Here is a 72,089-nt window from a genome sequence, read left to right on the forward strand (position 1 = left end):
GAAACTAACATATTTCCAAACAAGTTCAATGCTTCAAAAGGACATTGGCTTTGAGCAAAACCTGAAATAATAGCGTTCCAAGTAACCAAATCAGGCACCAATCCTTCTTTATTCATTCTACCAAAAAGAGCAAGTGCAGCAGTGATATCTCCCCTCCTAGCAAACCCTGCTATCATCGCATTCCACGTAAACTCGTTAGGTTGCAACCCTTCCAACTTCATCCTCTCAAACAAACCAAGAGCTTCTTCATTCTTTCCCACATTACAATAACCACAAATCATGGATGTCCAAGAGGGAATATCTCTTTCAGTCATTCTATCAAACAATCTCCTTGCATAAGACACGTTTCCACATTTGCAATACATATCGATCAAACCATTACCAACATCTGCATCACTTTCCAAACACAACTTACTAACAACAGCATGAACCTCCTTTCCCTTATGCAAATCCATCAGCCCAACACAAGCCTTCAAAACCACAGAAAAGGTGAATTTATTGCAAAGATTTATTGATTCTGACAGTAATGAGAAGTATCCAATTGCCTCTTTAAAGTAGCCATTAAAAGCAAAAGCTAAAACCATCCAATTCACGGCAAAAACATTTGGGGTTTTGATTTTTTCAAACATGAAACCGGAGGATTTCAGGTCTCCACAACCAGCGTACATCCCAACAAGCTTTGAACTCAAGGACAAAACTTCCATATCAGTCCCAGTAACTAACAACGAAGCATGAAGTTGCTTGCCTGGTTTCAAGGCTTTTGCTTTTAAACACTTTTGTAAGAACAAAGCAATGTGATCCAAAGAGAGGGAGAGAGTTTGTCCGAAAAAAGATGCCGTTTTCATTGTTGTATAAGGTTCTAAATTTTAAATTTGTATCCTTTCAAAGTTGGAAGTCGGTGTAAATTCCAGTGTCCACCCATCTATTATTACCTAGATCCCGGTTCACTGATCTTCTATCTATCTCAACAAAATCACTTAAATTTATTAAATATATCAAATTTAATTATTTTAATAAATTTCATCTAAATTATTAAAATAATGATATAACTCGCATATCATCTTCCCACCACCCACCACATCAACTAAAAATTTATTTACTCATTTTTTTAGAGTTATGTTAAGTTAAAAAAGAATCCCACTTTTGCTTCCCTTGCTCTCTCTAACTCAACTGAGCCCCTCTTCTCTCTAACTTCGTCAACCAATCTGCTCCCTTCTCTCTTTCTGGTTAGTGGCTCATGCTGGCCATCGACGTTCAATTGCTTTTTATTAGTCGGAATTGCTCACCAAAAGCCATTCAGTGAATTGATAAATAGTATATATGATCTATAAATCATTCCAAAGCTTTACAGATCCCTAGAGAGCAATTAATATTTTTTTGGGTTTAATAATTTCCTTGGAAATTGGGAGAAATATTTTGTTTTTTCCTTTTTAATGATGGAATGTTGGTTTGGATTGATACTCAGATACGGGTTGCGTCACGCATGATGGTTTTTTAGTTTTAGAAAATATGCGGGTTGTTGCTACAATTCAAATACACTAAAAATTATGAAATATTATGAAATTAAGATATAAAAAATTTCACAAAAATCTGAGCTCGAGAAGATCAAATTACGAAAATATCATTTATAGTATTTTAGTAATTTTACACTTATTAGATACAGTTGTAATTTCAAATTCACTAAAAATCATGAAATATTATAAAATTAAGATCTAAAAAATTTTATGAAAATCTGAACTTTGGAAGGCCAAGTTATGAAAATATCCTATATAGGGGCATTTTGATAATTTTGTAGTTCTCTAGGCGCAATAAAAAATTTTGTGTTTTAAAAATCATCAAATTTAATTTTAAACCACATTGATTCTAATTAGATTTTGAACTTTGAAGATTAACCCCAATTATATTCATTTTGATCAAGTTTTATGTAATTTTGACTAGGGTTGACTTTGAAGTTTACCTATTTTATTTATTCTTTATTTTTCATACATCCATGTGAAAAGGTATTATCTATATAAATTTCATATGAAAGAATTTGACATCAATCATATGAGTCTCCTTTTTCTTTATTTATTAGGCTTAAATATTAAACATTTTATAAGGTCTTTAAGGGACTTTTTATCGACTTCAAATGGGCTTTGTTTAACTATGCTAAAATATTTCAAACAAAATTCGATGTCTACAATGAGGAATTCTCTAGTCCATAATTGTAGAGTTGTCATAGGATTTATATCTTTTTATTCAAGAATCTTTGGTGAAATATTTTATGGTTCTGAGGTTTTTTTAAGCTAAGATATAAATGCACTTGAAATTAATACTACAATGAGACTATCCCTGAATTATTTCTTTTCAAATTTATTTTTTTATGAAAAAGAATCGCTTAATTTTAAATTATGTTAAATGTTTCACAATGGATATAAGAGTTGAGAAATTATTCACTAATGTACAACTGGCACATAAGTTTTTATTAGGGCACATAATTATATTATAGCAATTAATCAGAGAAATTATTCACTAATGTACAACTGGCACATAAGTTTTTATTAGGGCACATAATTATATTATAGCAATTAATCAGAGCATTATTTTTATTTTACACGAATAGAGAATATTAAATAAATAATTAGTTAAAAGATAAAATATATTATCTGATTGAGTGAAGAATCTGAAAAAAAAATAAAATGTTTGTAGATAATACCGATAAAAAATATAAGAATATATGTTTTTTATAGTTTTTTTTAAATATTACAGCTAAAAACAATATTATAACTAATTTGAAAAAAAAAGTCTTACCTAATGGAGTGAATAGTATGTTTAGTGAAATAGTACCTCCTACTCGATGAAGTGAATAGTATGTTTAGTGAAATAATACCTATCATTAGAAAAAATATGTTAGTTCCTATAACAAGAATAGACTAATGTAAAGAGAGACTAAATTAATAGTAGAGAAAAATACATTTAGCTCAATGGGACATTAGAAAAACTATATAACTAAAAACTACCAATAATGAGGGCTTTCTTGAAGTGGCTCTAGTATTTGCATATTTTTTTTCACATTTTTTATGAAATATATTTAAAAATTGAAGATAATACAATGATTATTTATAAAAATTATTAAAGATATTAAATAATATTTTTAAAAGTTATGATAAATTTAAATACTCATGTTAACTGTAAATAAAGTGAAAAAGATAAATTACTTTAAAATTGGTTTTAAATTGAAATAAAGTAATGTACAAGAGAAACTTTTCTAAAGTTGTTTTGGTATTTATATATATATATATATATATATTTCACATTTCCTTTGTGAAATATATTTAAAAGTTGAAGATAATGTAATGAATATTTATAAAAAATATTAAAGATATTAAATAATATTTTTAAAAGTTGTGATAAATTTAAATACTTATGTTAATTGCAAATAAATTGAAAAAGAAAAATTATTTTAAAATTGATTTTAAATTGAGATAAGGTGATGTAGATGAGAAACTTTCTTAAAGTTATTCTGGTATTTATATATTTTTTCACATTCCTTTGTGAAATATATTTAAAAACTAAAAATAATATAAAGATTATTTATAAAAAATATTAAAGATATTAAATAATATTTTTAAAAGTTGTGATAAATTTAAATACTCATGTTAACTTTAGATAAATTACATTAAAATTGCTTTTAAAATGGGATAATGTGATGTACAAGAGAAATTTCATTAAAATTTAAATTATTTTTTGATTAAATTTTAAATAATTTGATAAATTTTAAAATATATTTTTAATAAATAATTTAAAATTAATAAATATCTTATATGTCATTATAATAAGAAATCTTAGTAATTATCTTACGTGTCAAAAAAAGAAATTGTCCATGTAAGCGTCTATGTCAGCAATTGCTATTTGGTAACTATTTATGTTGTAATATAATATATATATATATATATATGATTTTTTTTATGAAATTCATTTATTATTTATTATTTTGTTTTTTATTTCAATTTTTCATGTGATAAATTTCGTAAAAAAAAAAATGGAGGTAGAGATGATAAAATAATCCATATTCAATTGAATTTAATTCGTATCGATCTAACATAAGTGCTTTTTCTAAAAAAAGACTAAGATTGGATGGATGATTTTTTTTTTTTTTGAAAATAAGATCGAGTTAAAAATAGATTAAAAAGTGTTTCATCCTGTCTTGAATGTACATGTGATACTTTTCTTTTTTTTTTTCCAATATCTTTTTTTAAAGCTTTTTCTTTTTTTTTTTAAATTTTTTATTAGATAAATTTTGCAATAAAAAAATCAATTGAGATAGAGGTGACAAAATAATCCATATCAGATGGATTTCAATTTGTCTCAATCCAAATTGTGTGCTTTTTTTTAATTCATGATAACAAGTTGAATTTTTGTTTTTATTTTTTAAATTGAGTTCAAATAAGAGTAAGGTTTTGGATGTTACGCTTTAACCTTGGTGTATATAAAATATGTATTTTATTATTTATTTAAATTTATATTTATATATGTATTTCATTAAAAAAATTCTTTGATATCTTAATTTAATAAATTTACATGTGGCTTCTTTTTTGTTATTTTTTAAAATTTTATTTATTAAAAAATTTGTTAAAAAAATCAATGGATGTAGGTATCATAAAACAACTTATATCTTTGGATTTAGATTCGTTGTGATTCAACTAATACAATTTTTTTATTTAAGGATTGGGTTTAATTTTACTTCTTTAAATAATTTAGGTCAAGTCTAGATTAGATTTTTACCCTTGTGCTTCTTGGGAAATATAAAAGAATATATTATATTATTTGTTTAATTTATATTTATATATATTATATTAATAAAAATATTATTTAATACGTTAATTTAATAAAAAAATTACATTTATATATTATTAAATTATAATTTATATTAAAAAATAAATACACTTATATTTATTTATATATCATCATTTATTAAAATTTGACATAAAAATTTTAATTTTTTTCATATTTAAAACATAATTTTTAAAAAATAAAAATAATCCTGCAACGAGAAAGAAATGTCAAATGTCAATTGGAGCCCGGAGTCTAATTCTATTATTTTTTTCAAGTCGAAGGAAATGACAAATGCTATATGACAAATGCAAGGTACAAAAGTTGGCAGCTTTTGTTGACAATTGCAACCAAACATGTTTGGTTGACATTAATAAACAAAAGTCAACTTCAAGGCTTGGACATTAATAAACACAAGTCAACTTCAAGGCTCGGCTTTCTGGAGATATGAGCGGCGGCGCCTTAGTTTGCTACTTTGCTTGTTTTTCTTTATCATTTTCTGTCACTTACCATTTAAGTGGCCTAATGCTTGGACTGCCTCCTAAAATCCTAGAATTGTTTCATGATTGCTAGAAAAAAAGAATTCTTATGCTAACTGTTTAAGAAGAAAATTTAATTTTAACTTGTTCTTTGTCTATTAACCAATTTTTCTTCAATTGCCACATGCTTGTGGCTCTTGCAGGTTTTAAGAAACAATTTAGAATTGTATCCTGTTTGCTCTATTTGTCTCTTAATCTCAAAATACGTAGAAGCGTATCTGGAGGAATTCAATCTAGGAAATTACTTTCAAATCTGTGAAAGAATTTAGCGATCCTCATATGTGTAACAATTTTAGGATTTTTCATTCATTAGTTTGAAGCCCGTGCGATGTTAGGATATGCAATTATATTATATATAATTATATATATAATTCAATTATATATAATATAATTAATAAATTTTATATAAAAAATAAAAAAAAAATTTAATGTAAAATAATAAAAAAAATTAAAAATATTGTAGATCAATATGTACTTATATAATATAAAGAAAAATATTTTGTATTGTCTCTCATTTAATAGTGATATTTATACAAAATTAAATAATGTTTGATTCCAAACCACATAAATTTATTTCACTTAAAATTAATCTTTTGTAGAAACTTTTGCTTGGTGTTACCCCTTGCTTTGGTGCAAAACATCTAGATCGAACTCATAATAACAACAAAAAATCCTTAGCTAAGTGGTATCCATCTTTATATTATATTTACAAAGGTCAAAGTAGTTCAAATTAAATTTGCATGTTTAGCGAATGAGATTGAAACCATATATTACATATTAAATATGGATAAAACTATAAATGAAAGGTAAATAGGAGAGAAAAACTTATGTCAAATTCTAACAAACTTCAAACTTAACTAAAAAATTTCACCTTATTCACATCCATTATTAGTCATGAAAAAAAATCTAACCAAATATCCAAGGACTAAAAACTAAAAAGAGATAAAATATATGAAATTATTCCATTAAAAGTAAAAAAAAAAAACTAATATTGAAACTGAATAGATAAATAAAGTATGAATATGCATAAAAAAAGTGAATAAAAAAGAAATAAAATCAATCAACAACCATAATAAAGAAAAAGGTTTATGAACATAAATGTAACTTGGTGATCAAAATTTTTTTAATCATAATGAAATTAATACATTTGGAGAGTTTTAAAGAGTAATCTCCTAATACTTTTAGGTCATATTTGATTCATAAAATTATTGATAGGATCGAATAATAATCACCATATATCATATTTGATTTATATATAAGGAAATAAATGGAGATTGAAAAGAGGATTAACATCATTTTGGCATAGGATTATTTAATTATCTTCACTGGGAGATGATTATTTTTAATTTATAAGATTAAACTTATATGTCCAATTATACTTTTAAAAATTACATAAATAATTTAAATTGCATAAACATTGAGAAGGATAATTTTGACAAATAAATAAATAAATTATCTTATCATAATCTTTACATATATTAAACACAAAATAAGATGGTATTATTTAATTTAATTCTATTCATAATATTATCTTATCCTATCTTATCATAATCTTGTGTACAAACATGACCTTAGCATACAAGATTATCTATTTATAATAAGAATTTAAGAGATTTTTATAAATTGAGAGTAATTTATGTAAAAACTTATTATGGGTTATTAATTATTTATGTAATATATTTTTTATTTTGAAAAGTCTACACTTAATATTTTGCAAAATTCTTGTAAGACAATAAATTATACCAATTGTAATTAATAATTATATAGAAAGAAATATGAAAATATGTTTCCAACTAATTAGACTTTTATTTTAGGTTTGAATTTTTAGCATTATATGCCTTCTATATTCATTTAGGTTAACAAATACATAAATTATTTCTTAATTAAATACCAAAGTCATGGTCATTAAATAGTCAATGCTTTCAAAGCATATTTCTTGTTTATAGTATATGTTTGATGTTTAATATTAAGAATTGAATTTGGTTGAAAATGATTTAAGATAATTTAATTGTAACACATTTATAAATGACAAAAATATTGGATAGTTATAAGAAAATAAATAACCTAATTTAGCCAAATAAATATCTTTTAAATTAATAAAATGTATATGAAGTCAAATCGAAATAATTAAATATAGAATACATGTTGATTGTTCAAAACAATTCACATGTCAAAAAAATAGATTATCCATAGTGAATTTTTTTCTTTTTTTACCAAAAGTTTTGGTTTTTATATATTTGTATAAAATGAGATGCACGGCTTATTGATCACAACCCATATACATAAAATCTAATATTATAATGTATGATTAATTTTATAACAAAAATAAAAATCTAACATTATAATGTATCATTAATCTTATATAAATATATAAAATTATTATATTATATATATTTACATATGAATAACATTCATAATTTAGTTGGATATTATATTTAATCAAATATGAATATATCAAATAATTGATTAAGGAATCAACTCTTGGCCATAATTATAGTGGTTATTAAATTTTTGTAATATTTCTTATTAAATTTCAATAAAAGTTCTTTGAATCATTAAGAATTAATTACCATAATTATAGTATTTATTAATTCTTTGAATCATTAAGAAATTCTTTAGTTATAATGTATCATTAATTTAGCTTTGATTTATAATTTAAGATATCTTATTAGAAATAAAAGATAAGTCAATTGAAAATTAAAAAATATATATATAATAAATACATTGAAATATTTTAAAATATTTATGAAATTAAATTAATTTATATCAATAAATAAATATGAATAAATATAATTAATACAAGACATGTTGATTAATAAATGTTATCCACATATCAATATTATAAATTATTAACATTGAATAAAAGTTTTAGCTTTTATATATTTATATTTATATAAGATTCGTTTGCACATTTTAAAATTAGATTTGCTTTTATAAGCAAACTTGTAAATGTATACAATATCATGAGTGATAGATTTGGTAGATATCACACCCCCCAACAGACCTGTCAAATGCTCAAAAAATATATTATATTCTAATTTACACGGAGAACTAGTAATTTATTTATTTATTTTATTTATAATTTTAGAAAGAGGGATTCGAACGCAGCTCTTTGAGCAGCAGGGGTACATGCATTTACTGTTGAGCCAAATGCTTGGGTGCGGAAGACAAGTAAATAGAGCTAACAAATGAGGAAGCACCTGGAGGAAGTGGGACTTCAAGATCTCCGTCTAGCATCTGTACGACTTTCTTCATTGGGGGTCTCAGTGATGGATCCTCTTGAATGCACCAGATGGCAATCATCACAAACTTCTCCACCGTCTTAAAATCTTCCAAAGCCTCTTCATCATTCTCAACTATTAGAGTCAATATTCTTTCTTCATAGCAATCATACACCCAATCAGCCAATACCATCTGACGTTCATCTTTTATGCTCTGCTCAAAATTCTTCCTACAGCAAATGAGTTCTAGCAACAGAATGCCAAAGCTGTAAACATCAACCTTGACTGTGATAGGCATGCTTTTGAACCACTCTGGAGCAACGTATCCTTTGGTTCCTCTTATTCCAGTTACTGTTCGAGTCTGGTCTGTCTTCAACAGTTTTGCTAAACCAAAATCAGAAATTCTTGGTGTAAAGGCTTCATCTAGAAGGACATTTTGAGGCTTGATATCACAGTGTATGATCTGGTTGCAGCACTCCTCATGTAAATAAACAAGTCCTCTTGCAGTTCCAAAAGCAAACTGTTTTCTTTTGTGCCAGTTAGGCCTTGAATTTCCAAAGAGGCAGTCTGCTAAAGATCCATTGCTCATATTTTCATACACCAGAAGTCGATGTTGCCCCTCATTGCAGAACCCTAGCAGCTGAACTAAATTCTTGTGATTTGTCTTTCCAATCGTATTCATTTCCGCTTGAAATTCCTGCTCACCTTCTTTCACTACCTTTTCTAGTCTTTTTATTGCCACTAAGCTTTTATTCCCAATATCTACCACTCCTTTGTAAACTGTTGAAAATGCACCCCTCCCTAGTTCTTCCTTGAATTTACTTGATGCTTCTTCTAGCTCTTTATAAGTGAAACATCGCAAACTCATGCCTTGCGTTGCTGGTTGGATTTGAAGCGTCTTTTTTCTCCTGTTATTGAATCGCCAAATAATGAAAATACTACCTATCCGCAGAAGGAAATTCAGAAACACTGAGCTGCTTAGAAGAGACCCAATGAGGATTACAGTTGAGCCATCGTTATTGTTTGAACCTTCAACGGCAGATTTGCAACTAGAATTTTCATGCCTTATTTTGACCAGAGCTTTTCCTCCCCCTCTTGGATTAACTCTCCCATTTGAGAGAGGAATTCTCTTCTTCCAACATTGACCATCATTGTTAAAGATAGCAACGGCACAAAAACAATCATTCAAGCAGTTCTGTCTGCACCAATCCTCAGTAACTGGCCGTAAGTATTCATAATCTCCGAATGGCCAATTAATGTTGGGCATATCTCTGAAACCAAAAAGATTTGCTTCTTGCAATCCATCACAGTCTTGTGAAACAAAATCCTGTTTGCAGCCATTCATCTCATTATTTGGATCCAAGAATGAGTATCCAGGTGGGCACACACATCCCGGCCGCTGATCTGTTCCTAGAACGCAGTAGCTGTTGAATCCACAGGCCCCACCCCCTATTTCCTCCGTGAGGTCCATGCAAATATCTGGAGGTATAGCGGATAGCAAAGACCAGGACATGGGCCTCCCATTGCTAGCACCTTTTGTCTTAGGATAAACATATTGCCTGAAGACACCATCATATTCAAGAGTTGCTCGCTGATAGAAATCACTGGTTGAAGCTCCATTAGATGCTATAAAACTGAGAATGCTTCCATTTCCAGCTATTAGGTAGATGTAGCCAGACTGGTTGAAAATAGCCCCGAAGCCACTTCCTACAGTATTACTTGACCAGTAAGGAGTATTCACCATGTCCAGTGGGAAAGTTGTGGTGTAGAGAACAAGATTCCCATCAGCCTGTAATATAAACTGAAATCTTCCACTTGAATAATTCGCTTCTGAATAGCGAGCAACAAGTCGCCTTGGTTAAATTGTTGTGTGGGTAGTATGGTGTCAGTCGGCAGGTCAAAACTTTGCCAAATGTTTGCTGAATCCCGGCTAGCCAGCACAAAATTTCCCGTGTCAAGCATAGCTGCATAGGCTACTGATCCTGTACCCGTCAAAATCGCTGTCCACACCTCATCTCCCTTCGAATTACTTAGAACAAACTGGCCATCCGTGGTAAGTTCAATTTTGGACCCAGCTTGCACTAGATTTTTGCCATTGGCTGACCAAATAATGGTTTTTTCAGGTATGTTGTTGAACCATATGGCCAGTATGAACATCTGATCAGTTCCTATCTGTTGAAACCCAAATACAAAATCTCCGGATGGAGATGTCCACAAAGAGTTACCATTACCAGCGGTCATCGAAGAGCCCAATGTTATGTTGCGGTATGTTTGGGCTGTAACAGAATATGGCAACAAACAAATTAGCAGGAGATAGAGAGAATGGAGAGAAGAAGGAGCCATGCTTAGTGGGATTGATTTTCTTCAAGCTTTAACACAGACCGGAGACTTCGCCAACTCTTATAAGAGAAGATAAACTTTCAATCAAGGGAAAGAAAAAAAATTCTCCGTGTGTAGTGGCTTTTAATTTGTGAAGAGTATTTTAAAGATTTTTGCCTCCTTGGATAAGAGTTAAAATTAAACAAATTAAAAGAAATTTGAAGAAAGACGAATGAAGACTCCAGAGAAAGACACGTTGCTTTTTGTGGTCAAATAATTTTTTATTTTAACACCAACAACAACGAATCTTAGAGTGAGAAGAGAAAGAAATATTAAAAATGAAAATAGTAAAAGAGAGAATGGAACAAAAGGATGTTCTTTCCTTAGGAAAAATTGAAGAAAAGTTAAAAAGCAAGAAAAGAGCCATATTTGAGGAAGCAAAAAAGGGTAAGGAAAAGAGAATTTAGCTTTTTTTTCTTAATAAATTTGATCGAACAAAAAACTTTTTTTTTTCTTAAACGTAGATGTTATGGCGTATGAGGTGCATGGATTGTTTAAGACTTGTTTTATTCTTCATATGCTTTATGTAGTATTATTTATTTTATTTTACTTTTTTTTAAAAGCTTGAGAAATTCTTTTCTTAGAAAAAATGATAAACAGTTATTTTTTAAATCACGTTTTTTGTGAATGCTTTTTATAAAGTTGATAAGTTAATTTAAGTTTAAATTTATGTGATTTATGTTGAAATTTGCATATATAAGTTGTGGTTTGATGGAAGAAATGGAGTGGAATGTAAAAATAGAGGGATTATGGATAAGATTGGAGATGCATTCTAACCCTTATTGAGCTTAGATCGATGTTAAGGATCATCTCCGTTAGGGATTGTAGGTAATGAAGTGAAAAATGAGAAGGGAAAAAAAATTTGGGTAGTTTGATTTATTATATTGCTTGCCTTAAATTTTTCTTGATTGACTTATTTTTTCAAATTTAAGTCTTCTTCCTTAAATTTGTCTTTTTTAATGGATTGGTATGTTTATTATTATTTTTTTATTTTAAAAAGTGCAAGAGAATAATAAGAGAAACAACAGAGGTCACATCTATACTCGTGTTTCATGATTTTTGACTGCAATAGAAGTTTAAAACTTGATCGGACTTAATGGAAATATTCCACTCCCGTCACATTCTTTTCATTTTTACCCATGACTTTCTTTTTTTTTCTTTTTAACCTTTAGGGTTAAATTGCAGGACGAAAATGTTGCTATCACTTGCATTTGTTTTTTTATTTATTTATTTATTTATTATTTTTATTTTTATTTAAATATTTTTAAATAACATCATTATATTTATTTAATAAATCATTTATATAAAAATTTAATAAATTAATTAATAAATAGCTAAAAATCATAAACAAATAATCAATTTTTAATTGTAAAACATTATTATTAATTTTTACTAAATTTATCATTTCTTATAAAAATTAATTTATAAATGTAAAAAATATATTAAAATTTTCATTGAATATAAATTTTAATTTAGGGCCTTTAATATTTATTTTCATTTTTCACTACATTTAATCTCATTATTGTTGATTCGTTTATATTTAAATAAATATTTCATTATTAATTTTAATTTTAAAATTATAATAATTAATTTTATTATTATAATAATTAATTTTATTTTTATTAATATTTTTAATTTTATCGAAATCAATCTCATTATCTACCTAAATGCATTCTAATTGGTTTCTAAATGCTATCATTTTTAAAGAAATAGACCATTGGGTTGCAGTTAATTGCAAAGATAAAACACTTAAGACTTTTCTACGAGAAGAAAAGAAAGATACGTGGCTGTTGAACTTGGTTTGCTGAAATACTTTTGGACGTGGTTTCAAAGGGTTGTGACGGATAACAACCACAATTCAACCGACTGGCGTGTGATATGGGTTTCAACTTTAGTTTACATTCGATGCATCTTTATTTTATAGATTTTATATAATATTATCAATAAATTAAATGATAATATTTTATTAATGAGATAAATTAAATATTGATAAATAATTTTTTTAAAAAAATTAATTTTATATATATTTATTTTAAAAATAAAATTTTTATTTATTAATAAATTAATATCACTTAATTTACTAATAATTATAAAATTTATTCATTAATAATATATAAAATATAATCTTTGCAATTTTGGGAAATGTCAGAGTAAGGTAGAATTTTCCACATTTTTTTGTTCTCCCACAACTTTGAATCACTTAAGGGACATTACTGTCAAAAAAGACTTAAAAGATGTTTGACCGTTGAATTTGAGAAGAACCAAACCTTAAAGAACACGTCAATTGGTTTTGGAAAGAGGAGCCTAAAATTAATTTTCAAGATTCTAAAAGAAGTCTGACTTGTTATTATTAAATTTTTGTATCATTTTCGATCACATATTTAAAATATCAGGTTAGTTACACCCCACAAATTCTACGTTTGATTAGTTCCGGGGAGTCTCCTTAAGAAACTTCCTTCTTAAGACTAAAATGATATTTTTATTGGACCGGCAGAGCTTCTCCATTTGTCTGGTAATGACTTTTTCTTGTTATTATTAGTCCAAGAAGAAAAATATACTCTATAGAAAATTGTATTTCTCTTCTTGCCAATTGCTCTTTTCTAGATCTAGACTTTTTACAAACTTTTTGCTGTATTTTGTATGTTGCTAAGATCTTACAGGCATAAAGCAAGGCTTGGTTCAGATTCTGCTAGTGCTAACATAAACCTTGGCTTTTATTTTTTTTTAAATTCAAATTGCAATCAACATGATACCTCATGGACTTCGATAACTAGCACAACCAAATCAATATTTTTACAATTACAGTAAACCAGCTCCATTTTGAGCCTCGTCCTTCAAATTATCAAAGTAGAAAATTTGTCAAGGATAAAAGGGAACAATAGGCCAAAATTCTTTCCCTCTTTAATCTTTTAGCAACTAAGTTCTAGTATCTCTTCTTTAGGGGCATAACTTGCTATTAATTGATTTCCCTGTAAAGCGATTAGGTCCAGAGCTTCTAACTTCATTTTATTTAACTACTCCAGGCCTTCATTGTATCTACACTTGGAACTCTAAAATGTTTTTATCACTACTGTTTTTACAGCCTAGTAGCTAATGCCAGATTAGTGGAATAATCATATGATAGGAAATTTCTATTGACGTTTCTCCTGGACGTAGATAGGCCGGTGTTATATACATATTATGGCCTTTTCCTTCGTCGGACTTGGAGTTAGGTTTTACAATAAATAAATAAAAATTATATAAAAAAAATAGATGGAGAATCTGTTAAAAAATAGGATCTTTCAAAGGGAAATAGTTTAATTAACAAGGTATTGAGCACATGTTTGGTGTTATTTTCGGCAGACATGGACATATTAAAGCACCAAAAGTGTTTGCAAGTGATAAAAAAACAGATGAAAATGTAACGAAAACAGAATAGTCAAACTGCTGCAACAAGTATAAACTTAGCATTCACGTTCTTCTTCACCCTTTTTATGTCATCCACTGCCTCTGCTTCTTTCTCCACTAAAAACTTCAATTTTCATTCTGTATAGCAATCATATGTGCAATCGGTTAGAATTATCCGATCTTGTTTCAACAGAGTATTTATCCTTCTTTTGTTAGTACGAAGAAAGAACAAATACAATTGGTGGGAACATCTATAATTATAATATAAAAGTCAACAAAACTAACATGAAATTTTATAAGTGAAGTTTATAAAATTTTTTATTAAAATTTAATAAATAAAAATTTTAGTAAAAAATTAAAATCAATAAATTAATAGAATTCAATGAAAATATCAATAATATGTAAAAAATTATAAAAATATATTAATTATAATTCAAATTTGATCGATATTTATTTAAATGTAAAAATTTCATTAATATTTTTATTAAAACTATCTATTTAATAAATATTTGTAAATATCGATATTATTATTATTATTGTTGTTGTTGTTGTTATTATTGTTATTGTTTATTTCTTTATTTCTCTTTTTTTTTTCTTTTTTCTTCTTTTCTGGCATTTTTTCAAATTTGCCAGTCACTGGCCGCCATACTATCAGTCGTCTTGACAGTTACTTTGACAACCATCTTAATTCTAGATAGCAAAAGCCCTATAAAATTTTTAATTTTTTTGGGATTTTACTCTTCATTTGACTTTATTTATAAAGCCATAAAATGGGAAAAATGGGAGAGGAAAAAAGAGAAAAAAGCCCTGCAAGCAAAAAATAATAATAAAACTACCCCAAGAGGGCTCTGTTAAATAAAAAAATGGGTCTTTATAAAAAAAAATCCAAAAACACAAATAAAAAATATATAGTCTCTGAAACGGGAATTAATACCACCAAAAGCACAAAACAAGCCAAGAAAAAGCAAAAAAAAATAAATTTGGCCTAATCTTTCAGGCTAGATTTGCATTGTTTGAAGCCTTATTTTGCAAAACTAGGCCTAAATCTGTGTTTGGAGGTTTGAGGAGAAGGTTTTTTAGGAGTTTTTGAGTTTTTGACAATCGACGGTCAACACAGCATATTGACGTCGGATTCTGGGAATAGTGGTAGTCATTATGGTTAGAAAAAGAAAGGCAGAGAAAGAAGGGGAAGAAAGAAAATGAAATAAAAGTTTTTTTTTGGATTTTATAGTTAAAAAAAAAAGGCAAAACGACGCTGTTTCATGGACTCAAAATTTGTGCGTCACTTAAGGACCTGACCCAAGGTCTATGCAATCGACCTACGACCTGCTTCTCTTTTGACCTCTGATCGATCCGGTTGAATTCACCTATATTATCTCAGACCATCCTAGATTAACGTCCAGAATGGACCAGACCGACGTTGACCAGTCCGGTTCAAGTAAAATTTTTTTTTTTTTTAAAATTTATTTTTGTTATTTTAAATTTTTATCATTAATATTTGAACATGTTAAAATGTCTAAGTTTGCTAGAATAAATTTTTATTGCTTTTATGATAATAATTAGTAAAAAAATGAAAACAAATAAATAAATAATGTAATACATAGTTAAAATTTTTAATACTTTTTAGAAAATTTGAAATAAATCTTATAAAATAATGATAAAAAATAATAATTAATAATTAATGACCATGATATTAATAATAAAAAGATAGTTTCTAACCTTTGATAAATTTTTTAAAATTAAAAATAAAAAATAGTAAAAAAATTAATAATAAAAATAATAAAAATTAATAAAAATGTAAGAAAAAAAAATTTTTATCCGACAATGAGAATCAAAGGTATTTTGAATAGCGATACCTATGAAATCTCTATATGATAATATTTTTTTAAATACTACTAGTGCATTGGAATATTTATAAAAAGTTTTCAATAGAATAAAAATTTTCCTTTTTTTTTTTGCTATAAAATAAAAATAAAAATAAACTAATTTGTTAAAAATAAAATGATAAAAATATTGAGAAAAGAGAAAATTTTATTCGATGATGAGATCTAAAAGTATTTCGAGTAATGATGCGTTAAGAAATCCTTAAGAAAGAAGATTTTTTTAAAAATATTACCAGTGTATTAAAATATTTATAAAAAATCTTCAATATGATTAAAATTCCAATTTTCTTCAAAAATTTTTAAAAAATCAATAAAATCTCTAATGAAGAAAATAAAATATGTGTATTAATATATTGTTGTTCGCATTGCATGCATGATCTTATTTTTATAAAAACTAAATACGAATCTCTGATAATGTAAGTTTAAGGTATTCTGAAAAGCGATGCCTAAAAAATTATTAAGTGAGAAAGAGTTCTTCTAATGTTACCAATGTATTGGAACATTTTAAAAATTATTTCAATAAAGGTGTTCAATTTATTTTTCTCAAATAAAACAAAATAACAAAAAATAATTAATAATAATAATAACGAGAAATCAAAATTTTGATAAAAAAGAAAGTCAAGAAAATTACTTTTTAAACAATAAAACTAAGACTGCTTTTATCAAAATCAAAGGATAACATGTAATTAATTGTTACCATTTTAAATGGGCATTGTAGGGGTGCTAATCCTTCCCCACTCGTAACCAGCTCCTGGACCCAACTTGTTTCACAGACCCAAAATTATTCTTTTAATAAATTTTAATTAATTTTAAAATTTTATTAAAAGAATTTGTTTTAATACGTGACCAATTGTACCTAGCCAAAAAAGATTGGTGGTGACTCTGCTTTTTCATTTTTTTTTCATCTTCGTTTCCAAAATTGTCGGGTGGCTCCAAAATCGTTATGATAGTTTAGTGACTCCACTGGAGATGTCATTTTTTCGAGAGTTAGACGAAAATTAACTACATGTTATCCTCAATTTTGCTTTAAATAGTCTTAATCGATATTTAATTTTAAGTTCCTAGATTTTGATTCCTTTTCACTAAAAAATAAAAACCAATAAAAAATAAAAAATAAATTGAAAACAAAAATAAATTTTCAAATGCAATTTTATGCTTTTTATCTGTATATATTATTCTTAATAAATTAGGAAACATTTGCATACATTATGACACATTGCACTTCATGCATGTGCTTTAAATCCAAGCTCCATCCCTTATAAAAAGAAGTAAAGTACTTGTGCTCTCGTGAGATAATAACTTTCGTAGTGGAAAGCGAGATACTTTCACTCAAATTGAATCTTTTCCATTCGTAGACTATAATGGCTGAGAATCATGGTGTCTTACTAGTCTAGCGTAGACGATAGTGAGAAACAATTTAGGAACCTTTAAACATGTGCCAACCGAATCTAGCATGTAATAAGCCATAGAAAGTCAATCTTAGGCAGAGCTTCGCCTACGTAGTTGTAGAAAATACCTAAGACCAAAACATGTAGCAATAAAAATCGTGTGTGATAAAAACAAAACAAAACAATGAAAATCTCACAAAAAAAACCTTTTTTTTTCAATCTCAAACTACATCCTCACACTAACTCAATTTTGTTTTCTTTTCTTTTTCCTTTTACATAAATTATATCATATAGTTCTACATCAAGGTACTTACTCTAGGACATCTTTCTTCTGAAAAGTTCTTCATGGATCCCTTAGAATTACATATTTGCTCATCTTTTATTAATGTCCCATGTGAATCATATAATTATGTTTAGTCAAAGGAATCCCAACAAAACAATAGAGACTGCTTACCTATCGATTATATGACTAAGTTATTCAAAAAGATGCATTTGAATCTCACATAAAATAATTTAAAGGACTTAGCAGTCATCTAGGGTCAGTTAAATGAAGAAAAAAAAGCTTTCACAAGAAGTATGGCCATAGTGTATCCCTTATTATGGTAGTGATCGCAAAACAATTGGTTAGGGCAACTATACAATTTTGGGATTTGTCATATAAATGCTTCACTTTTAATTAGAAAGATTTAGTGTGAACCATTGATGAATACTCAATCTTGCTTAAGATAGAACTACAGTGTCAAGATAAAGTGTTTCCCAAAAGCCAAAATCAAGTTATCACAAAAAGTTGGCCAAGTTTATAAAGGTTAAAATGAAAATCATAGATTCCTTCGCAAAACTTAAAGGTGAACATCTTGATATCTATTGGGACTTTCTCCGTAATTTTATTTAAGGGCATCTAGATAATGATCAATGCATGGTTGTGTTTGCCTTAGCATTGTATGGCATGGTTATCTTTTCAAAGACCTTAGGCTATATTGAGATAACGGTGGTGGACTTTTTCAAGCAAATTGAAACCCAAGCAATTAATCATACACTAACAATCCTAGCCAAAACCATCAAGTTATTGAATTTCTGTCAACGAAATAGAAAAAGACGGTCATAGGGCACGCATCGTTATTATATGTGTGGGTCAAGAGTCATTTCAAGTGTGGAAAAAGTGCATTCTTAAAGCTGTATATTCGAAACAAGACACCAATCAAAAAGTTCTACAAAAGCCAATAGTTGACATTGAAGACTAAGGAATAATGGGTTTTATTATTGTGAAGACTTTTTGAGGATGAAATAAAATGGATGGCACCATATATATACCCTGTGTGCCTATGTTGTATTGAGGATGAGATGAATCGTAGATACCACTGTTAGGACTGTGACGTATGATAAGTTATGCTTCATTAATGTTATTGAGGTAATTTGGTACAAAGTAGTTCGTTCTTGCCACTTTTGACTTGGTTTAAGTAGAATTCACCTATTAGGAGTCCAATCTACCAAAAACATCATAGCAATTGATCCAAGCATAAAAGAAATTGCAAAGATTGAGACTAGGACCTCTTTTTGACAAAGTCACTCTTGATTACTAGATTTGGAAAGCAAAGTGACTAAGAGACATAGTACTCCTTCCTGATGAGGGCTCACATCAATCAGCTAACCTTTTGGCAAAAGTGAAATTAGTAGAAGTCAAACTTATCAGAAAAAAATTAGAAGCTAAAAAAGAAAAAAAAAGAGAAAATTTGAGACTTCATGAAAAGATGGGACAGTTGAAATACAAAACAAAAGTATAAAAAAGCATATTGAAAAAGGTCATAAAAGAATGGGATGTGGCCAACAATGATTTGAAAGATTTGTACCAAGAAAACAAGAGATTACGAGTCCAATTCAAGAATGAAAAAGTCACAAAGTTTTACCTTAGTTGGTAATGTGAAATGGATGAGCTTTGAGAGGAAATGAACCAATAGAAAAAGAAAGCTCAAGAAAACCAAAAAGAGGTCATTAGAATTTCTCAAGAATATCAGACTTGGAAATGATTATACTTTATAGCTTCAGCAAGATTAGTTAAATGCCAAAAAGAAAAGGAAAGATTGAGAGTTATGATCATAAAAGAGATAAGAAAGCACCTTGAAGTACTAAGCAAAAAAGAATCACTTAACCAAGTGATCCAAGAGTTAGAGCTGCAATTGTAAGACTGTAAGAACCATATTTCAGCAATAATAGATCAATGGTAGAGAAAGGAAAAGGATTGGATCTTCACATATGATTTGGAAAGAAATACATGCATGAAATGGAGAACAGAAAGCTTAAAGAGGCAATAGTACATAGAGCATCTGATTAGTCAAGTTTACAAAGTAGTGAAGAAGGCATGGGAGATGGTTGAAAAGTAAAGGCATTAAGTATAGAAATTAATCCAGTAAGAGAATATAGAGAGTGCTTAGTGAACTTTTTAGATGAAGCCAAGGATCATTATGAGCAAGTCAAATACTTTTATGGATATAATTTTAGGATGATAAATCTTTTGTAATAAAAGTTATATGGAATCAATAAAAATTTCTAGTGTTGAAATTTGTCCAAGAGCAAATATCACTCACTTGTATTCATGCATCATGTGCACCATTTTTGTTTTAATAATCATATTATTTAAAAAAATCACAAAAAAATGAAAAATAAAATTTACAACACATGGCATTTTGATTTTTAAAAATTTATGGTAATAAAGGTTTAAGAATAGCTCACCTACCAAAAATTTTGACTCAATTTACTCACTATTCATATAATACTAGGGCTCAAACAAGAATCATGGAACATAAATAGGTTAGTTAATTTGAAAGAATTAATACGGGTCGGTTGGATCTTGGCAAAATGTGCGACCCTATGGGTTTACTAACGCAAAAACGACGTCATTTTAGAAAGGGTATATAAGGCTGAAGATTGATTTTTTTTCAGAATTCCCTTCTCCTCTTCTCTCTCTTCCCTTCTTTTCTCCTCCTTCTCTCTAAACAATTTTAGATTCCAATTGAATTCCTACTAGAATCTGGAAAAAGCCACTGAAAACTTTAAATCTGACCGAAAAACTTGTCTAAAAATTCAAACTTCGTCGAAAAATTTCGTCGGATTTTGGAAAATTTTCAAAAATTTTCCAAAAAAAGCACTCCAAAAATTTGAAAAAAAAAATTCTAAAAATCCTATACTACCTCTAAACATTTTTTGCTTATGTTTCCTCTTTGTTTTCTTTTTTCTCTCCCTGATTCCTTTGTGTCTTATGTGTGATTTATGGACCTATTTATAGGGATTGATCAAAAAAATTTCTGATCAATCCCAACTCTTTCTAGGATTTGGATTCAATCTTTGAATCTAATCTCAACTCTACCAATTCCCAAATCACAGCCAAATTCATTCCAATTTTTTTATCCTAATCCTAATCTTAACTGAAAATTAATCAAAATAAAAAAGATAAAATATATTAATAGGTAACAAAAAAATAATTGGATAAATAAAAGAAATAGATAAATAATAATAACAAATAATAAAAGCAGATAAATAATAAAAATATTAATAGATAAAAAAATAAATATATATATTAATAAATAGACAAATAATAAAAATAAAAATGAAAATAAAAATAAAAGCCAATTGGGCTAGCTAATTGGATCCTGAATCGGACCCAATAGGCTTAAGCCCAAACCCTATTGGACCAGGCCCATTAACCTTAGGCTCAGACCAAATAGGGTGTCTACAGCTGCCTCTCTTTGCATATTTTCTATGAAACAGGAATTGTCCAAAGACGTAGATACCCATTCAAGACTTAACTTGACATTTTTTGCCCCTTTTGTTTTTTGATCAAAGCTCCTCTAAGTAGAGGCTCTACGACTTTGAAAAAATAAACAAAGCTCCTCTAAACAGAGGCTCTATGACCTTGAAAATAAATGGCTTCCCTAATCAGAGGCTCAACGACTTTGAAAAATAAATGGCTCCTCTAATCAGAGGCTAAACAACTTTGAAAAACAAATGGCTCCTCTAATAAGAGGCTTAACGACTTTGGAAAATAAATGGCTCCTCTAACCAGAGGTTCAACAACTTTGAAAAATAAATAAATTCTCTAAACAAAAGCACCATGACTTCAAAAATAAATGCTCCTCTAAACAGAGGCACCACAAATTTGAAAAGTAAATTGCTCATTAACAATCATGTTCAAAGGAGTTATAGATCGTGACTGAAGGAGTTTTGTAATGGGAACTCAAGGATTCACAATTTTAGTTCAACATTCAGAGGTTCAAATTCACAAGAATCTTTTAACTTCGTAAGAATTTATTGAAATTTGATTCTCAAAATTTTAGTTTCATTCAAATTTGTAATATCTCGAGATTTGCATTTGTAACTTGCAAGACTCGCATCCAACATTTAAATATCCTTATTTGAATTTTAGAGATTCACATCCAAAAGTTCAAGGCTTTTCAAAGGTTCTCATTTGGCAAACTTGGAATTCATATCCAAAAATCTAAAGCTTTTCATTTGAATTTTGGAGATTCATATCCAAAAATGCAAAGCTTCTCATTTGAGTTCAAAGGCTCACATGTAATAAAATTTAGAGTTTTACATCTAAGTTCAAAGGTTCTCATTTAAAACATTACAAATTCATATCCAAAAAGTTGAAGCTTTGTATTTTGGAGATTCATATCCAAAAGTTCAAAACTTTTCATTTGTTCGAAGATTTACATTCGATGAACTTTAGGGTTTCACTCTTCAAAGATTCTCATTTGAGTTCTAAAAAATTCTCATCAAAACATTCACAATTTGTTTTCCAAGTGACTTAAAAATTTACATGAGTGAATGTTATGACAAAAAATGCAAATGCCTTCTTAATGATACAAATGCAACAACCTAGATTCTCATAGTGCCATGCATGTCCAAACAAAGTTTAATTCATCAAATTATGTGCATGTACTATTCAAGCAATGATGCCAACATAATACATATAATGTGGATATTAATAATGTCATGAAATCTTAAATAATTGTGGTAATATGGCTCTCAAAACTCCACCATTTCGCATTTCTTCCTTGTTCAGTTTCTTAATACTTTGGGACAAGTTTCATCAATCGATCATCACTTGACCATCATTCATGGGCTTTTCAGCACTAATAAATTTCAGAACAAGTTTCATCCACCATCACTGGGTTACTACTCATAGGTATCTCAACATTAACCATTTCGAACAAACTTCATCGTCCGTCACTAGCTTACACTCATAGGTTTCTTAACCCTAACTACTTTATCCACTGATCCATATTATTTTTATCATTTGATCATAACTCACAAGTTATGTCGACCAATTCATCACTTGGTCATATCATCTCTTCAATTTTTGCATTCTCTTCATTTGTTGGCCAACCCATCACCATTTTCATCATTTGACCACACCACGTGTTATCTCAAATCATCCTTCTCAGGCTTTTATGATCTATTCATTTTTCTTTATCATCTTAGATTTCTTTTCAAATGAATGCCAGAGTCTTTTAAGCACATATTCATTCATTCATTATCATTCAATTCTTGACAAATACAATGCAATCAAGCATTTTTTCAATTCATTTTAGAGATGTGAGAACAAAAGAGTGGAAGGTGCATTGAGAGAATGAGAAGTGAGTCTTGGTACTAAAGCAAATGGGGAAAGAAACAAATTGGATGTATGACATTGGGACAAATGAATATTCAAACAATTTTGAACATTAATTCAAAATTTTTTTTCAAAAACTCATTCCATTGATTGTCGAAATCATTTTGAGCTCATCAAACTTTACCCCAGCGTTGAAGAATCTTTAGATGCATTGATCTTTTATATATTTGAACGTTCATCTAACTTTCAGCTAAAAGATTTGTCTACCCAAATTGCCCTTTCGAGTTTTTAATTTGAGTATTCCTTTTTCCTCATTTCATCTTTTTTTTTTTATTTTCCCCCTTTTTTTTCTTTTTTTTTTCTTCACCTTTCACCATTTTTTTTTCTCATCTTTCATCCATTATTGATATCTCTCACACATTAATCTTTAGGGCAATAACATGATTCCATTATGAGCACAACTTTGCCCAACATATGATTATTCAATTCGAGCATTCACACTTAATCCAAATGAACTTTTCAAAGTTGTAATGTAGGCCATGGTATGGGGTAATGAAGAAATGGATAAAATAGGCTCAATATATATGTTTAAAAGGTTCAAAACCAAAGGATCATCACTTGTTGCAGCTTGGCATTTTGCCCCACTCTATATCATTTCACTACTTTTCTCTTTTTCTATCTCATTTTTCATAAAAAGATGCTCATTTTTTTACCCCAAATCATTTGTGGCTTTTTTCTTTGTTTTTTTTTTAGATCTTTTAGACTATTTTCTTTCTTTAAAAAAAAAAATTACCCGCTAATATGAAGGGTGATCCTTGGTCAAGATTTTTTAGAAAAAAAAATCACAATAGGCTCAAAAGGGTAGCAATGAATTGTTTTTCAAATGGTAAAAGAAAGATGGCCATTTTTCATCTCAATGTGGATGTTTTTCTTGAACCTCATCTATTGAGTAAAAACAAGCTCATGGATTTGTAAAAAAAAAAACTACCCATCTTCAAGATATATCAATCTTACATCTGTTAGTAGCTGACTTTTTTTTTGCTCCAATAATCTCCTTAAATCAATGTGAATGAGTTCTCAAAATTAAATTTCAAAATTATTGCTACCATTGTCTAAACATTCATCGTTCGAAATTCAATAATGGGAACAAAAGTTATGAAAGGTGACAAAGCATGGAACAGTAGTTGAATGAAGAAGAAAATGTAATGAAATACATTAAATTACCTTTTATTGAAATGATAACAAATGAAATCCTACTGCCTAAAAAAAACCTAACATTACTTTAAAAAAAAAATCTTAAAATGATAAGAAACTTTCAATCAACCTTATCTCCATTCTCCAAAATTGTCCCCCTATGCGATTAAGTGAAGAATCTTTATTGACATCTTTCCCCTCAATTCATTATGACTCTTCAGACCCTTTTTGACCAATGTATTTTTGATTTTCACTCAAAGCATTATGATTTAGTAATGGGTTGCCACTAACATTAGGTGTTGTTGTTCTTCATTGATCAAAACTTACCATTTCATCATTGATTAACCTTGTACTTTATGCTTTAAAGCAGTGTAATTTTTAGTAGAATGGCCAGCAATTCCATAGTGGTAGTCGCAGTAGGCTATAGGATCATACCACTTAAGATAGGGTGGCTTGAGCGGCTTCACATGACTGGGGGCAATCAAGTGGCTATTATAGAGTTCTCGATATAACTCCATATAAGTCATGGGGATTTGATCAAATACAAGCTTTTCTCGAGTAATTCGTTGCTCTTATGAACCACTTACTAGGATAGTAGGGCGAATTTGGGGTCTTGTAAGAATTTGAATGTTAAGGCTATATGTAAGATCTTGAGGGCTAAAAATTGATCGGTATGTGGATGAATAAGGTGATTGTGGAGCTAGCTGGTATAAGTAGGATGAGGCATTATTCACAGCAAGATAGTATGGAGAGTAACCTTGAGGTGGATAGGGTTGATAACCCCTGAATTATTGCCTATCAAAGCTCACAACTTGAGCTTCAGTTTCTTTCTTTTCTAATGCCTTCTTGGTTTCTCCTCCTTTCAACTTGCCATTTTTTATGGCACTTTCAATAATTTCTTCAGAGATCACCATATCGGTGAAATTTTTTATTGCATTTCCTATCATCTTTTCATAATAGAGAGATTTGAAAGTACTGACAAACAGCACTGTAGTTTTTTTTTAAGTCAGAAGAGGCTGTACTTGAGAAGCAATACCCCTCCATCTTTGGGCATACTCCTTAAAAGTCTTATTGGCCTTTTTCTCTAGGTTTTGTAAAGACAAACGATCAGGGGCCAAATCCATGATATATCAATATTGATTAATAAAATCATAGGCCATGTCACTCTAGGAACAGATGCGAGTTCTGTCTAACTGGATATACCACCTAACAGCAGAACTAGTAAGACTGTCTTGAAAAACATGCATTAGTAGCTTTTCGTCATGAGCATGGGCTATTATCTTTCGACAATACATGGTAATATGAGTTTTTGGGCACTTTGTGCAATCATATTTTTCAAATTCTGGTACTTTGAACTTAGGAGGAATGACCACATCAGGGATTAAGCAAAGCCCAGCAGCATCAACTGAACCATAGAAACCAATTCCTTCCATAGCACGTAGCCTTTGTTCTAGCATACTAATTTTGGAGTTTTCCTGAGCTTTCACTTTTATCTTTTCTTTGTCTTTTCCTTTCAGTTCATCTAGATCAGGGATTTGAATTGGTTCAATTACCTTTTCAGTAAAGACAGGATTCACATAGCTATGATAATGCCCTGGATTAGAGGTTGATGGCATTCCAAGATATGTAGGATATGTGAAGTGTTGTAGGGGAGCCTCTTATGTAGACTGGGCTTGAGGTAGGCCAAAACCAGGTGGATATAAGGGGTCAGTCACTTTTTGTGATGTAGGGCCTTGTTGGCTTGTGTTCTCTTCTACTCATTTCCCCTTATTTAATTTGTTAAGAGCATCCAAAATTTTACTTAACTCATTCTTAATCTTTTCCTGAGCTTTTTTCAGTTTTTTAAATCGGTGAGAATTTTTTTGCTCCATTTGTCTGGCCCTGGCTCTTGTATTATATCAATGGACAGGGTTTCTGTTGGATGAAGCTATCATTGAACCTTTAGCATCACAATTACAATTAAAAACTATGTAGATATGCAAATGTATGCATGAAATGTACTAATGTTTGCCACATCATCGATATTGATAAAAGAAATCTCCATTTGAAACTTTATTAAATAAAATTCCCAAATTACATCCTAATAAAGTCAAAGCAATATTATAAAGTCCTAAACATCATTCTTTATTTCTAATGCCTCCTTATAAACTTCCTAACTTGTTCGTAATGATTTTGTGCCTCATCTAGGAAATCAAGTAAATGTCACCCATGCACTCTCACTGGTTGCACTATAGCCTTCAAACTTTCCACTTTTTCTTCCATTTTTGATGCTTTGTCTGCAACAATGCATATCTAATCAAACAAATGCCTTAGATGCCTTTGTTTTTGTGTACACATGTCTTTTCATAACTCACTCTGTTGAGCTTGTTTCCTGCATTCATCAGACAAAGCTTCTACTTGTGCTGTGCGCTGATCCACTATCTCTTGTAGCATTTGGCTATGTCTATGTGCCCTAGCAGTAGCCTTTTGTTCTTCATCCACCCTCACTTTTAACAATTCATTTTCTTTTAAAAGTCGAGCAAGCTCGGGTGTGACTGACGAATGTGTCATATCTAAATCATTAAATAAAGCTCTCCATTGATCTTTTTGCTCTGTAAGGCTCTAAATTTTTAGTTTTTGAAGTTATTAACACTCTCTCATTTCTATCTTCAATCGCTTGTTTTCTTCTTCTAACTCATATTTCTCAAACTAGAGTTTTCTCTTAGCTGTTTCCATTTTAAGTAAAGGATCTTGAAGAATGGGTTTTGGGGAATGCCCTAACTGGTCACTGGGAATCACAATGTCTTTTTCGCTCCTCATATGCCATACACTATATTCTGGAGTAACGTCATAAGTAAACCTCCCTTGGTTAACCTTGGTGGTTCGCTTCCATGCTTTTTTTATCTTTTCAACCATTCCATATACCCCTTTATCAGTGAATGAGAACTCCTATTGGTTAAGTCCATAGGTTTCTAGAATGAATTGCTCACACCTCGATTGTCTTCTCACTAAAGCTGAAGCATAAGTAACAGTGCCCATAGGCCTAATAAAAACACCCATGGTTGATTTCCACAACTGTATAACATCGTATCATGGCGCATCCAAGGTGCTCTCCAAACTATCCCTTGATTATCAAGGGCTCAAAAATAGAAAACCCATTCCTCTTTTGACTTTGCTTGAGGCCATGTGCTGTAACAGGATAGGGATACTGGAATGAGGGTATGGCTTGCGAAATTGACTTTCTTTACATTTCATGTGACTCTTGATCCATACATAAAGTAACTGTAAACATCCATTAAATCGACCTTTAATGTTTTTACGACAAAAGTTTAGAGATTGAATGGTTTTTGCCAAAATGGTTGGTGCTGCATTGACCTGATATGCTAACTGATCAACAAAATCCACCACTACAACATCAACATATCCAATGACTTTCGAGAAGATCACCAATCCATATAGAGCTATAGCCATAGCTACTAATCCCTGATCATCATCCATATGCCCTTGGATGAAATCTCGTAAAAAACTCCATGGAATAGCCTTATTTTCACCCTTTATCTTGACACATGAATCGACTTGAAGCAAACTAAGTCCAAGCATTTGCACTAGTTTTTTATGATAGCCCACCTTGTTGGCCTAGTAAATCTTGTCTGGGTTTGCTAGATCGAAGCGAAGTAGGACCATATACTCTTCAATTGTGGGCACCATGTCTATTTCATTGAAAACAAAACATCTATATGAAGGATCCCAAAACTGAATGATAGCCCTAATCAAATTATTATCCACTTGTACCTGTAGTAATGAAGCTATGTCTCCATATCTATTCTCAAATTTCTCTTGTTTTATTCTATTCATGCATCCTCATATACTGCTTAAGTCGAATAGATCATTTTGCTGTAGCTTTAGATGAACTCTTTCGAGTAATGATGAAATAAAATCCTTAGGCAAGCAATCTCCTTGTTTTTTTTTACCCTCTTTTGACTTAATTTTCAATTGATGAGTAGACTCATAGTGGACTGATGTAGACTTTGGTTGCATTTGGCTTTCCATGGATATAAGTGTGAGATCTGATTTATCAATAACTGATATACGGTAAATATTTTCTATATGAAAATGATGCAAATGATAGTTTTAAATATGATCATGATATGATAATGCTAGAACATGAGAATAGAGATGATGCATAGAATGAATTGCTAGAACATGAGAATGAAATGACATATAGATGCACAAAATCAAGCAGACAAAATGGTTAGATAAAAAATCGTTCCTTCTTGTGTCTTAATTTTGGGTTATATCTATTGATGGATAGGAAGGGCTTAAGTTGGTTTCTTAGGGGTGATCTATATGCAGGGTTAGAAAATTTTGACCACTAAAAGGTTCCTAAATTATTCCTTACATCTTTGTCCATCACAGACTAGTAAGGCAGTCCAATCTTCACCCATCACAGGCTACCAACGGAAAAGATTCAATTTGAGTGAGAGTATTTCGCTAGCCATTGTGAAGATTATCATCTCACGAGAGCGTAGGTACTTTACTTCCTCCTAAGAGGGACTGAGCCTAGGTATAAAGCTCATGTAATGCAAATGCATGTGATAATGTGTGTGAAAGAACACAAAATTATCAATCCCATAAATCAAATAAGAAACCAAAAAAGGAAAAATGTTAGTAAACAAATAACTTAAAGCCATTAGTTCAAAGGATAGGATAAATTCAAAAATTATGGCTTGACTCTCTAATGTCCCCAATGGAGTCGCCAAACTATCATAACATATAAATTCAAAAATCTATAGCTGGATTTAACAAATGAATGGAGTCGCTACCAATCTTCTATTAGGTGTGATTGGTCACATAAAGAATCTATCCTTTTAATGAACTCATAAGCTTGACTAAGGGTCCCTAAAAGAATAGGTTCGGGTCTATTAATCAGAACAGGGTTCGAGAGTTCGATTACATATGGGGAAGGTTATAGCACCCCCATATGCCCATCCAAGGGATGGTACCATATTATTTCAAATTTATCCTAAGGTTTGGAGTCTACTGGTTTCAAATTTTATGTTAAATATTAAAAATAATTTTTAAGATTCTCCATCAATCTGGTAAAATTTTTAAAAAATACTTCCTCACCTCAAGAGTATTCAAGAATCCCATTTCATTTCTTGAAGAGGTTTTGTCGTCGAAAAAAGGTTTTTTTTATTGGAAACAAATCTAATTATTCCACCATTTATGTCAAATTAGAAATATATTTTTTTTGAATTTCTAAAATTTCCACCATTTGGGTCACATTTAGAAATTTCCTTTTTTTTCTTTTTTTTCCTTGGAAAGAAAATAATATGACAATTATTTTTATTGAAATTTCATCTAAATTACTCCACCATTTGGGTCAAATTTAGAAAAAATTCCTCACCTAGAGATTTCTTAAAAATTCACCATTCGAAATTTCTAAAAATTTCATCCTTAGATAATTATCAAATATTTTCAATCCAAATTTTTATGCGAAAAAAAATACAATTACTTGTATTGAAATTTCATCTAAATCATTCCACCATTTGGGCCAAATTTAAAGAAAATTTCTCACCTAGAGATTTCTTACAAATTTACCATTTGAAATTTCTTACAAATTTACCATTTGAAATTTCTAAGAATCTCATCCTTGGGTAATTTGTATTTAATTAGAAAAATTTTTATGTTTTTATGCTTTTTATGTTATTTTATTTTTTTCTTTGAAAATATATATTAATTATTGTTATTAAAATTTTATCTATATTATTCCATCATTTAGGACAAATCTAGACAAAATTTCTCACCTAAGAATTTTATAAAAATTTTCATCTGAAATTTTTATAAATTCCATCATTAGATAATTAATATTTATTTTTGAAATATTTATTTTTATTATTTTATTTTATTTTGATAAAATAAAAAAAGTAAAACAAATAAATTATATAAAATATATAAGAAAATACCAAAAATCCAAAAACGACTCGGCTTAGGCTTGGGATACGGCTCGACTCAAGACCAAAAATCACGGCTTAGATGTGCGGCTCGAGATATCAGCTTGGCTCGACTCGGCTGGAGCCCAGGTGGAAAAACGGGCCGCTGGTTCAGGTGCACTATGGGTTGGGTTGGATCTTGGCAAAACGCGCGGATCCTGTGGGTTTACTAACGCAAAAACGACGTTATTTTGGGAGGGTATATTAGGCTGAAGATCGATTTTTTTTCAGAATTCCCTTCTCCCTTCTCTCTCTTCCCTTCTTTTTTCCTCTTTCTCTCTAAACAGTTCTAGATTCTGGTTGAATTTCTATCAAAATCTGGAAAAAGCCACCGGAAACTTCAAATCTAACCGAAAAATTGTCGAAAAATTCAAACTTTGCCAAAAAATTTCATCGAATTCTGAAAATTTTCCAAAAATTTTTCAAAAAAACACTCAAAAAATTCGAAAAAAACTTCTAAACATCCTATACTACCTCTAAACACTTTTTTCTTCTATTTTCTCTTTGTTTTTTTTTCTCCTTGATTCCTGTGTGTCTTATGTGTGATTTATGGATCATTTATAAGGATTGATCAGAAGAGTTTCTAATCAATCCCAACTCCTTCTAGGATTTAGATTCAATCTTTGAATCCAATCCCAACTCTGCCAATTCTCAAATCATAACCAAATTCATTCCAATTTTTTTATCCTAATCCTAATCTTAACCGAAAAATAATTAAAATAAAAAAGATAAATATATTAATAGATAAAAAAATTGGATAAATAAAAGAAATAGATAAATAATAAAAAAATAAAAGTAGATAAATAATAAAAATATTAATAGATAAAAAAATAAATATATATACTAATAAATAGACAAATAATAAAAATAAAAATAAAAGCCAATTGGGCCAGCTAATTGAATCTTGAATCAGACCCAATAGGCTTAAGCCTAAATCTTATTGGACTAGGCCCAATGGCCTTAGGCCTGGACTAAATAGGGTGTCTATAGTAAGATAATCGACATGTTTAAAAATCTTGATAAAGGAAAAGTGGTGGAAGGAAATCCTAACTCTCAAGAGCAATTGCCAAACACGATGGATCCTATATACTCTCCATGATTTGAGTCATGACTGACCCAACTTTCTCAAGGGAACCAGAGTGCAACTTCTTCCTTTCGAAGGATATTCATATCCTTATCTAGGAGTGAAATTCACACTTGCTCTAGGACAATTCCAAATTTTGCTAATCTTGTCATAGTAGAAAAACCATCTAAACCAATCTTGATTCCTGACTTGAATGATCCTAAGGAAAGAGAAAAGATAAGGATAAAAACATCTGAAAAAGTGAAAGATACTAGTGCCTAGCAAAAGATGAAATTATTAGAAGAAAGACTTAGGGTAGTAGAGGAAATGGATTTTTATAGCTTTATAGACACAGTCAAGCTCTGTTTAGCCTTGAACATAGTCATTCTGCCCAAATTCAAAGTCCTTGAGTTTGAAAAATATGATGGCACAAAATATCCAATGACTCATGTCACCATGTATTGTCGTAAGATGACCATACATGCTAATGATGAAAAGTTACTGATACAAATATTTTATGATAGCTTTATCGATTTTGTATTTGAATAGTATGTTCAACTAGATAGGACTTGTATCCATTCTTGGAAAGAGCTTACAAGGGTATTCTCTATATAATACTGACATGTTACAAATATGGCTTCAGATCATTTGTCTCTGTAGATCATGAGAAAAAAGGTAACAAAAAACTTCAAGAAATACGCACAGAGATGGAAAAATATAGTTGCACAAGTACAACCTCCCTTAACTGAGAAAAAGATAACTATCCTATTTGTGAACACCCTAAAAGCATTTTACTATAAAAGATTGATAGGTAATGCAACCAAAAACTTTACAGATATAGTGATATCAAGAGAGATTATTAACAATGTCATAAAGAATAACAAGCTTGATACAAGAAAGATAAACGAAGTAAAAAAAAAAAAAAGCTCCTAAGAAGAAAGAAAATGAAACCTAAACAGTAAACTATGTGGGATAATAGTTCAAAAGTTTCACCCTATACCCCCACCAGTCTACCAAACTCATTACCCTTCCATAAACAATGTTACATTAATTCCTCATCCGTATTAGTCGTATCAGCTTCTACAACAACCAACTTATCCATCACATTTTCAATCAACCTTTCGAACACCCACCTATGCATACAATCATCCTATTGCACTTACTAGATCAAAATGGAGACCCAATCCAAGTAGTGGTTCGAGAGCCCCAAGAAATACTTAAAAAAAATCACTTTTGACCATATTTCTATGACATACACAAATCTGTACCCTTGATTTGTAAAGAAACATTTACTAGTCCCTGTTATTGTTGAACCATTGAAACCTTCATTTCCTAAATGGTATGATCCTAATGCGTACTATTTATATCATTACAAAATTTTGAGTCATTTTATAAAAAACTACACTACTTTTAAGCGTAAAGTGCAAGGGCTAATCAATGGAAAAGTGTTAAACTTTGTTACCAACCAGAAAAGAACTTCAAATGTTAATGAAAACCCTATACCAAATCATACTAGACCATCAATAAATGCTTTGATTGATGGCCAAACACACCATGTGAAAGAGAGGGATAGATGAACTTAAAATTCTGATAGCTAAAGTGTTTGGAGCCTTAGTTAAGGATGATATGTTAAAACCAATAAAACTTTAGAATTACTTTGAAGTAATTCACTCAGTCAAGAGCTATGACTATCATGAAGGTGTTTCAGGGAATTTTATCAAAAGTTGTGACTAATTCTATTAGAAGGTGCAAAAATTGATAGATAAATGTTAGATAGAGTTTTACAAAAAAAGAGAATATGTGATAAAAGCTAAAGTATCTACCATTGATTCAAAAAATAAGTTTGTATGTAGATTGGTAACTAATTATTATGATGAAAAGCTGACTTTAAGGCTAGAAAAGCCTATCTTTTAACCAATAATGACAATTAAAGTCTTTAGCCTTTTTCTATACTAGAATGATAAAACAGTATCATGGAAGTACAATTATGACATTATGGTTAACCTAGATATTGCAAACATAATTGGCATAGCAGGTATGACCCAGAATATGAGATGTTACACTCTACAAATGCTAGAAAAAGTTAAAAAAGAAAAAACAAAGGTCAAAGAAAAAGAAGGAAGTAAAAGTAATCCTGTGACAGTCCCTGATAAAGAATGTCAAAAGCCAGTCTCTAAGAATAAAGCTTGTGAATTTTTAAAGCTAATAAAGCATAATAAATATAACGTGGTAAAATAGTTGAATAAGATGCTAGCTAGAATTTCGGTATTGTCATTGTTACTAAGCTCAGAGTCATATCGTAACACTTTACTGAAGGTGTTAAATCAATCATATGTATTTGCAATGTATCCCTTGAGTACATAGAACAACTTGTCAACAATCTGGTGATCTTAAACTATATCTCTTTCAATGATAAAGAGATTCCTCTTGAGGGAATATAAAGTACTAAGGCTCTTTATATTATTGTAAAGTGTAAAAGTCATATAATGACTAAGGTTCTAATTGGCAATGGCTCATTAATCAATGTTACAATTATGATTACTTTGGCAAAACTACCTATTAATGGATCTTACATAAAACCTAGTCATTTAATAGTTCGAGCTTTTGATGGGACTCGAAAAGAATGCTGAGAGATATAAAAGTGCTATTGCAGATTGGCCCTTATACTTTCAATGTGAAATTCCAAGTTATAGATATCTCTTTCTTATACAGTTGCTTATTGGGTAGGTCATGGATTCATATAGTAGGTGCTGTTCCATTCTTATTACACAAAAAAGTTAAATTCATTGTTGATGAGAAGCTTACTTGTGTGGTAAGAGAAAAAAATATATTGGTAACTTAATCGATAATTACTCCTTATGTAGAAGCGACAAATGGAGCCCTAGAGTACTCTTATGGATCTTTTAAGATTGTCGACACAATATATGTGGCTAAATGATCTAAAAGATATTCGCTACACTTGTCTATGATTACAAAAATGGTCGTTAAGTAGCTTACCAGGATGGGATGGCAACCTAGAGCCAAACTTGGAAAGAATCTACAAGGAATCACAAAGCTGCCAACAATACATAATTAGAAGGATAGATTTGGCTTAGGGTATAAATCAACAAGAGAGGATAAAATGAAAATGGTGAGTGAGAAGAAATAAAAAAGAATGACTAATCTTAGAGAATATAAGCCAGAGTTAGAGTTGATGGTCATTTCTTACTTTTATAACTTTTTTCATTCAAGATGATGTATTTAACCATATGCACTTAAAGCCCTAAGTACAAAATTGGTGGAAGATTTTTTTGGAGTTGACCATTCAAATGATAGATAAATAAGAAAAGAAGAGCTAGGATAAAGAATTGTTTGTGCATCATTATTCTTCAGATTTTGAGTTAAATAATTGGAATGTCATGGAGTTGTTTATTGTCTTTAAAACTTTTGAAAAGTAATGTACTATAAAACTTTAAATCTTTAATTACTCTCTATTAGCATTAGGTGATCTTTTGTGGTGTGTTTATGTTTGTCATTTTACTAAAAGACTTAGAAGATGCATTTGTATTTATTTTATTTGCTTTCACTTTCATTTATTTAATTCATTTTTCTTTCCATTATCTCTTTATCATTTTCTTGCCATTCCACTTTTGAGTGCCAATATTCTCTTCATCTCACCCCTTGCAGGATCCTAAATAATGAACATGAAGATAATTATAACAATAATCTTGGATTTAATTTTGAAAACCCAATTCATGTTGACGAACGTGATATTGAAGAAGATTTGAATAATTACACATCACCTTCTAATTTGTTGAAATTAATAGAACACAAAGAAAAGTCAATTAAGCCCTACCAAGAAATTACTAAATTAGTGAATTTAGGGGATGATGAAAATAGAAGAGAGGTTAAAATTGGTATGTCTCTTTCACAGCGATAGGTAAAGGCTAGGAAAACTACTCTAAGAATATGTGGATGTGTTCACACGATCTTATTAGGATATGCCAAGACTTAGTACTGATATTGTAGAGCACAAATTACCTTTGAAATCTTATTGCAAGCAAATACAACAAAAGCTAAAGCGCATGAAACCAAAGATGCTGTTGAAAATTAAAGATGAAGTAAAAAAGCAATTTGATGTTAGATTTCTTAAAGTGGCAAAATATCCTGAATGAGTAGTGTAGACACAGAATTTTGTCCAAAACATTTTTAACATGGTTGAATAAAGCCTATTTAAAGCTGATAAAAAGGCCCCTTAAAGGGTCCATAAAATGCATTGATATTTAGGCATAATAAACAGAGAAAAAGGAGACCTGTATGATTGTTGTTAAATTCTTTTGCATGAGATTTAAGTGGATGATATTTTTTCACGTAGATGTATGAAAAATAAAAAATAAATGAAATGAGTAACTCTTAAAGTCAACCTTGGTCAAAATTACATGAAATTGGGACAAAATGAATAGAACTGGGGTCAATCTTCAAAGTTCAAAGTTTGATTGAAATCAATGTGGTTTAAAATTGAATTTGGTGATTTTTTTTAAAACGCTAAAATTTTTATTGATTAGAGAAAGTATGAAATTACCAAAATACTCCTATAATGATATTTTTGTAATTTAATCTTTTTGAGCTCAAATTTTCATAAAACTTTTCATATCTTAACTTCATAATATTTCATGATTTTTGATGCATTCAAAATCACAATCGTATCTCGAGAAGTGTGAAATTACCAAAATATCTTTATAAAGGTATTTTCATAATTTAACATTCTCGAGCCTGGATTTTCATGAAACTTTTTAGATCTTAATTTCATAATATTTCATGGTTTTAAGTGCATTTGAAGTCATAGTAGTACCCCAAAAAGTGTGAAATTATCAAAATACCCTTATAAAGGTATTTTCATAATTTGACCTTCCTGAGCTCAAATTTTCATGAAACTTTTTAAATCTCAATTTTATAATATTTCATGATTTTTTGTGTTTTAATATCTCAAAAATGAGCAGGGGAACATTGATTTTCAAGAAAATAGCCTAATATTGAAAATTTTGTAACTAGGGGAAAAATAATCTTTTCACGTGTTTGAAGGGCATAAAAATTTAATCTTTACAGTAAGTAATATGGACCATTGGATCTTTTATTAATCTTGATCCAATGCTCAAAGGTCACTCTTTGAAAGAATAAAAACGCCAAGCTTTGACCCTTAGATGAAATCTCATGCAAGGGTCCATGTTTATAAAGAATGAAATCTTTTTCTTTGCTAACCATTAAAGAGGGCTTTGAGGTTCGGTCAACAAGGAGGAAGGGAGGAAAAAGGCTAGAAGGTTGAACAAAAAAAAAAGAAGAACAAAACATATATAAAGAAAAGAGGAAGGAGTTTTTGAAAAAAAAAAAAGATGTAGCCGAATAGAGAAGGAAAATGAGGAGAAAAAAAAAGAAAAGGGGCTACCAAAAGAAAAGGACTGGAGAGGAAGCTGCTGAAGGAAGAAAAGAAAAGAAAGTTGCCAAAAAGAAAAGAAGAGAAAGCTGTTGAAAAAAGAAAAGAAAATGAAGTTGCTAGAAAGAAAAAGAAGAACAAGCTGTCGAAAGTGGAAGAAAGGAAGTAAGCCAAGGTAGAAAAATTTTCAAGTTGACTTTCCTTGTTCTTTCACACGGCATGGCTTCAATTGCTTTTTTTTTTTTTTTTGTCTTTAGCTACTGTAGTGTTCTCATTTATATAGTTTAGAGTTGACACAATTGACTTTTTTTTCTTTACATCTATATGCATCTTCGACTTAACTCCATGGAAGTTATGGTCAATGCATTTCCAAGTTAATTTGTTTGATGCTAAGTTGGACTTGGTCATTGATTTTTAGATATTCATTGAATCTAATGGATGTTATGCTATGATGAATGCTTATGGGAAGACTAGAGTTCCTTTTTTCTATTTTAGTTTTTTCACTTGTTAGTAGTATTGTTTCACCTAACTCAAAATCATATCTTATTCTTCCTTTGGATTGTTTACAACTTTACAAAGTTTTGAAAAGATGCTGAAATTTTTACAATAAGGCTTACTTTCATGTATGTTTTATATCATCATTTATATTTCTCTAATGTTGTTTCAAATATGATTATAATTTAAATCCCTTGCATTTTCCTTTCATTTGCTAGTTTGGTTAAATTTCCATATTCACTTTAATCTTTATGCAATTTAGTTTTTATACCTTAATTTGTTTTAAATGTAAAATTGTTCTTCATTTGTTAATAATAATAAATTGAATGAAATTTTCTGAGGATGGTATTTTAGAGAAATCTGAGTAGTGATTCTCTAAAATATCTAGGTGAGGATATTTTTTTTAAAAATACTATCAAAGTAGTGGGGTATTTAAAAAATATTCAATAAAAAAGTTTCATTTGTCAATTTTTCCTAAATTTTGATAGATGTTAATAATAACATATAACAACTCTTCTAGTAATAAAATTGGTGTGATAAAAGTTTAAAAATTAGATAATCTTTTTTAATTAAGTAAGAAAGGACAAAGTGAATAAAAGTTTTCAAGGATGGGATTCTAAGAAAGTTCAAGTAGATATTCCTAAAAAGTTTATAGGTGGGAAAAATTTTTCTAAAATACCACCAAAGTATCGGGATATCTAGGAAAATTTTTAGCAAAATTTTTATTTACTTTGTTCTTTTCAAAAGTGTTGGTTAGAAAACAATTAAAGAAGATAAAAACATAATAAGTGTTATATTTTTGTATGCATATTCTACTTTATTGTTTGCATTACATAATTTAAAATGCAAATGAAATTTTTTATGATGGGATTCTCAGGAAGTCTGAGTAGAGATTCTCAAGAATTCTTTAGGTGAGAAAAGGCTTCTAAAAATTACCAAGGTATTGGAATATTTAGAAACTCTTTTCAATATTTTTTATCTGAATAATTCCCTTGAAAAGATAATAAATATTTATAAAAGCATGCATTTCTTAATAAAATTGTGCAAATAAAAATTTTCGATGATGGGACTCTAGGAAGTCTGAGTAGTGATTTTCGAGAATTCTCTAAGTGAGAAAAGTTTTTTAAAAATTGCCAAAGTACTTGAATATTTAGAATTTTTTTTAATATGAAAAATTTTCATTTTTATAATTTGAACAGTTTTCTTAACAAACTAGAATCTATTTGTAGATAAATATCTTATTACATGACTTTCAATAATTTTTAAAATCAAACAGACGAAAAATCTCCTAAGATGAGATCCTAAAGAAATTCGAGTAGTGATTCTTTGAGAATCTTTAGGTAAAAAAATGTATCTAAAATGCTGCCAATGTATTGGAGCATTTAGATTAATTTTTGATAAAGATTTCTCGTTTTATAGAAATGAGTTTTTAGAAAATACTTTTTGTTTTAAAATTATAGATATTATATTTTTAAATAAATGCTGAAAATAAATATGAACCACCGAGGATAAGATTTTTGAGAATTTTGAGTAACGATTCTTAAAAATTCTTTAGGTCAGATGGTTCCTCTTAATATTGTTAGAGTATTAGTATACTTTTAGGAATTTTTCAATAGAAGGTTCTTATTTATTTTTCAGGCTTGCTAAAAAATAAAAATAGGTTTTTAAAGAAAATTAAGCAAATTAATTTTTAAATACCAAAAGTAAGACCATTTTAGTCAATATTAAAATATAACACATAATTAGTTGGTACCATTTTAAATAGGTGCTATGGGAGTGCTAATTCTTCCCCACGCATAATCGATTCTTGAACCTAAACTATTTTTTGTACACCTTAAAATTATCTTTTTAATAAATTTTATTTAATCCTGAAATTTTATTAAAATGGTAAGTTTTAATAAGTGGCAAATCACACGTAATCAAAAAAGATTGGTGGTGACTCCATTCTTTTATTTTTCAAATTTGTCTATCAGTCCCAAAACTGTTACGATAGGTAGCCAATAGAGTACCTGTTCCCAAAAAGAATGAAAAGGTGAGAATGTGTGTTGATTATCGAGATCTAAATAGGATGAGTCCTATGGATAATTTTCCTCTATCTAATATCGATATCCTAGTGGATAACACTGCTAGGCATTCCATATTTTCCTTTATGGATGGGTTCTCAAGCTACAATCAGATTAAGATGGCTTGAGAAGATATGGGGAAAACAACGTTTGTGACCGTGTGAGGGAAATTTTGTTACAAAGTCATGTCTTTTGGGTTGAAAAATGCTTGTGCTACTTATCAAAGAACAATGGTAACTTTCTTTCATGACATGATGTATAAAAAGATAGAAGTGTATGTGGATAATATGATTGTAAAATCTCGTGAAGAAGAAGATCATGTAGTGAATCTCAGAAAGTTATTTGATAGGTTGAAAAGATTCCAACTGAAGTTGAATCTCGCTAAATGTACGTTCAGTGCTAAATCAAGAAAACTATTAGCCTTTATGGTTAGTGAAAAAGGAATAAAAATGAATCCAGATAATATATGTGCTATTCAGAACTTATCCTCTTTTCATACCTCAAAAAAAGTACGAGGCTTTATAGAGAGATTCAACTATATTGCTCGTTTCATCTCTCAACTCACCTCTAAGTGTGATCCCATTTTCAAGCTTTTTAGAAACCATGATCCAGGAGAATGAAATGATGAATGCCAAGAAGTTTTTGATAAAATCAAGAATACTTGTCAAATCCACCCGTGTTGGTGCCATCAATTTTGAGAAAGCCTTTGATTTTATACTTAACATGCATGAAAATTCAATATGATGTGTGTTGGAGCAAAGAGATGAAACCAATAAGAAGGAATGAACAATTTACTACTTGAGCAAAAAAGTTCACAATTATGAGTCCAAGTATTCACTATTAAAGAAGATATATCACGAATTTTCCTGGCCAGCTCAAAAGCTCAAGCAATACATGCTTTATCACACTACTTGACTTATAGCAAAGTTAGATCCTATCAATTATATCATCAAAAAGCCTTCATTAATAGGAAGAATAGCCCGATGACAAGTTATGCTTTCAGAATATGATATTATCTATGTAACTCAAAAGGTAATTAAAGAAAATGTAATAGCCAAGTTTCTTGCTAACCATGCAACCAAAAATTATGAACCAATGAAGCTAGATTTTTCTGATGAAGATGTGATAGTCATTGAAGAAAATGAACCTATTGAAAAGTCTTGGAAGATGTATTTTGATAGAGCTACTAACGTTTTGGGTCATGGTATTAGGGCTATTTTGATATCTCCCAATGGACACTATTATCCTATCACAACTAGATTAAATTTTAATTGCATAAATAATATGGTTGAATATAAGGCTTCTGTTATGGGTTTGCAAGCAGCAACTGAAAGAAAGATCAGAGTGTTAGATGTATTTGGAGATTCAGCATTAGCCATCTATCAGTTATGATATGAATGAAAAATTAAAGATTCAAAGTTGATCCAATATCATAAATACATATTTGAGTTAGTCAAACAATTTGAAGAAGTTTAATTCGAGCATTTACCTAGAGAGAAGAACTAGATTGCTGATGCACTGGCTACTTTGGCTGCAATGATCATAATAGGTGCAAATATTGATATCCAACCCATCAAGCTGGACATGAAAAATGTATTAGTACATTGCTTAGGTGTTGAAAAAGAAGTTGATAGGAATCTATGGTATCATAATATTCTTCAATATATCAAAAGTCAGCAATACTCGAAGCATGCAACAGAAAATGATAAAAAAATCATTAGAAGGTTGGCTGAAGCAGAAATGATTATTGAAGAACTGCATGATAGGGGTTGAGAGGCACATGCAAATGGTCACATGATGGCTAGACAAATTATAAGGGTTGGCTATTATTGATTGACAATGAAAAGTGACTGTATCGATTATGCTAGAATATGTCATAAGTGTTAGATTTATGCTGATAAAATTCATGCTCCTCCATTAGCATTGCACATTTTGGCTCATCCATGGCCATTCTCTATGTGGGGCATGGATGTCATTAGCCCGATCACTCCAAAAGCTTCAAACGGACATAGATTCATTTTTGTGATGATTGATTATTTCACGAAGTTGGTAGAAGCTACATTTGTGGTATGCAAATTCAATAAAAAAAAAGATAAATTACAGATATGAGTTTTCAGAGATGATTATTTTTGATAATGTCGAAACTTGAATAGTAAAATGATGAATGAAATATGTTTTCAGTTCAAGATCCATCATCATAATTTAGCATCGTATCGTTCGAAGATGAATGGGGCAGTAGAAACCGCAAACAAGAATATCAAAAGGATTATGGAGAAAATGACTAATACTTACAAAGACTGGCATGAAAAGTTACTTTTTGCCTTACACGCTTATAGAATATTAGTTCAAACATCTACTGGGGCCACCCCATTCTTTTTGGTTTATGGAATGAAAATTGTGCTGTCGGTTGAAGTGAAAATTCCTTTATTAAGAGTTTTGATTGAAGTAGAGTTAAAAAAAATAGAATGGATCTAAAATCATTACGAGCAATTAAGCCTCATCGAAGAGAAAAGGCTTACAGCACTTTATCATGGTCAATTGTATCAGAGAAGGATGATAAGAGCACATGATAAAAAAATTCGCCCTCGTCGCTTTCTAGAAAGAGATTTAGTGCTAATTCTGAGATTTTGGGTACTATTGAGAATTTGATATTTTTTCTCGTAAATAGATTATCTTGAACTAAACGTGAGAATCAAATATCACCATTAAGATTTCGAGAAAAAATTTGTAGATTCTCCTGTACCAAATGCACTTTTAAAAAAAAAAGGATGATTATTTAATTTTCATTTAAATCATATGTAACAATATTATTAAAAAATCAATAATTTAATATACATCATATGATAATTTGATAATTAAATTAAATATTTTTTACAATAAATTCATACATATCACGCCTAATAATTGATTGATTTTTTTTATAATATAATTATGTAATATAATTTTAATAAAAAAGGAAATAAGTTCACTTGCATTTCATAAATCTTTTCGTGCTTAAATTACAAGAAAGAAAAGTCAAGCAAACGATCAACCATAAGAATTTGTGGTCATGTCCCCTAATACGCGTCTAAATTTTATTGGACTTTTAGTCATTCTAAGCTTCTTTATATGTCAAAGGTCTCTTCTTCACGGCAACTCAATCCATCTAAAACTCAATACACGTTCATCAATGGCTTCAGTTTTTTCTCCTTTCCTGTCAGTTTGCCTATCTCTTCTCCTACCTCTTGTTGTTGCTCAAAGTACTGAAAGCAATATCCGGGTCGGCACCACCATCGCAGCGATTGACAGTGCAAAACCTTGGATTTCACCTTCCAATGAGTTTGCCTTCGGATTTTACCAACTTGAAAATAAAGAACTTTTCCTACTTGCCATATGGTATTATAAAATACCAAGCCGCACCATAGTTTGGTATGCAAATGGAGATAACCCTGTTCCAAGAAGATCCAAGGTGGAGTTAACCTCTGATCGCGGACTAGTTCTCAGTGATCCTAATGATCAAGTGATATGGAAATCAGATTTTGCCACCGGTGAAGTTGCCTATGCTGGAATGAATGATACAGGCAATTTTGTTGTTTATGGTACTGTTTCTCAACGACTGTGGGAGAGCTTCGGGAATCCTACTGATACACTGTTACCAACTCAGGTAATGAGCCGAAAAAGTTTGCTTTCTTCTCGGCATAAAGAGAACAACTTCTCAAAGGGAAGATTCCAGTTTCGTTTGCTTGAAGATGGAAATGCTGTGCTCAATACCATAAATTTGCAATCCAATTTTGCTTATGTTGCATATTACATTAGTGGCACTCGTGATGCAGAAAATTCATCGAATTCTGGTTACCAAGTGAAGGTTGATCAAGATGGTTCCTTTTACATATTGAGAAACAACAATCAGAGATATTTACTAAGCTTAGAAGATTTAGATCCCTCTGCAGACTATTATTACAGAGTAACTCTCAATTTTGATGGTGTTTTGACCCTATCTAATTATCCGAAGAATTTCACTGGCATCTCTGAAAATTGGACTGTCGTTAAGACCATTCCAGATAATATCTGCACGACTGATTTTCAAGATATGGGAAGTGGAACTTGTGGCTTCAATAGTATCTGTACACTCAAAGCCGACAAAAGGCCAACATGCAAATGCCCCCCAAGGTATTCTTTATCTGATGCAAATGACGAGTATGGCAACTGCCAAGCAGATTTCATGCAGGGTTGTGAAGCAGATGCCCATAATTATACAGAAGATTTATACGATTTAGTGGAAATGCAAAATACAGATTGGCCAACTTCCGATTATGAGTTGATTGCCCCTTGCAGTTCTTTAAAAGACTGCAAAACTTATTGTTTGCAGGATTGTCTTTGTATTGTGGCGGTATTCAATGAGAACGGCTGTTGGAAGAAGTCACTACCACTTCCATACGGGAGACAGGACAGACAAGTGAATTCCATCTCCATCCTCAAAGTAAGAAAACCTGAATTTGCCTTCAAAAACCCTCCAATGCCATTCTCATACGTAAAAAAGAACAAAAATTCATTGATAATTCTGATTTCAGTGCTCTTAGGTAGCTCTGTGTTTGTCAATTTAGCATTGGTTGGGATATTATGTATGGGATCATTTTTGTTGTATCACAAAAAGATTACTAGAAATCACATAAACGAAAATGGCATACAAAGCAGTTTAAGGTATTTTAGATATGAGGAGCTCGAAGAAGCTACAGATGGTTTCAAGGAGGAGCTGGGAAGGGGATCATTTGGCATCGTTTATAAAGGGGTAATAAAAACGGATTCTCAAGATCCAATTGGTGTTGCAGTTAAGAAACTAGACAGGGTGGTTCAAGACAAAGACAATGAATTCAGAACTGAAGTGCGTGCGATTGCTCAAAAACATCATAAGAATCTGGTCAAGTTGCTTGGATACTGTGATGAGGGTCAACATCGAATGCTGGTATACGAGTGCTTAAGCAATGGGACGTTAGCTAGCTTTCTCTTTGGGGATCTAAAACCCAGCTGGAGCCGAAGGACACAAATTGCGTTGGAAATTGCAAGAGGACTGTTTTACTTGCATGAGGAATGCAGCCCCCAAATAATCCATTGTGATATAAAGCCTCAAAACATACTTCTTGATGACTACTATGTAGCTCGGATCTCTGACTTTGGGCTGTCAAAGCTTTTAGGGATCAATCAATCCTATACTAATACTGCTATCAGAGGCACAAAAGGGTATGTAGCACCCGAATGGTTCAAGACTGTGCCTGTAACTGTGAAGGTTGATGTGTATAGCTTTGGTGTCTTACTGCTAGAAATCATCTGTTGTAGAAGAAATGTAGCAATGGATAATGATGCAGTACAGAAAGCAATTTTGACAGATTGGGCTTGTGATTGCTTTTTGGAAGGCACTTTAGATGCTCTTGTTGACAATGATGCAGAGGCCTTAAGTAACAAGATGAAGCTGGAGAGGTTTGTTATGGTCGCGATATGGTGCATTCAGGAAGACTTCTCTCTCAGACCCACCATAAAGGAAGTTATACTGATGCTTGAGGGAATAATTCAGGTTCCTGCTCCACCTTGTCCATGTCCACTAATTAATTAAGTCCATTGAATAAATAAATAAAAAAAACAACTTCAATGTTTCTAGCTGTACTGTTTTGCTGCTATTGGTTGCACTTTTCTATTTGCAATATTTTGCAAAAAACTCAGATACTGCAGCCGAGCATATGTAGTTTATTAAGTGGTGATCATACTAATTATGCCTGGCATGATAACACAATAAAAATGTCCCAGGTTTTGGATGCATGCTACCTGAATACTTAACACCATTACTTTAAGAAGTTAGTAAAATTATCAAAAAACAAAAAGAATGTTAGTGAAATTCCTTTTTCCTCTTTTATCAATGAGCTAGGTTTCTCCGTTTAAAACCTGATCTATTTCTAACTATCTCACTGCACAAGCAAGCAACAGTGTTAGCCGATAAGCTTTCGATGAAAATGACAATGAGCAAAGCAAGCACTAATGAATAAGATTGGGTCCAGTTCACCAGTTTCATTCACCAAAAGATTTTCAGAGTTTTGAAAGGTAAAATCAGAAATAAAACACGGCTGTTGGAATGGAAGGTCTTTTTTTCTGTGCAAATGCAAAACTTTAGTCATATCATATGATAACTTTATGTACAATTGCAACTGCTCATATTTATTGATATAACTACACTTCTTCCGCAACGTGTGAGTTCTAGCAGCAGCACTCCAAAGCTATATAAATCAACCTTCACAGTTATTGGCAGGTTCCTAAACCATTCTAGTGCCACATATCCTTTTGTTCCTTGAATAGCAGTACTATTGGTCTGGTCTGGCTTTGATTCAACAACAAAAGCATCGCCTATCCAAGGTCAGAAATCTTTCATTATAATGCTCATCCAGCAGAATGTTCTGAGGCTTCATATCACAGTGAATATCTATGTGGTGCATTCTTGATGTAAAAAAGGAGTCCTCTTGCAATCCCAAAAGCATTTTTTTTTCCTTTTCTTCTTCTCCTTCCTTTTCACTCTTTTATTATTTTTTGGTTTTAATTAATTTCTTCATCACTTTTTAAATAATGGTATTATTTTGAATAAATAATTTAATAAATTCATCTAAAAATTAATATATAATTGAATTAAAGATAAGTTAAAAATATTTACATGTATTAGAATAGAATATAATTATTTAACAAGAATTTAATTTAATTATAATGAAAGCTAATTTTAAAACATTTAGAAATTAAAAAAAATCTTGAGTAAAAGAGAGAAAATAGTAAATAGACAAACAAATGATTAATAATTAATAAAGAGCATTTAGTTTCTTAAAAAAAAGGGTATTTAGTATATTTTTATCAAAATTCATGGGGTAAGAGTGGGTATTTTTTAAACTAAAGGGGAAAAAGAGAAATTCTTTTTTTTTTATCAAACTTTAGGAGTAAATATATTTTTTTCTAAAGTGAGTGGAAAACTTTAAAATATTTTCTAACTAGTAGTAGATTATGCATTTCAATTTGAAAATTATTTTAGTGAAAAGCAAAAACTAATACTAATATTTCTAATAACAAGCCAAGCATCACAACCATATGCTGCATTTTATCAAAAAATTTCAAAATATCAATCTAAGATTTCATCAGTAACCTCTTTCATGGAAAACTCTTTGTCAATTTAAATAGTTTATTCATGTAACTATGACATTTAGTCTGAAATTCATATTTTACTTATAACAATATTTTTTTGTCAACTTACGACTTTTGTTTACAAAATAATTAAATAATTCAACATTTATTGATGTTGTCCCACAAGTTAGTATTTCTGCACTGTCAGAAGTTTGTTAGATTTACGTCTCATTCAATCATAAAAGTTTTTGTTTTCATTAAGAACATAAAGTCTTCCGGGAGGGACCCATGGATAAAGATTTTTACGTATTTTAGAGACTAACAGTGAATATAAAAATTGACTGGTTGAAAAAGGTGGAGTAGTTTTCTAGAAGTGTTGATGGAAGGAAAAAAAAAAAAAATCTAGTAAAGCACAAATAGTAGCTGGCCAGAGTTGTCAAAAATAGATCCAAACTTAAAAAATTCGGCTAACGCACACAAACTCAATCCAATCTAATTTGATAAAAAATAACCCACTTGTTATAACAAATTTCTCTCAAAAACTCAATAATTTTAAAAATTTAATAGATGTATAACTAATTTTTTTGTTAGTATAATTGTTCACCCCCAAAAATTATTCTTTTAATAAAATATATTTCAAACTCCTTTATTTTGAAAGGAAGGCTTAAATGCTCATTAATCAAATTGTGGCAATTGAGGTAAAAAGTGCTTCTCTAACTGCCATATATCGACCATATATCTAAAGCTTTAATTTTATGCTACCTTTTCAATACCAAAGCCATGAAAAAAAAAAAAAGGAGGAAAAGCTGTCTCCAAGGGGACATCCGGCGCCAGCGGTTAAAACCAAACATCTAATTTAGAGATTTCGAAATAAAAAATATTGGATATATAATCAGAATTATTAGGTTTATAAAGGGAAAATTGTTAACTGGTGTTAAGTGGCAATGGTTAACGATGTTTAAGGAAAGAACTATTTTAAATTATTAAATATTTTAACTATCTTTAATCATTATTTATAGATACTCCTTAACCAAACTTTTAAAAATTTAAGACTATTGAAAAAAAAATTAAAAAAAAAATCATGACAAAATTCAATCTTAGCACTCAAAAGAATGACAAAAAAACTACTTTTGGTCGTCGAAAGGAGCATGCAGCTATTAATTGAAAATGACTTAGGACGTAAGCGAGTACGAAATGAGACATTAAAGACGGTGTTTGGTGGGGTAGGGCTGCATGAGAGGGAAAAGACTTGGAAATTTTGTATATATTAATTTAATTAAAATAAAATTTATTTTTCTAAAAAAAGTCCCAATGAATGTGACACCTCTGTCAATTCTTTCTCTAGTTTGTGTTGTATATTTCTACGCTTCAGTGCCCTTCTTTTCTGTACGTTAGAAAATTTGAGGTCTCTAACATGGGATATGGTGGAAATAGTTGGTTCTTTTCTTTGTATTCTTATCTTGTTGTCTACTCTTCATCTTTCAATCTAGTCTTTCTCTTTTTATTAGATTTAAAAATACATTTATGGATAACAAAATATTAACACTAACATCTTCTATTTAAAAAAAATGATATCAATTAATAATATATTATTCTTTAATCTTAAAATTTTAGTTTTAAAAAAATATAATACTTAATCACATATTATCATTTAATCTTAATAAAAACAATCATAATTTTAATTTAAAAATAATTCCTTTAATTTATTTTATTGCAATCAAAATCTTTTTCGTTTCTTTTATTATCCCAAATACTCATTTTCCCTTTAAAAAACAATTCTTACTTATTTTCTTGTCCAAAATTGAAATATTTTGTACTGAAAATTATTCTAAATACTTCAACAATTTAATAATATTTTAAAAAAATTTCTGTCTAAAGAATTTTGAAAATCACTTTAAATATCCCATCATCCAAAATTCACCGTTATGACACAAGTAAATAAGATGCACATGAACTAATTTTTACCTGAACTGCACTTATCTCTCCAAGTTCATACATTTCTTAACCTTTATCGTCATCTGCATCTACATTTACTTATACCGCTTTTTTATTAGTTGAACAACTACCTTTATCAGAAGTGAGTATAGGTAGTGAGGCAGTTGGTGGTCCCAATATTATTGCCTCCATTGATGCAAGACGCTCCACCAACTCATTGCGTTCTTGCTCAAACATTTAAAGTTGTTCAGCTAGTTGTTCCTCATATAATTTTTTAAGTGCTTCCACTAATATTTGTGCTTCTTCCAGCTTCTGATTCCTTGGTGTATTGATGACTGCGGGAGAAATAAAGCTCCAAAAGAAAATTTCATTATATCAAGCAACAAAACATTTTTAGAACAAATAAAAAAAATCATATATCTAAACCAATTCAACAAATTAAAGCCTCAATCAAGCCAAAATAATGAATTAATGCAAAGTTTTGGACTTTAATTCAAAGTAACAAGTACTGGCATCAGCATTACCAATTTTTTCTTCAAAATCTGAAATTAAGCTTGGTGTGGTGATGCACCATTATTGCTCCTCCTCAATCATGATAAAGTTGGGATGAGATTGGAGAGTTAACAGATTTTTGAGGGTTAAGCCTCTAGATACTCATTTTGTTCGGATTTTTTTTTTTATATTATTGGATCTTGAATTCAATTTTGCTATTAGATTTTAAAAACTATTTTTAAGCTCAAATTTAAAGACCCAAAAATGTTTTTACTTTTATTTATATTTTGTTTTTTGGTAAAATTAAAAACATAAAATTTGACTTTTTAAAAAAATTATGATTTTATTTAGATTTTAAATTTAAAGATTGAGTTTGATTTTGGTAAATTTTGAGAATATAGAAGAAAGAAAAAAATGTTAACAGTATCATGATAGATTTAGTTTGCATTCAAAATTTTCAAATTGACAAGGGATTCAATCCTTATATAAAGAGTACAATTCTTAGTTACAAATCACCAACAATTAAAGAATCAATAAGCAATTGAGACAATAAGAATCATCAAGCAACACAAAGCTTTGAGTTTCGAAGAGGAAGTTTTGGGGCTAGAGAGAGAAAGGAGAAGAAAATTCTAAAGGCTTTGGTTTTTTGGCTTAAATACTGGTAAGATTTTTATAGTTTTGTTTTTATTTTATTTGCATGATATTTATATGATATTGTTGCTTGAATAATTATAATATATATTTTTACATGATATTTTGCATAGATTTTATTTGCATGATTTATTGCTATAGTTTTGCATTATGTTTTATACGAATTTTATTTGTATGAATTATTTATTTTTGCATGATTATTATTATTATTATTATTATTATTATTATTATTATTATTATTATATTTTTACATGATTTTATTTTGATATTATTGCGTGATATTTTTCTATGGTATTTTGATAGTATTTTTGTATGACAATATTTTGTAAATAAATAAAAGGAATTTGAATCTAATTTTTTATAAGATATTTAATAAATCTGAAGACAAAATCTCTTATAGTGAATAACGAGTTTATCTTGAATACTTTTGAGGTGAGAAAAAAAATTTTTTTGGTGAAAGCTTAAGGACTTTTTTCTAATATTTAAATGTCAAAATTAATATAAATAATGAAAAAAATTATATGAATTAAGCCTAAGATAAGAGAATATAAGACTAATTTGGTACTAATTTTGTACGTAATAAGGTGCTAAAACCTCTCGTACATAACTGACTCTCAAACTTAGTTTTATTAATGTAGATCATAACTTATTCTTTTTAGGGACCTTTAGTTTACCTTTAGGATAATCTTAAAAGTGATAGATTCACATAAATGGCTAATTGCAGCTAAATAAAAATGATTATTAATGATTCCATATTTCTTTTGGTCTAATTGGCAGGTTTTGAGACTTGAACATTATGATAGTTTGGCAACTCCACTGAAGATCTTAGAGAGTTAAGCTATTAGTTAGTTATCTATTATCTTAAGCCTTACTTTGATAGTTTTTATTTTGTAATTATTTATGATTTTTCATGTGCACTATCCCTTTTGTTTATTTTGTAGTTTATGATTTTTTATGTGTACTAATCTATATGTTTATTTTGTAGATTTTAATTTTATATGTGTACCAATTTATTTAATTGTTTGGGTTAGGATGTCCTTTGACACACCACACATGTATTCATACATAAGCCCTAGACCTGAGCTTTGTCCTTTTTGAGAAGAAGTTAGTACCTACACATGAGGTGATAGCTTCTATTTAAGCTAGTGAAAACTCCACTCAAATTGAACTCTTTTTATTTAAGCTTAGAATGGTGGGCAATGATTGAGGTGTCTTATTAGTCTATAATGAATGATAATGTAAGGAATAATTTGGGAGTCTTTAGATTGTCAAACTTTTGAACCCAACATGTAAATAAACCCTAAGAATCTAAACCTAAGTTAAAGCCCTATCCTCCCATTTGTATAGAAAACCCTAAAATAGGATACATGAAAGGACGTATTTTATCATTCACCTTATATTTGTTTTATCAAGATAATTTTGAACTTGTATAAAAATAAAAATGTTTTTAATTTTTTCCTTCTTAAAAAATGAAAAATGAAAGAAAAATAAATGAGATTTTGAATTGAATGCATTATCTTTTTGTTATATGATCTAGGGTCATATCCATTATATACATGTATATGCACATATATTTTTGTCGTTCAGTCACTCATGCAATATTCCATTTCACTTTGTCATATATAAAAAGATGTGAATGCCTAATTGTAAATTAAAAAGTAATTTTTTTTACTTTTTTTTTTTTAATTTTGTACATAGTTATGAATATGAATTTTTGTTCTTACTATATATTGCATATATATATTTACATATATATATTTATCTATGTAAATATTTTTGTATGTACATTATTTCATTTGTTTAAGGGTAATCTTTACATTTTCAATTGTGTATATAGTTATTGTAGATACCCCATTTTGTTCGGGGTTTTGTCAATACAAAAGCAATTGGTAGCAAGATTTTGGTGTTTCAAGAAGCAAAGAGTAAGTATTGATTAAACAATTCTCTATGGCCAAAAAGAAGCGAATAGAAAGTAATAAAATTCAATAGTAGTTTGATACAAAGATAAAACATGCACTCAAGCCAAAATTTCTAGTCAAAACTAAATCCACCCACAGTTCCCAATAGCCAACATAGATCCAACAACCTTAATTAGAAAACAAAATTCATCAAGATAAAAAACTAGCTAACATAGACAAAAGTAAGTGAAGAGAAGATTAAGAGTAAAAGAATTTGACAACAACAAGCATCAATCAATAAGCAATTCAACAGAGAAGCAATTAGTAGATTTTAGCCATGGAAAAATCAAGCAATAAAAATCAGCAAGTAATTTAAAGCCAAATTTCACAACATAAGCAGCAAAGAATTCACCGATAAAACCTTAACAAAAATTAGCAATTAGTGAACCCAGAATTGGCAATTACCAGACCTAGAAAAGACCCATTTAGTAGCCATCACACAACAGATTTGACATTTGACAAGCACACAATTAACTCAATATCATATACCCAGAACTGGCAACACATACTCAACAACCCATCAGAGGACAAACAGAGCGGCCCACCATTCAGCAAAGCCATAGCAAACAAAGGGGGTTTTAAATAAACAATTTCAAATAATTTAGCAACACCAACAACCTAATTCACAAAGTCAGAGTGCAAAACAAAATGAAGGCAAAGGTTTTTTTGGAGGTTATGGATTATGGCTTTGGCATTTTAAAGAGAAAAAGGGAAAAAGAAAAAAGTGAAAAGTAATTAGGTAAGGCTACTGTTAGGGTCTTCGGCAATGGCAAAGAGGCAATAAAATCAATCAGTGAAGGCTACAGTGGGTTTCATTGGAAACTGATGTTTTTGGTTTGGTGTTCTTTAATTAAAGAAGGAAAACATAATCTGATACTTTAAATGGAAGAAGCTAAAGAGTAAAATGGGAATGAAAAGCTGATTTTGATGTTTTATGACAAAAGCAAAATGTTGTCATTTGAAAAGAAAGAAGCTGATCTAGGTTCCAAAACCTATGATACCAATAGTTGACCCGACACTACAAGAAATAGTATTTTTAATGAAGAAAATTTTTTTTTACTAAACGTATAAAATTTAGTCACTTATTTATAGTGATCAATTTTAAAGTCGTCACTTGTTGTCATAAATAATTTCATCACTATTGTATTAGTGACAAAATTTATTAAGTCACCAAAATATTAGTAGCTTGAATATATTTATATTTAAAAGCTTTTTACCAATTTTATCGCAATAAAAAATAAATTTAATAATATACAAATTTTTATTGTAAAAAAATCAATTTTTTAAATTATAATATAAATTATGACAAACCAATTTCTTGTCATTATAGTTTTTTTAATAGTGTTGATTTCAATAATCATACTGATAAATTTATAATCGTAATGACATATAGTCTACAATGATATATTACATTTAATGGTGACAAAAATTTTTAAAACAAAAAGTATTATGTGACAAACTTTTTTTTTTGTCACAATAATGTTCAATAGTAGTGACCATTTTATATCTCATCACTAGCCCATTACTTCTAGCCAAAAATCATTTGGCGCAAATTTTTGCACTTTATCAATGACAATTCTATAGCGGCAAATAAATTTGTGTCGCAAGAACATACTTATAGTGATATTTAATTGTGAAAAAGTTTATGCTTTCATAATTACTATTATATTAGTGACCGAATAGCTATATGTCACAATTATTTATTATAATAGTGTCATAAGAAAATTTTGTCACAAAAAATCTACTATTTATGACAAAATTACTCACGGTCACAATAAAATTGTCAGTAAAAATCTTAATTGTTGTAGTGCAACCCACTTTGCCTAGTTTTTTTTTTCTTTTATTTAGTCTTTTATTTCATTTGTTTTGTTTTTATTATTTTCTATTTGTTGTTTTAATTTTGTTTTTTATTTTTCTTCTTATATTACTTTGAAAAAGAAAAAGAAAAAAGAAATCTTTATTTTTGCATGATATTTATTCGCACATTTTGATTTTAGTTTGCATGATTTTTTTGGTGATATTTTACCTTAATGATATATATTTTTGCTTGATGTTTACTTGTATGATTTAATATTATTGCATGATTATTTGTTTGCATGATTTAATATTATCGCATGATTATTTATTTATTTATATGATTTAATATTATTGCATGATTTAATATATTTGCATGATTATTAATATGTTATTTGCATCAGTTTAATTTAATTGCATGATTTATTATATAATTTTGCATGATTATTTTTGGGTGATTTTGGCATGATTTATTGTATGATATTTTTTATATTTATTGCATGATGTCTTGGCATGATTTTTTATATAATATTTATTGGTTTGATATTTTCGTATTTATATGATTACATAATTGCATGATTTGATTTTTTTATAGAATTTTTGTATAACAATGTGGTGTAAATAAATAAAGGATTGGAATTTATTTATTTGCATGATAAAAAATCATCTTTGAGTAGCACTTAAATAAAATAACATTGAATTAATTTGGTACCAATTTTGGACGTAATGGGGTGCTAAAACCTTCCCTACACGTATTCCACCCTGAACCTTAGTTTTGTAAATGTAGACCAAAATTTAGTCTTTTTTGGAGTCTTTAGTCAAGCTTAGGATAGCTTTAAAAAGGGTAGATTCACATAAGTAGCCAATCAAACATTGGTAAAAAAAATTAGTAGTGACTTCATAGTTTTTGTGTCTAATGGATATGTTTTTAGACCTAAATGTTATGACAGTTTAGCAACTCCACTAGGGACTTAAAAAGTTAAGCCATTAGTTAGTTGTGTATTACCTTAAGCCTTACCTTAATGGTTTTATTATGCAATTATTTGTGATTTTTTCATGTGAACTAACCTATTTTTTTATGATTTCTTATTTGTTTTGCAGATTTTAATTTTTCTTTATGTGCACCAATTTATTTGATTATTTGGTATGTCCCTTTAAACACATTACTCTTGCATTCATTCATAAACTGTATACTCGAGTTTTGTCATTTATTATAAGGGACTAGGTACCTTTACTCTTGTGTGGTGATAACCTCCGCGTAAGTTAGCAAAAACTCTTACTCAAATTGAATCATTTCCATTTGAGCTTATAATGATAGGCGAAGATTAAGGTGCCTTACTAGTCTTTAATGGATGATGATGTAAAGAACAGTTTGGGAACCTTTAGTTTGTCAAGGCTTTTAAACCCATCATGTATATAAACCTTAAAGATCCGAGCCGTTAGAGCCCTATCCCTCCCCTTTGTATAAAAAGCCCTAAAATATGATACATGAATGGATTTATTTTGTTATTCACCTTATATTTGTTTATATTTATGTTTTGTTAAGATAATTTTGAACTTGACTTCTCAAGTCCCATAATCCTACTTTTCACTTAACAAAGAGAGATTTCCAAGTTAATGATTTTCATTAAAGATATGAGTAATAAAATTTGCAAAATCTTTTTTGAAAAATTCTTTGTAAGCCAATACACGAGGCTTTCCCTTAAAGATTCTAGACTTTGATAATTTAATAAGTATCCAGACTATTCTAAACACATCATTACCCAAGTCTTTTCGCAAAGCTTAAACTTTTTGATTTCTTCCTTGGGGCATAATTATTGAAAAGGTGACATTTTGATTTTATTTCTCTTTCATTCATTACCCTAAAATTTTCCTTTGGCTGCATCTTAGGGTAAATTTACTAAAAAGACAAATTATCCAATTTTTTCAATATCTTTTGATTTGGATAGCATTGATTTCATTTCTTATTGAAGGGAGATTATACAAACATTTAGTGTGGGTTGTGAAAATGATGATTTATTAAGACTTCATTTGGAGTATTAGGATGATACATTTTGAGCTTGAGTTATAAAAAAATGAGAAAACAAAAGAAAAATGGAAAAAAGAGAGAATTAATTGTAATATCAAGCATATGAGATATTCAAATGATTCCAAAATTAAAAAGAAAAAAATCTTCGCTTGAGAATTGCTTTTCATTAGAAGTATTAATATTTGATATGATAGATGGCTATCTTTCATATTCTCTTCACAAAAAAAAAAAAAAATCCATTTGCTAATCCTTTTAAACCTATTGAATTTTTTTAAAAAAGTCTTAACCAAGAATCACCCTTCACACTGAGAGGTAAGTATGAAAAAAAGATTTATTTGAGAAATCATTAGATCCAGAGTTAAAGATAAGAAATAGTGCTTATAGTCAAAAGCTAAGTTCCAAATTTTGGACTCAATTTGTCAAGAAGTGGAAACATGAAAGAAAAAGAAGAAAAAAGAAAAGGAAAAAAATGAAAGAAAAAAAAAAAAGATGAAAATGCATGTTCTAAAAAGTGGAAATGACAAATGTCTTTTTGGGAAAAAGAATAATCCTTGATTTTATTAGCTTTAAACATATTTTTGGGCTTATTTATCCTTTCTTTCAAAATCTCAAACCCTAGCTTACATTACGTCTTTTGAAAAACCCATTTTGATCATGTGATGATATCTAAATTACAAAACTTTTCTTTAGGAAATTGCCATCACTTTTTGATTTTAGATAAATTTTGAATTTTCAAATGTATGATGAAATAATAAAAAAAAAAAGAGAAAAAAAATAAGATTTAATAAAGCTTTAGTGTGAAAACTTGGAAAGACAGTTTAGAGCAAGTTTGAAAGCAACTCAAGCAATTTCATTAAAGGAAGGGATTTTGAAATAACCAATGAACAATGAAGACATTTGAAAAATCCAAAAAGATGAACCCTAATTTGAAGATTTTTTTTGAAATTTGAGCCTTTATTTCTTTCCCATAAATTATGAGCCTATTACAATTACTCTTGACATTTGTTAAAATGCCACGTATTAAGAACCTAATTGAGTGCCAAAGTGGATTATGCTTTAAAACAAATAATTTTTCAATAAATTTAAACTTTCATTTGTGAGTCAAGATAAAGAAAGATTGATTTTCCCTTTTTTATTCAGTAACAAAGTCCTTTTTATTAACTGAAATCCTGATGTGCCAAACCTTTGTCCTTTTCGAAAGACTAAGATACAATTCACCTAATTCATTCTAAGTAGTAATCACTAATTTTTAAGAGATCTAAAATGTCACATGTTTTTAAAAGAATTGATACATTTTGATACATAGAAAATTGTTGTGGGGGATTTTTTTTTTTAATTTTAGGGTAATTGGAGTTGCCATTCTTTTAGGAGTGTTTGAAAAACTTCAAATTTGGATAGTTCCATATATGAATTTTGATGGATGGAAGAAAGATGATTTCCAAATCAATGTGACAAGAGTGACCTTTCTATGGCAACAAAAATGCTTTGTTTTGATAATTGTATTTGCATAATTGCATTTGTATAATTGTTTGAGTAATGCATTGGAATCATTTAAGCAATTTGTAAATTGCATAATTGTTTGTACCATGCACTTGCATCATTTGGTGAATATTTAAATCACTATTTTGAATATTGCATTTGCATTATTGTTTGTACCATTGATTGCACTAAAATTTTAGTGTTTTCATGTTCATTTTTAATGCAATTTTCCTTATATTTTGGCTTGCTCTTTATAAATTATGGCATAAATATTCCTAAGTGTACATTTTTCTCATATATAGGTAAAATAAAGAAAATGACAAAATTTGGACAATTTGGATATATTTTTGAGGATTTAAGGTGAAAAAGATTAGTGAAGGCCAAACTAGTGTCATTGAATTACATTGCCTATTAAAGGAGTTTTCTTGGTCTTTTCTTTTACAATTTTTTTAGTTTATTTCTAGAATTTTTCTATTGCTTTTAATGATAAATTTGTTCATTGAATAAACTGAATTCTTGGTAGCCAAATGAAGAAGGATGAAGCAAAAATAGACGCATAAGGAAGCAAAGCTTGTGGCATGGAATGAAGCTTCATATGCATGAGAAGTTAGCGCCATCCTTTGGTAATTTGAAAAAGGCCAAATAGAGTTGCTGACATGGCATTTTAGAGAGCTCTCATCGGCTATAATTTGGACTTTTTGGAGTGGTAAAATGCATGAAAGGAATATTGCAACCAAGGAAGAATAAAAAAGCTACAACTAGCCGTGTACAATGGATAAAGGAAGAAGTAAAGAAGTCTTTAAAAGACCTCTCATTTTCAGATATTTTGAAGAGATATTTTGCGGTTTATTTCATCGCTCACCTACTTATAAATAGGATGAGAGCCAGCTATTTTAGGAAAACTTTAGCTTAGACTTTAGATTAAGATTTATATTTTTTGTTTATTTAATTTTTTACACTTTACTTTTCTATATTTCATTTTCTTACATTTTCTTACTTGCCAAACAGTTTTTAATTTTAGCTTTTTTAATTGATTCTTACTGGAATTTTCACTTTCCTAAAGTGTTTTTCAATTTTCTTTAAGATTTTTGCAATGAAACTCTCAAATTCTATTGATTTTTTGCTCAAATTCTTATGATCTCTCACTAATCTCAAATTTAGATTTGAAATCATGCACCTAACTTAGCTTCAATGATTTGATCGAAACTCCTTAATTTCTAACTCCTTTATGCTCAAATTTTTTTGTAGTTTCATACTCATTCAGCTACAATCTAGTAAAATTTCAGCTTCAAATCCAATCTCAGTTATTCCAGTTAATTCTTGCAAGTTCCAGATAGAATAAGGTGGCAGTATAGTACCAAACGTGAAAACTAGTTTGATGCTGGGATCTTTTCTACTCTAGACAATTTGTTTGCTTCTTTTTCACTCTAAAATTTTAGTTTTACTTTTTCACTTATTATATTTTGATTGATTGCATTTATTTACTTGAATTTAGTTGTTGTTTAGACGCAAATTGTTGAACATACTCTGTTTTCTACAATTTAGTGTACTGTTTAGTTTGTTAGTTCATTAAGATATTCCTTCTTTAATTTGTTGTGGATTTTTTTATTAAATCTTATAGAAAACTCATTGTTGAATCTTACTTTAGCTTATTTTTAGTTCATGTTCTCTAAAAACTTTTAGATCTTTATTTTTATGCTCACACACTAGTAGTGTTTTAATACATGTTGCGATCTGTTTTGGATTGATCAAGTGATTTACTACAATTTCTTTTATGTTTTTGATCTTTTCTTTGATATCTCATATTGTTCTTTAGTTAATCTTCAAGATCACACTTAATGTTCATGTGATTTTGCACAAAAGAGATTCAAATTTTTAGCTCAAAATTGATTTCCAAATTGCCAAACAAATTCGGTTTTTCATACTTTTGGTTTATTTTTGCATTTTATTTTTAGTTATTTTTTGCATACCACGTTCAATTTCAATTCTTTTATTTTTCTATCCATGTTCATTTTATATTCATGGAGTTGCATTTGAATTTAATCAATATTTCAGCAATGAATTTTAAATTTTTAGAATTTGTTTTCTTTCATTTTTGGTATAAAGTTACACTTTAAGTCTTGTAACTTTACCTTCACATATAAATTGCAAATTTGTTTTCACCTTAGATCTTCACTAGTGCTTGCAAGTTTGAGTTTGATTTCATGAATTTTGTTGCTATTTAGATTCGGTTTAATCATTGAATAATAGTTTGCATTGTTCTTTAATAGCTACGGTTTGCATAATTTGCACCTTAGTTTCAGTTTAGACTTAATAGGTGAGTTTTGTGGTTTTAATTCATAATTCTTCTTTCAAATATGAATTCCTTTAGTTTAACTACTGTAGTTTACACTTCTAGCATTTTTTTTTACCTATTATTTTTGCTCATTTTCTCATATTAATTAGTATTATGTTTTTCATACTTATTTCAGTTTTATTTTTGTAGATAATTAGATTGCATGCTTGTATTGTATAACCAACTTTAGAAGGGTAAGGTGATAATAGATTCTTAGTCTAGAAATTTCTTTACCAAATCTCTATGGGATGATATCTTGACCAAAAGGCTACTATTATTACTTGTATGGCCTGTGCACTTGTATATTGACCCAATCGCATTTCATGCATTTGCATCATTTGGGGAGTGCCTAGATCATTGCTTGAATATTGCATTTGCATCACAGCTAGAACGATGCATTTGCATCATTTGGTCAAGACATTTGTAAACATTTGCATCATTTAATTAAGATTTCTGCATGTGTTAAGAAAACTGATGAAAAAGGACATTTGCATCTAATTTATTAGGACAGATATTTGCAGTTGCATTTTTTGTAGAAAGTATTTGCATCTTGGTAAGATATGTTAGCTTAAAGACTTGAATTAAACCAAGATAGGGGTAAATTGGTTAATTATAAATTTTAACAATTTGAACACCAATTAACACAATAATCACAAATACCAATTTTTAAACAAATAAACACAATATATAAGCACAATAAAAAACAATTAGAAATGTAAAGAGGTAGAGTTGGAGAATTAAACATCGGTATTTATAGAGGTTCAGTCCTTCCTCAAGACACCTACATCCTCTCCCTCAGCCGCACTTGTTAAGGAGTCTAATCTACTATGTGTTAAATGTTACAACCTATCTTTCCAAAGCTCTATACAATCAACATCACAATCTCTTTAGGGTTATCCTTCCCCTTAAGCTCACAACCTCACAATACAAGTTTTGAAGTGTTTTTGCAAACTCAAATAACCTCTCTAAGGTTAGGTGTTTTCTAATTCAAAGTACAAATCAAGGTTATGAAGGATATCAAGAGAGAAAGAAATAGAAGATTGAATTTTTTGCACTTTTCACACAACAAAGTGCTCTTGCAATACTTGGAGAAGATGGTGGATGGAAGCAATAAGTTTACTTGGTTCTTAATGGCTTGTAATGTGTTAGGAAACCTCCTTTTATATATAGAGAGTGGAAAATAGTCATTGGTTTCATTTAATGCTTGGAGCTTCTGCAAATCAACAAGAAAAAATGATCATTCAAGCTTGTCGGGCCAAATTGATTGATCCTGTACCAAAAGGGATTGATTAGTTCATGTTTTGGAAAGCCAAACTTTGATGTGAAAGGCTTCACTTGATCAATCCTATAAAAACCTGATCGATCTCTTTAGGTTGGGTGATCGATCCTTTTTCGTGTTTTTGAAAGCCATTTTGTTTATGACCAAAAAATGAATCTGTTCCTTCAATAACGATATCAATCTTGTCTTTTAAACCTTTGTACCAATCGATCCATACAAGGGAGATTGATTGGTTTTCATAAAAATCCCATGAGGCAACCTACTGGCCAAAAATGTGTTTGATCTTTTTGGTGAGGGGATCGATCCCTTCCATTCATTTTTGGCCAATTTTATTTTTAAATCATGAAGAAGGATTGTTTTTGTTCCAAAATAAATTTCCACTTGACAAAGGGCTAGAAAAATATTCAAATTAAGTTCAAGGCAATTTTAATTTAATTTTAGCAAAATTTTTTTCAAAGCTAACAATCTCACTCTTTTTTATATGACAAAACCAATAGATAAAATTTGCTTTGAAAACATTTTTCTCTTTGAAAAATAAGCTCCCCCTAAATATAAGCATGATTAAAAAAAATTAAAGAGCCATTTTTCAACAAGCTTTCAACAAGTATACAATGTGGAAATTCATCCATTTCATTAAGTATATCATGATATCAAGAGCATTTATAAGATATAAACACTAGCAAAATATCACATATTCATTAAAGCACAAGTCTCACCTTTTTATTATGCTAGAAACATATAAGCAAATATGGAAATTTAACAAATTTTCATAATACAAAAACTTTTCCCCCTTTTTTGTCATAACAAAAAAGAGCCAATATCATTCACCTAATCCCTACAAAGTCAACTTGCTCAATCAATTCAGGGCAATAATTTGATATAGTAATTCTATATCATTTAATCTCAATACTATAACCTATCATAGCATTATAATATAATCACAATTATGAATACAATAGCAACTTCATAGCAACACAATATCTCAAGGCCACAATATCTTAAGCATAAAATAATAAAAAAAGATGTTCATGCCATTAAAGAAAACTATGCAAAGTGCCAATGTTGATGCTTCAATAAAATTTGTCTTTAAGAAAATTAAAAACTTAAAAATATAAAAATGTAGGAAATACAGTTTGGCTTGGCATCAAGGATAGGTTAAAATTAAGGAGGATAACGAGGAAAATGATGAAAACAATGCTTAATTTACTCTTACGCAATCTTGATTTGTCCATTTCAGTCATCACTTGTTGAACTTGTAAAACCAACTTAATTTGGGTAACTTCTATGTTTTCCAGTCTAGATTTCATATCCCTAACCAATGAGTGTAAATTGTTCATATGAGTTATAAGAAATTGCAAAGCATATTGGGTATCAATTTGTGGACTAGAAGGGCCTTCTTAAGGAACATCTTGAACCTCATGCTCTTTTTTTTGCTTAGTTCCAATTTCATTCTTCTTAATCCACACGCTTGCAGCATTTTGAGTATATTTCGTACTATGAAGTGTATGAACTTCAAGAATACTAATAGGATCGAATACAATCTCTCTATCACTTGTAGTATTGATACCCAACCTCTTTAGTAGATTGTTAATGGCTATCCTATATACCAAAGTGTAATCCCTATTTTGAGTAACCTTCATCATATCATTGAAAATGAAGTGCACAGGATTAGGTTTCTCCTCATGTTTAATCTTATACATCTACCAATATTCTTGTTTCCTAATGGTAGAGTATTAGGTTCCGAAGGGTGCTAACATATGTGTGACTATAAGATTAAGTAATCTATCATGCATAGACAACTTAGAAGCTTAAGTTGGAATAATCCTTAAATCATCATTTTAAAAAATATCTTGAGTCAATCTAAGCATATCATATCTAGTGTTTGTATTTTCATCATCATCTAGCATGAATGCCTTAGTTAATAATTTTTTATGCACTATAATTTCTTTACCCATCAAATATGTTCTAAATTTATTCGTATAATACTTATTCACATGTCTATAAACCTTAATACAATTTCCATTACTGTAGATACCCTAACTAGATTCTCAAAAACAATTCCATCCATGCTAAAATAGTTCATTCAACCAAAATCCTTAAAAACATGAACATATGGAAATTAAATACATTAAAGGAAATAAAGATTAATTACCTTTCATTACTTGACTTCTTTATAAGCCAAATGAGTCTCATATCTCTCATTTGTTGCAGGGTTCTCAAAGTTTTGGTTGAAAGAAGGCTTGATTTATAAGTTAGAGGCCTTTTTGGTAGATTTCTCCTTGTGACAAGTGAGGGTCTTGTTTTAGATGCCATGGAAGAATTGGAATTTTTGGATATGAGAAAAATAAGTAGGCTTTAATGAAATTGATGGAGGAAATTAAGAATGTAGATGATAGGAAGTAATATATATTTGTGAGACAAAAAAAGATTGAGTGAAAGATTAACTTTGAGAGAGAGCACAAATGGGGATAAAAAATTAGAGAGACAAATGTGAGGGAGATGATTTGTAATATTTTGATGATACTTGAAGAGAATATTGTAAAAAATCAATGAACTATGATGATTTTTGCAAGAAATTTTGGTTGAAATTGATGAATTTGAGAGGATTTGAGAGTTGAAAACCTAGGGCTGAAGAAGAGTAAAAAAATAAAATAGAGAAAAGTAAGAGAATGGTTTGGTTTGGTTTGTAGAAGAACAACCAAAAGAATTTTATTCAAAACGGAGCATTTTAGTGATGCAAGCCTTGGACCAATCAATTGGGTCCTTTTGGGGATCGATCGAGTCACATTTTCTTGGTTTTCTTTTTGGCTAAAGTTAATGTACCTATCCATCCAATCTTTTATAAGATCAATCAGTTCTCATGTAGCCATTTTTTTATTGGATAAAAATATTTTTTTGGGGGAAAAATTTATGTAATATGATCATTTCAAAATTGCATCAAGTAATCACAAACATGATTATTATTAAAGTTAATAAGAATATATCAAAATAAATACACACTTGTTCAAGTTTATCACAAATATACTAACAAACATCAAGAATTGCATTTCAACGAGCATTCATTAAACCGAATTCACTTCTAATTGTGCAAAATATATCTTTATCAAGAGGCTTTGTAAAAATTTCAGCCAATTGATGTAAAGTGTCAACATAATCAAGCACTACATCACCCTTTTGAACATGATCTCTAAGAAAATGATGTCTAGTTTCAATGTAATTGGTTATTGAGTGTTGAATTAGATTTTTTGTGAGATTAATGGCACTAGTATTATCACATTTTATGGGAATGCAATCCATGATAATTCCAAAATCCTCCAATTATTATTTAATCCATGAAACTTGACCACAACAATTACTGGCCATTACATATTCGGTTTCAGTTATGGATTAAGCAACACTATTTTTTTTCTTAAAAAAACATGATATGAGCATATTTGTAAACAATTGACAAATACCAAAAGTGCTTTTTTTATGAATTTTATAGCCACCAAAATCTATATCGGAATAAGCATGCAAAGCAAAAGGTGATCTTTTTGGATACCATAAGCCTAGATTAAGAGTGTCCTTAAGGTATTTAAAAATGTGTTTAATAGCATGTAAATGTGATTTTCTAGGTGAAGATTGAAATCTAGCATATAAGCACACATTAAACATTATATCGAGTCTACTTGTAGTAAGATATAGCAATGAACCAATCATAGACCTATATAATTTAGAATCAACACATTTACCTCCTTCATCCTTGTCAAGTTTTGTTGAAATGCTCATAAGTGTTAAGTGAGGCTTTGAGTTCTCCATTCCAAACCTTTTGAACAAATCCTTGATATAATTGGCTTGATTGATGAAAGTGCCATCTTTTGTTTGCTTTACTTGTAACCTCAAGAAAAGTGTGAGTTCTCCCATCATGCTCATTTTAAATTTACCTTGCATTGTCTTAGCAAAATCTTGACAAAGAGATTTATTAATAGCTGCAAATATAATATCATCAACATAAACTTGTACAATGATAATGTTTTATACTTTTGTTTTAATAAAAAGTGTAGTATCAACCTTTTCTCTATTAAAACTATTTTCAATTAAAAATTTTGATAATTTTTCATACCAAGTTTTAGGAGCTTATTTTAAACCATATAAAACTTTCGTCAATTTCTAAACGTGAGTTGGAAATTTTGGATTTTCAAAACCGAGAGGTTGTTCTATATATACCTCTTCATTCATAAAACTATTTAGAAATGTTCTCTTAACATCCATTTGAAAAAGTTTATGTTAGGCCTTTTTCCTTTAAAAAAGTTCATAATGAGTTTTCTTCAAAATTGGCCTAATCATAGCTTTATTTATAATATAACAAAAGATATTTATGGCTCTTTTCCAAAAATATCTAGGTAAATTATTTTCACAAAGCATGGTTCTAGCCATTTCTCCTAAAGTTCTATTTCTTCTTTCTATTACCCCATTTTGTTGAGGAATTCTAAGAGTAAAAAAATTTTGGCTAATACCATTTTCATTATAAAACTCATTAAAGCCAAGGTTTTAAAACTCTTTTCCATGGTTACTTCTAGTACTAGAGATTGAATATCTTTTTTTCATTTTGTATTTGTTTGCTAAAAGTGATGAATTATTTCAAAACTTCATTCTTTGAATAAAAAAAGAGAACTTATATATATATAGTAAAATCATCAACAATAACAAACTCATTTTGTTTACCACTAAGGCTTCTTATCCTAGTTGGACTAAAAATATAAATATGAAGTAGTTGAAGTGGTCTAAAGGTTGATACACAATTCTTAGGTTTGAAAGACACATTTCTATGTTTTCCTTAAGCACATGCATCATAAACTTGTCATTGTCAAATTTTAATTTTGGTAAACCAACAATTAAATCATTTTAAGAAAAATTTGAAATAACATGCATACTTGCATGTCCAAGTCTTTTATGCCAAATCCAACTTTCATTTTCTTTTTGAGCCATAAAACAAACATTTTTAGAAGATAGATTATCCAAATGCACCACATAAATATTTCTTTGGTGATGTCCAATAAAAACTAGTTTGATAATTTTGATATCAATCACTTGACAACACATGGATTCAAACACAACTTTAAGTTCTTTATCACACAATTAGCTAATGCTAAGTAAATTATGCTTGAGTCTTTCACAAGTAAAATATTTTCAATAGTAGTAGAAGAATCGTTACCAATAAAGCCAATTTCTTTAATTTGGCCTTTGGAGTTGTCCCTAAATGTAACATCTCCTCCATTTTTAGGCTTTACGTCTTTGAATTGAGTCTTGTCTCTGGTCATGTGTTTTGAGCATCCAGTATCAAGGTATCATGGATTGTTCTTGCTTGAATTTTCCTTGTAGTAATGCTCATCTTCCTACAAAAACATAATCAAAATTTTGTTTTAGGTACCTAAATTTCTTGGGTCCTTGAATGTTAATGCTTACAATTTTTGTATCTTTGAGAGTCTACTTCATCTTAGTAATTTCATCTTGAGATGTGCTAACTTCTTTTAGAATTCACACACTTCTAATAAGTTTACCTCTATGAGTGATTTTCTTCGAGGAACAAGATTGTATAAAATGACCCAATTTATAATGATATGCATATGTATTAGATGAGTCATTTTTATTAAGAAAAATTTTCAAGTAAGTTTCTTTATTACCACCATTGTAGCCTAATACATCTTTATAAAAGAAAACTTTTTGTGTTTTAAGCATAACATTGAGTTTTTGGTGACCTATATAAAATATAGAAAAGGAATTATATAAATTCATATTTTTCTTAGTCAAATCATTAATATTCAATTTTAAAACCTCAATTTCCTTCTCTTCATTTTTAGCCTTAATCAAAGATTCGTTCATTACTTTTAACTTAGAAATTGCTTTTCTATGCTTCATGTTCATGCTTTCATATTCTATAACTAATTTATCAAATGCATATTGTAACTCATCAAAAGTATAAGAATTTAAATAATTTGAGTTAGAATTTACCTTAGGTTCATCAAAAGCCATGAGACATTAATTGGCTACTTCCTCATTATCATCATAGGAAAAGTCACGACCACTCCATGCAACCACCATTGCTTTCTTTTTTAGCCTTGTTGCATTTTGTTTCTTTAACAAAGGACAATCAAACTTGAAGTGGCCTGGTTTGTTACATTCATAGTATACCACATGGTCTTTATCCTTTCTATTTGATTCTCCTTTAATGAACTCCCTTTGTGGCCTTCTTTAATTTAGGAATTTGTTTATGTTCATGAACTTCTTGAACCTTTTTACAAACATAACCATTTCTTTTTTCTAATTTTCATCTTTTTCATTGCTTTCCTTTTCTTCCTATTAGATAGGTGTGGGGGTTTTTGGATTCCTCAATGGTTGTCACTTTAGCCTTTTAACTTTTTAATAGACTATTCAAAATTTTCTTCTCTATCTCTACATTTGAGTAAGTTTTTCTAAGAGCCTTTAAGCCATTAATGATGTCGATGAAGTGGTTTGACATCTCACTAATGGTCTCTTTCAGTTTCATATTGAATAACCCATAATCATAAGTGAGTATGCCAATTTTGGTCTCTTTTACTTGATTTGTACCTTTATGAGTAATAGCCAAATTTTCCCAAATCTCCTTTGCACTTTTACACAAAGAAGCTTTATTGTACTCATTAGCCTCCAATACACAAAAAAGTGTATGCATTGCCTTGGCATTAAATTGTGCCATCTTAATATCATTAGTATCCCATTCACTTTCTTACTTGATCACCTCTATATCTTTAACCCTCTTCAATGGAATTTGAGGACCATTGACAATAACTCTCCAAGCTTCATAATCATTTTCTTCAATAAACAATCTCATTCTTGTTTTTCCATATGAGTAGTTATCACCAGTAAAAAGAGTAGATCTTACAATGGAATGGCCTTCACCATCGAGAAATGTAGCAACTATTTCATTTGCCATTAAACACAATTCTTTCTACTTTCTAACTTGTAAATGGTTGTTCTTCATTCATCAGCATATTTTTTTGAGCCATTTAGGATCACTCTTAGGTTGTTAACCCTATAAAAAAAAGAGTACTAACTCTGATACCAATTGTTAGCTCAAAGAATTCAATTAAATCAAAAGGGAGTGAATTGGTTAATTATAAATTTTAACAATTTGAACACCAATTAACACAAGAATCACAAATACCAATTTCTAAACAAATAAGCACAATATAAACAACTCAAAATGTAAAGAGGTAGAGTTGGAGAATCAAACATTGAAATTTATAAAGGTTCAATTCTTCATCAAGGCATCTACATCATATCCCTTAACCTTACTTGCCAAGGAGTCCAATCCACTATGTGTTGAATGCTATAACCTAGCTCTTCAAAGCTCTATACAATCAACAACACAATCTCTTAAAGGTTATCCTCCCTTTTAAGCTCACAACTTTGCAATACAAGTTTTGAATTGTTTTGCAAACTCAAAGAACCTTTTTAAGGTTGGGTATTTGCTACTTTGAAGTACAAATCAAAGTTAAGAAAGATATTAAGAGAGAAATAAATACAATAATGAATTTTTGCATACCCAAGTCTTATGTGAAGCATCATCAATAAAAGTAACAAAATACCTACTACCATCTAATGACTCAATCTCAATGGGACCACATACATTAGAATAAATCAATTACAATATATATTTTTTTCTTCCAAGAATGTTTATGAAAGGAAACTTTACAATGCTTACCATGCAAACAATATTTACATGAACAGAGAGACATAACTTTGGTCAAGGAAATGAGAAACTGCCTTGCCAAAACCTATAATCCTTTCCTATTCATGTGTATTAGCCTTTTGTGCCACAAATTTGTTAAAGCATCATCCTCAATGGCATATATTTAATTGTCATTCAATTGCATCTATGTCTTGTACATTATGCAGTATAGTTTTCCTCTTGTAATTATTATAGATCTTTTGAGATGCTTTCACTATTCTTTTTTTATCGACTCTTATATCCTTCCTTATCAAGGACATTAGTAGCAAAAACGTTCATTCTCATATTTGGAATGTGTCTGGATCCCTCAAAGTCAACATGCAGCTAGTATTAGTTTGTACAACAATATCACTGACCCCAACAATTTGTGATGGACTTTTGTTTCCATCTTAGGGCAACTAAAGTTTTAAATAACTCCTCTTTAGGAACACAATGCTATGCCTATTATGTATCAACTATTCATTCAATGTCAGGATCACCAATATGATTACAATTGCCACGAGTACAAATCAAAGTAACTGAATCACTATCTGAATTTACTATTGCAACATCGCCATCATCTACGCTTTTGCCTTTCTCATCTTTCCACTATTGCTACAAGATATAGTTTCACTTTATATGACCAGGTTTATCATAATGGTAGCACTTCTCTTTATCTTTGGACTTGGATCTATGTTTAGACTTACTATGGCTTTTTGAGTTTTGACCTCAATCGATGTTTCTATGCTTGTTCTTTGTGACAAGAGTTTGATTCCTAGAGTCTAAATATTTCGCCTTGCTTTTTCATTAAGCATACCTTCCTTTCCAATGTAACCTCGTAGTCAGGAGTTGAATTAAGAATAGTCACAACTAGAGTATTCTAACAATCTAGCAATGAACCTAAAAGAAACAACACTTTCATTTCATCATCCATTTTAAGCTTCATAGTAGTCATAAAATTGAATATATCTTGAAAATCAGTCAAGTGCTTTGTAATTGTTCATACATGTACTGTAAAGTTGCAAGCTTTTTAATAAATATAACTTTATTCATGCTTTTCTTCCTCAAACAATGCTGCTAATTTTTCTCAAATGGTATGGGCATCTGTCTCTTTCGCTACATGATGGAACATGCTAATATCAACTACTTTTTTAATTGTAGCCATGTCTTTCTGCCTACCTTTTTTTAGCTTTCATCTTTCATATATGTTGATTTAGCCAAATTATCCAACATTGCCTTATACAAGTCTTTGCAATATAAATGATCCTTCATCCTTGGCTTCCAAATTAAATAATTTGATATTGTCAATTTTATCCTGAAACACGTATTAATTTGATATTGTCAATTTTATCCTGAAACACGTATCACCTTTCATGATCGCAAACAGAATTTACTTTTATCTTTGGTTACTACTGTATCAATATCTAAAAAATAGCCAATGCTCTAATATCACATATTGGGTCTGTAGCAATAAACACAACAATGCATAAATAATATATCATAGTAAACCCACAGCAAACTGACAACAATCATAATCAACAATGTAGGAAAAATAAAGCACATCAAGATTAACGTGAAAAACCCTCAAGTGTAAAGGGAAAAGATCACGAGCCATCAGAAAAATCTCCACTATTAAATAATGGATATACAAAGTTCTTTTTTAACTAAAATTAGAGCTAAATAACAATTAGAGAGATAATTGGAGAAATTCAACCAAATAGATGATTCAACAAATATACTATAAATTTGTTTTTAGAAAGCATCAAACCTCATCTCCACCGTTCAAAATGTAAAGCACTAAATCATGAACATGCTGATAAATTTAAGCTCAATCAGACCTCAAATTAACTTTTGTTCAACCAATAGCTCTTCCTTCTCTCTTTTCTGTCTTTCTTGTCTTATTCTTTCTTTTCTTCTTCTCGGTGCCACTCATTTTTCCTTTTTCAGGCCAAAAAATCAGCCCCTACCTTTTATTATGTAGGGCTTTAATTCTGTTAAAAAACAAAAGGCTTATGGCCTTTAATTGGCCAAAAACAAATGGGGCTAGACCCCACATTCCTAACACAATCAATCCTATACTAATACTACTATCAGAGAAACAAAAGGGCATTTACCACCCGAATGGTTCAAGACTGTGCCTGTAACCGTGAAGGTTGATATGTATAGCTTTGATGTCTTACTGCTAGAAATCATCTGTTGTAGAAGAAATGTAGCAATGGATAATGGGGCAGTACAGAAAGCAATTTTGACAGATTGGGCTTGTGATTGCTTTTTCGAAGGCACTTTAGATGCTCTTGTTGACAATGATGCAGAGGCCTTAAGTGACGAGATGAAGCTGGAGAGGTTTGTTATGGTCCCGATATGGTGCATTCAGGAAGACTTCTCTCTCAGACCCACCATAAAGCAAGTTATACTGAAGCTTGAGGGAATAATTCAGGTTCCTGCTCCACCTTGTCCATGACCACTAATTAATTCCATTGAATAAAAAAAAAAAAAACAACTTCAATGTTTCTAGCTGTAATGTTTTGCTGTTATTGGTTGCACTTTTCTATTTGCAACATTTTGCAAAAAACTCATATACTGCAGCCGAGCTTATGTAGTTTATTAAGTGGTGATCATACTAATTATGCCAGGCATAATAACACAATAAAAATGTCCCAGGTTTTGGATACATGCTACCTGAATATTTTACACCATTACTTCAAGAAGTTAGTAAATTTATCAAAAAAAAAAAAGAAGTTAGTGAAATTCCTTTTTCCTCTTTTATTAATGAACTAGGTTTCTCCGTCTAAAACCTGATCTATTTCTAACTCTCTCACTGCACAAGCAAGCAACAGTGTTAGCCGATAAGCTTTTGATGAAAATGACAATGAGCAAAGCAAGCACTAATGAATAAGATTGGGTCCAGTTCAGCGGTTTCATTCACCAAAAGATTTTCAGAGTTTTGAAAAGTACAAGCAGAAATAAAACACGGCTGTTGGAATGGAAGGTCTTTTTTTTTTTTTTTGTGCAAATGCAAAACTTGGTCATATCATATGATAACTTTACGCACAATTGCAACTGCTCATATTTATTGATATAACTACACTTCTTCCGCAACGTGTGAGTTCTAGCAGCAGCACTCCAAAGCTATATATAAGTCAACCTTCACAGTTATTGGCAGGCTCCTAAACCATTCTGGTGCCACATATCCTTTTGTTCCTCGAATAGCAGTACTATTGATCTGTTCTAGCTCTGATTCAACAACAAAAGCATTGCCTATCCAAGGTCAGAAATTCTTGCATTATAATGCTCATCCAGCAGAACGTTCTGAGGCTTCCTATAACAGTGAATATCTTTGTGCTGAATTCTTCATGTAAATAGGGGAGTCCTCTTGCAATCCCAAAAGCATTTTGTTTCTTAAAAAAAAGGGTATTTAGTACATTTTTATCTAAATTCATGGGGTAAGAATGGGTATTTTTTAAACAAAAGCGGAAAAAGAGGATTTTTTTTTATCAAACTTTAGGAGTAAATATATTTTTTTTCCAAATTAAGGGGAAAACTTTAAAATATTTTCTAACTAGTAGTAGATTATGCCTTTCAATTTGAGAATTATTTTAGTGGAAAGCAAAAACTAATACTAATATTTCTAATAACAAGCAAAGCATCACAACCATATGCTGGATTTTATCAGAAAATTTCAAAATATCAGTCTAAGATTTCATCTGTCACTTCTTTAATGGAAAAACCTTTGTGAATTTAAATAATTTGTAAATTTGGAGTTTCTCAAATATTCTTATAAATATAATATTTAATAAGTCTTAAATTTAAATTTCAACTTATAATATATTTTTATTATCAACTTACCACTTTTGTTTATAAAATAATTA

At 29.7% G+C, this 72,089-nt stretch overlaps 1 protein-coding gene and 2 pseudogenes across 3 annotated transcripts in view; 1 reads left to right on the plus strand and 2 right to left on the minus strand.

The window, feature by feature from the left end:
- LOC111302765 (pentatricopeptide repeat-containing protein At5g59600 pseudogene) overlaps positions 1-1,404 on the minus strand; it is an 8,956-nt pseudogene extending 7,552 nt beyond the window's left edge. For both annotated transcript variants that reach the window (XR_016327151.1, XR_016327150.1), the window contains exon 1: positions 1-1,404. This exon is cut by the window's left edge and continues 812 nt beyond it. The product of XR_016327151.1 is annotated as a pentatricopeptide repeat-containing protein At5g59600 pseudogene, transcript variant X2 (transcript).
- Positions 1,405-8,356: 6,952 nt separating this feature from the next.
- LOC111304011 (G-type lectin S-receptor-like serine/threonine-protein kinase LECRK3) lies at positions 8,357-11,022 on the minus strand (annotated as a pseudogene).
- Positions 11,023-42,532: 31,510 nt separating this feature from the next.
- LOC111304012 (G-type lectin S-receptor-like serine/threonine-protein kinase LECRK3) lies at positions 42,533-45,626 on the plus strand. The gene has a single exon (XM_022900542.2). It carries the CDS (start codon positions 42,584-42,586, stop codon positions 44,999-45,001), a length of 2,418 nt encoding a protein of 805 aa, XP_022756277.1. The 5' UTR covers positions 42,533-42,583; the 3' UTR covers positions 45,002-45,626.
- The last annotated feature ends 26,463 nt before the right edge of the window (positions 45,627-72,089 follow it).

The sequence above is a fragment of the Durio zibethinus genome, chromosome 13, assembly GCF_047325235.1.
Source record: "Durio zibethinus cultivar Kanyao isolate XHJ-2024 chromosome 13, ASM4732523v1, whole genome shotgun sequence".
Taxonomy (NCBI): domain Eukaryota; kingdom Viridiplantae; phylum Streptophyta; class Magnoliopsida; order Malvales; family Malvaceae; genus Durio; species Durio zibethinus.

Coding starts and splice junctions, on each gene's coding strand:
- LOC111304012 (XM_022900542.2), top strand. CDS start 42,584: ATGGCTTCAGTTTTTTCTCCTTTCCTGTCAGTTTGCCTATCTCTTCTC.